General features: G+C 38.7%; 1 protein-coding gene and 2 long non-coding RNA genes across 7 annotated transcripts; 2 read left to right on the forward strand and 1 right to left on the reverse strand.

The window, feature by feature from the left end:
* The first annotated feature begins 1,087 nt into the window (after window positions 1-1,087).
* On the forward strand, window positions 1,088-3,485 carry LOC145033980 (uncharacterized). Its single transcript, XR_013677809.1, has 4 exons — window positions 1,088-1,223; window positions 1,882-1,967; window positions 2,149-2,256; window positions 3,318-3,485. It is a non-coding gene; the product is annotated as an uncharacterized LOC145033980 (long non-coding RNA).
* Window positions 3,486-36,830: 33,345 nt separating this feature from the next.
* Window positions 36,831-41,129, forward strand: LOC145037348 (uncharacterized). 5 transcript variants are annotated; one of them, XR_013678783.1, is made up of 6 exons: window positions 36,844-37,173; window positions 38,045-38,061; window positions 38,146-38,217; window positions 38,572-38,655; window positions 40,251-40,401; window positions 40,492-41,129. It is a non-coding gene; the product is annotated as an uncharacterized LOC145037348 (long non-coding RNA). The 5 variants fall into 5 exon arrangements; XR_013678786.1 differs by lacking the exon at window positions 38,045-38,061 and having other exon boundaries at window positions 36,831-37,173; window positions 38,733-40,401; XR_013678784.1 differs by lacking the exon at window positions 38,572-38,655.
* Window positions 39,741-40,857, reverse strand: LOC145037347 (GEM-like protein 5). The gene is made up of 3 exons (XM_078985988.1): window positions 40,599-40,857; window positions 40,244-40,518; window positions 39,741-40,056 (listed from the first exon to the last, which is right to left on the reverse strand). Exons 1-3 carry the CDS (start codon window positions 40,855-40,857, stop codon window positions 39,856-39,858), a joined length of 735 nt encoding a protein of 244 aa, XP_078842114.1. The 3' UTR covers window positions 39,741-39,855.
* Window positions 41,130-72,089: the final 30,960 nt, after the last annotated feature.

The raw sequence follows: 72,089 nt of genomic DNA on the forward strand, positions 1-72,089 counted from the left end.
CATTTGCATGCCATGAATCGTTAGTGGTTTGGTAACGGGTTATTTCTCTGATAGTGGGTTGGGAGTGTTTCGTGTTATCTCGGTGGTAGTTGAAAGACCCCAACTTTCGTATTTTTGAAAGACCCAAACTTTCATACTTCACAATATCATTACTCCAAAACATGCTATTTGCATATTCATAAAAACAATATTTTACATTGATAAAGTGTGACAACCCGAAATTTAGGGCTATTATTATAACCGTTAATCTATCCGTGAATCTCATGTTATATCTGAATTACTGAGTTTTAGTGTATCTTAATAAGGACGAGTAATTTCATTCTAACTATAATACGATACTAGATGATATTGCACTTTCAAATGTACAACAAATCAAACCGCTTAAACGACAATGCTAATTAATGCGTTAGAAAAACTGAAATTTTACATTAAGCAGTTTTGAGCAAAACAAACATTAAAATATTATATTACATGTTCCCCTGTTTCCGAAAATATAAAGAAGGTCCAAAACGGAGTTCGTATGCAAAAGATACGACAATTATAAGAAAACAGACAGTAAAACACTATTTTTATTTAATCGCGTAAAACCGAATCAATCCGTTGAGGCACTTATGCTTTGCCGACGAGATTTCCGAGAGCGTTTTTGGACTCAGATTATAGTCTATTATTTAATTTCACACTCGAAATAATTTTTACGAAACAAAAACGGACACCGCGGTCCGTTTAAACGCAAAACTTTAAATGTGATTTGCCGGAGTTCCGTAACTCCAAAAATTAATCCGTTTAATTTTTTGAAATACTTGAATTAAACTCTATCTAACGGTACTTTCGAAAAAAAAAAAATTGATGCACAGATCCCGAGGCACCCGGTTTTGTGTGTTTTTGTGGGGCCCACTGTGACACAAGAAGGTAAAAAGTCCAGATTTTCTTCCCTTCTACTTCTTCCCCACCTTCTTCTTTCCTCCCCCTCTCTTCTTCTTTGTGTGCAAGTCAATCAAAAACGGTACAATGCTTGGTTGGAAGTATGGTCACAAAATAGTGTGTGTCCCTCTTCTAGTATAAATAAGAGCTCTTAGAAGCCATTAAAGTCACCAATTCACAGCCACTTCTCTCAAGTTCTCTCCCTCCTTATCTCTCTATTCCTATTGATTTCTTGATCATCACCCTTAACCACCACAACCCCATCATAAACCACCACCTCTTATGTCGTCGATACTGTCGCTGTAAGTACTCATCCCCAACATTTTGTTATTTATTTATTTATTTTTTATGATCCAACCTTGACGAGGTCCTGAATCATTTTTTTTTATCGTTGATGAAACTTCATGTAGAAAGACATACAAGGTAAATTACCTACTGTGCAATTGAGTTTAATTGATTTTACTGTTTGTTACATTTTACTTAAACAATGCCCTCAAAGTTTGTTGATGTTACAAAATCAACCCCCACCCCTTATACGTCCATTTCAAAATTTACACAATCCTCCCCTCCACTTCAAAGGTTTCTACAAATAGGACCCTAAGTCCCAAACTTCAATTCCAAAATAATTCTTAGCCCCCTCCCAAAGAATTTGTTTACAAAACTAGTCATAGGTTTCTAAAACATCATTTAAAATGTTCAAAACCTACCCTCCTTGGAAACCTCTTACAAAAACAAGTCCCAAGTCTCAAACCTTTGTCTATTTTAACCCCTCTGTAGATATTTATTCGCAAAATAAATCCTAACTCAAACCTAGAATTTAAATAAACAATTTTAGTCCCTTATTTGGAAATTATTAACAACCTTAGTCTATTTAATATATTTAAATTTGTGAATGGATCCCATACGTTGGTTAAATTTCCAAACAACTCTTCACATATTAATTTATGTTAATATTTCTAGGAAACTAAATAAATCTCGACGATTCGTATTCACGACAGTATATCTCGCTTTTTCTCGCAACAATTACTCGGCAACCACACATTAAGGTGAGTGTTATGACCCCACTTTTACATATTTTCAGGGGGGGGGGGGGGGGAACATGTAGTACTTGTATATCTAATATATATCTATTTTATAAATACTTTGTTTAAACAAACAACATCACCATTTTTATACAATATAAATCACACGGAAATAGTATTTATTACACTACTATTTACGGTACAGGGAATCTGGTTTGAAGGGCCGAATGGGTTGCTGGATTTCAGAAGTGCTATAATGCCAAAATGGTCTTGCCCTCGGTGTTTCATGTCTGGCCCTCGTCTGTACATGATAGTACGTGTACTAAGTAATATTTATCATACGAAATACACAAACATTATATCATTGTTTTGTGTAAATACTTTACCAGTTTTAGAAATAATTGTTTAAACGCTTACATGTTAAGTAAACAAAAATCGTTTTAAACCTCAATAGCTACATATGTTATGTTGTTAAAGATAATACAACTAATAAAAATAACATATACGTTCCAACTAAAATTGTGCTATGACTGTATAGCCAGTTATCAACTTGGTAGTTTCATTATACCTCATACATACACAAAAATATACAAGTTTATATATTTTACGAGTTATAGAGCTCGTCTCTTAGACTCATTTATGTGCATGTACTCAAAGTTTTATCAATTGTTTAAAAAAAAGTATCGTACTCTTCAATGTGTACGCTTATCAAAAATACTTATCAATTACCTATTTATCCGTATCTGCGGTTGTTAAGTTCAACATTGGCAGATAACTTTATCCGTATATCCGTATGTCTGTTTATGACATAAATATATAGGTTTATACATTTATACAAGTTATAGAACTTGTATCTTAGGCTCATACATGTGCTTGTGTACACTATACTAAGTTTTGTCAACTGTTTAAACAAGTATCATACACTTTACGTGTATACTTATCAAATATACTTGTTATTTATCCTTATATGCGGTTGTTGAGTTCAACCTTAGCAGATAACTGTATCCATATATCCATATGTTTGTTTATCCGTATCTACGGTTGTTAAGTACACCCTTGGCAGAAAACTTTATTCGTTACCCGTACAACCATGGATTTGGTTGCTTTCAAACACAGTTTTAAGTATGTAATTACTTATGGAACATAACATTTTGGCTTTCAAAGATTCATTACAAACACAATTTTACGTATGGGTTTACTTATACAAACTATACATTTTGGCTTTTAAAGACTCATTGCAAACACTGTTTTAACTGTTGTTATACATACAAAGATAATACTTTTTAGACTTATTAAAAGTATTACCGCGTTAGCAGAAAACTTGTGACACTCACCAACCTTTGTGTTGACTTTCAAACTTACATGTATTCTCAGGGGATCCTTTGACAAGCTTTCAGACGGAAGATTTGTCGTGGATTTCAGACGACTTAGCTATCTAGTTTTGGTATCTTCCTACTTGTTTAAGGCTACTACTATCTATTATCACTTGTAAGAACCTTGTATTCAAACCTTAATGATGGAATATAAATGTTGTTTTGTTTATCGTTGTACTTGTGCTATATATTTAGTTTATCTGTGACAATCGTCAATCTTGAGTCAAGTCAAGTCATCAAGTCAAACCGGTCAACCAGATTAAACCTTGTGTATTAGGGTTTGTGTTATGTACATACTGTATAACTTGCTATATTAATGGGAAAACATCACTTGGGAAAAGTCTTGTGTTAAAATTTCCTGAGCCTTAGTGCTAATCAATGAACTAAACTAATAAAACTATGTTGCATACTCATCAGGAGTGTGTAGGATCCTTAATCATGACATAACAGGGCTCAAGAACCTTGCATTACGGAGCCAAACACTCACAATTGTCACACATGGAACCTCTCTCAATCGTTTTCACTCTATCTCTCTCTATGTCAAATCTCTCCCAAATCTCTCCAAGTATGTGAAATCTCTCTCAAATATCTCTTTGTATGAGAAATCTCTCCAAGAATGTCAAATCTCTCCCAAATCTCTCCAAGTATGTGAAATCTCTCTCAAATATCTCTTTATATGAGAAATCTCTCCAAGAATGTCAAATCTCTCCCAAATCTCTCCAAGTATGTGAAATCTCTCTCAAATATCTCTTTGTATGAGAAATCTCTCCAAGAATGTCAAATCTCTCCCAAATCTCTCCAAGTATGTGAAACATCTCTCAAATATCTCTTTGTATGAGAAATCTCTCCAAGAATGTCAAATCTCTCCCAAATCTGTCCAAGTATGTGAAATCTCTCCCAAATCTCTCTCAAAAGTTCCCGTAACTTTTTAGAATCATTCGGGTCATTCCGACCCTTAACCGGGTCAAAAACGGCTCAAAACGGAGTGAAAACGAGTAAAATAGGCTTTAGGAACCGAAACCTTCTTAGGAACCAAAACCAAGAAGAGAGGCCTCTCGGGCCGAAACTCACGAGGACAGAGCCTCTGTTCTCGGTCTCTGTCCCTTCTCGGTTCCCATGCCCTTCTCTCGATCTCTGCTCTCTCTTCTCTTCTCTCGGTCTCTGCTTTCTCTTCTCTTCTCTCCGTCTCTATTCTCTCTTCCCTCTTCTCGGTCTCTGTCTCCTTCTCTCCTATCTGTCTCTTCGCGCCTCTCTGTTCTCTCTTCCCTCCTCTCGGTCTCTGCTCCCCCTCTTCCCTTCTCTTGGTTTCTCTTCCCCTCTCGGTTTCTGCCCTCTGTCCTCTCGGTTCTAGCATCAGAAGGCCGAACCTCGGCCAGAATTCGGAATATTGTCACTTTTAGCCCCTTTTTGATATTTTTAACATTTTAAGCCCGTTTTTTGTGATTTTAAAGCGGGATTTTCTCCAAAAATTATATTTTAACATAATAAACCCTAAATATTCATAATTTAAACATATTTTGATGAAAATCATTATCTAAATAATAAAGATCTAATGGGGGATTTATTTAAGGTGGAGTGTTGAACTTGCCTTAACTTATGTCACAAGCAACCACCCCACACCCACTCTATGACCAACCACACCTCCCCACCTTACCTAGGTCACTTCAATGTCCCTTACACTCAATTTACACTCATTCCCACATTTTTAGAGCTGGAACAAACATCCTCTTTCCTCATTTCTCTCATTTGCTCTCATTTCACTAAGTATCAAACACCACTTTTCTCTCAAACTTTTTCTACACAAATTTCGAGATTCAAGGATGATTTTCAAGTGTTCTTCCACTCTTAGTAAGTATAATTCATCTTCCTTATGATTATTTCACTTCATTCTACTCAAATCATTGATTTCTTACACAAACTCCATAACTATGATGTTAGATTCTCGAAAATCTTCAAGGCATCTCCAAGTGTTCTTGAGTTAAACACTTCCATTCTTCAACAATCATCTACTGAAATCACTTAAGGTGAGTTCATACCCCTACATTTTCATGTTTTCTCAAGTTTTCAGGGGGGAATACAAGTTAAAACACAAAGAACATAACTAAAATTTTCTAACAGCCTTCATCAGAAAAGTTCAACTCCATTCACGAATTGTTTTGGAAATCTTAAAAACTTTTGTTTTCAAAACTGTACAAGGTGAAAATATTTTAAGTTTATAGTTTTAAAATGACTACTTGCACATCTCCATACGATTTTTCTACAATTTATGGTGATTTTTACAAAATTGCCTATCATTTCAAACAACAATCCGGACTAGTCTGTGATTATGGACTTTTTCACCCAAGTTGGAGGTCATTAAAAATCGTGATAAAAATTATGAGTAAACTAGACACATTTTTTGAACTCTCAGAGTTTACGGATCTAGTTTTTGACTTCGTATGATTTTTCTATGATTTTTCCAAAACAGTGTAGAATGGCTAAAGTTAGCCAACAACATGTAAATATCATAACACTTTGTATTATGTTGAGAAAAGTGTATAATCATAAGTTCTAATTATTGAATATGTTTCTTTGTTAGTTTATCATCATGAAATGAAACTAAGTCATTCATAATAAATATTATTCATTCATTTTAGAACACATATATTAAACTATAAAAAGTATAGTTTAATAAATTCATAACACTAATACATTTCCATAAAAGAGTTCTTACATATTACAAACGTTTTAGATAGACTATAATAGGTATAGTTTATGATATATTGCATGACACACTCGTACTAAAAGAGTACATTCATACAGAAAAGGTTTATACTCACACACATTATATGTAAACTTGTTACCCTAAATTGTGAGACATTCTCTCTTTCCGTACGTCCGAGTGCGGAATATAATTCCTGGTAGTTATAATCAGAGTCTCCTGGAGGGGGAACGTGATACTTGTATATAGATCTATATTGGGTTTGACACCCCACACCTTGCTGCTAGCTATAGTGGGACCTGCAGGTCTACGGGTGACAAATGTCATTTCATTTTCGCGACGCCTGAGAAACGTCGTGGCAGGTTCACATAGTCATAGTATGATTATAGCGACTCACATAGGGAGATAACAATTCATAAAGTTTACGGGATTTCATAAAACCTAAGTAGGTTTTAGGTTGATTTAAATTCACTTTTTATATCAATTCAAACTCATGACATTTCTACTAAGTAAGAATGATTTCTTGTACATTTTGGTCTTTGGTCATAAGACGACATTATAGGGATTTTAAGGAAAATATCAGATTTTTCTGAAACAAACGCGACATTTACATGAGAAAGACTTCTATTAAGTTTTATAGCAAAAACTTATGAACTCACCAACCTTCGTGTTGACACTTTTCAAACAACTTGTATTCTCAGAAAATCACTAAACAGGTAATCAAGTGCTTTTGAGGATGGGACTTAAGGCGTCAAACTTTTCATATTTTGTCAACATATTGTAATTGATTTTGAAACATGTAATTCATACAAGTGATGTAACTTTTTCAATTATATATATGTTGGTTGTGTTTGCTTAAATTACTATTGAAATTGTGGTTATGATACTATACATGAAGTCCTCCACCCCCGGACGTTTCCGCCATCCTTTGTTTGGGGGTGTGACAGATTGGTATCAGAGCACGGTTTATAGTGAATTAAGTATGTCAAACCACATAAGATATACAAATTATAAACACATTTGGGAGTAAAAGTCTCTGATTCTTAAAACGCTTTAACGAGTTGTACTTTTAGAAAACAAATAATTTCTTGTTTTAAAGTATACTTACATACATTATATACTCGCGTAGTGTCATAACTAAGGAGAACATAAATTGAAAAAGGAGGAGTTGAACATTACTAGTACGCCTTAGCATGTGTAATCAGTTCTGGGAAGGATATAGCCTGATCAACTATATCCGTCCGAGAAGTAACTTATGCACACTAAGGAATAGTCGTAATGAGCGACAAATCTGATAACCTAACTACACTCTATAAAGAACACGCTAAGAACCAAATATAAACATTTAAAAATACTATAGGAGTATTTGTACGTTTCGATAGCGCCATGTTATTATTTTTCGATATGTGCTTCTTAACCCCCCCGTTTCTCGTGCAGACGACATGGCAGGATTTCACATACCCGGGGACCTATACTTTCCCAATCAGGGAAACGCGGGGTGGATCAATGATGAGCCCGAGCAACAAATCGAAGAGGATCCCGAGGAGGATCCCGAAGAGGAAGACGAACAAGAGGAAGAAGAGGAAGACGAACAAGAAGAAGAGGAGGAAGACGAAGAAGAAGAAGAGGAAGATGATGAGATAGTCATGTTTGGGAATGAAATGGAGGAACCACCAGAAGTATTCAACCCTCCTTACATCGCGAGGGTACCCGCACACCGTTTTGGATACAATGGACCTGAACCCCCTTGGGTAACAACGATCGAAAGGTGGAGCCGACAACAACGCCAGCGGTCACCATATGGCTACCAACGAGGTTATTATGATCTCACTCGTGGTGGACCGGCTGACAGAGCCCTCCCCGTCACGATACAGCGAATAGCAAGTATGGATAATCGTGGTAGGACGACGATCAATCAGGTCCGGGAACTAAGCGCCATCGTACAGTCTACCACTGATCGTACCAAAGACCTGGAACGAGACTCCCACCACAGAGACCCACTCATTCAAGACCTTCTCGCTGCTCGAGCAGAAACAAGAGAGTATCAGGAAATATACATGGCACTCGAAGAGAGAATGGTTGCAGCCGAACGGAGATTGGCAGAACTACAGGGCGCATCAACATCATCGCAGAATTTGTCGAAGAAGGGTCGTCGTGATTAGAACTCGTTACTATTCTCACGTCTTGGTAGTAAAATTTTATGAGTATGCGTTGGTGCTACTCTTTGTATGTAGGTCGACCCTGCGACTAAGTGATTACACTATTCAAAGGTCTTTTGTAATGTCAAAGCTATCTTTTGTAACGATGTAATGTAGACCCTTATGCAGTCAAACTTTTCCCTCTAAACGTTATGTACTAAAAGTTATCAATGAAATTTGGCATGCGTTTTATTTATTGAATGTTTAGCACTAGACATCATAACCTGATCACACAAACAGTTTACGAATAATAAAGCTTTGATAAAATACAAGAGGGATGAAACCAGTAACACTCGACTCGTTATCACTATTGAAGTCTTACCGACTGGTCATTTTTTTATTATGACAGAACCATGCCACCAAGGAGAAGACCAAGACCTTCCGACAACACAGTGCCGCCTCCACCACCACCTCCGCAGTTTGATCCTGCGATGTTTCAGGGTGCAGTAACGGCAGCCGTGGCGGCAGCAATGTCACAAATGGGTACCAATGGTTCTGGCGGTTCTGGATCCGGAGCTACCAATTCCATTCATGGGGATAGCACGGGGCGTACGAGGGAGTGCTCTTAGAAAGACTTCACGAATGGCAAACCCGACCCTTTCAATGGAAGCGGGGGCGTCATCACGCTGGTGCAATGGTTCGAAAGGACCGAGGCAGTTTTCGAAATCTGCGCTTGTCCCGAAGCGAGCAAGGTCAAGTATGCAACATTCACTTTCACTGGAAAAGAACTTACTTGGTGGAATGGCCGAGTTAAATCACTTACTCCTGCAGTAGCTAATGCTATCAGCTGGGAGGATTTGAAAGCCTTAATGTTAAAGGAATATTGCCCGAGGGGCGAAGTACAAAAACTTGAAGAGGAACTTTGGAACCTCAGAATGTCGGGCACCGATCTTGAAACTTATACTGCCCGTTTCAATGACCTAGCACTCCTCTGTCCAACAATGGTCACTCCAGAGGAGAAGAAGGTGGAACGATACCTCTGGGGGCTGTCATCCCAGATTCAAGATAGTGTATTGGCCTCGAAACCCACTACCTTTGAGAGTGCCAAGGAATTGGCACAACAACTCATAGATCACAGGGCTAGCCGTGGTACTGTGATAACCACCACCGACCGAACAAAAGGAGGGAACAACAAGAGGAAATTCTAGGGCAATAAAAAGAAACAACCGATGCAGGACCCCGCCAAAAAGCAACAGATTGTTGCTGTCCGTGCCGCCACTACTGCTGTCACTCCAGCGCTGCCGAAACAGTACACGGGAACTCTTCCCAAGTGCAACAAGTGTAACTACCACCATAATGGTGCTTGTCGAGAGTTACGCTGCAATAACTGCAACAAGAAGGGACACACTGCACGATTCTGTAGAGCGACTACCCAACCCGCCGCTCAAGCCACTACGACCGCCAGCACCGGAGCAAGCCAAACCTACTATGGGTGTGGTGAAACGGGACACTTCAGGAGGAACTGCCCCAAGGCATGAGCCCCTAATGCTGGGGGTGTAGGAAGGGTCCTAACTTTAGGGCATGGAGAAGCAGTCAAGGATCCCTCTGTGGTTACTGGTACGTTCCTCCTCAATAACTCTTATGCATGCGTACTTTTCGATAGTGGGGCAGAAAGAAGTTTCGTAAGTCACCAATTCAAACATATACTTAAGCAAAATTCCTAGCGACTAGAAGATTCTTACGTCGTAGAAATGGCAAATGGAAAGGTTGAGCGCGCTAACGATATTTATATAGGGTGTACTCTCACTCTAGACAACCATTTGTTCAAAATTGACCTTATGTCGGTCACCATAAAAAGTTTCGACATAATCATTGGTATGGATTGGTTAAGCCTTCATCGTGCCGACATTCTATGTTACGAAAGGGTCGTCCGCCTCAATCTGCCGAATGGCAACATCCTCACCGTTTATGGCAATAAACCTACTGCGAACCTACAAATCATCTCTTGTGTTAAAACCCAAAAGTACCTCCGAAAACATTACCATGCATTCTTAGCCCACGTCGTAGACAAGAAACAAGAGGTGAAGGACATCAAAGAAATTCCAGAAGTATGCAACTTCCCTGATGTATTCCCAGACGATCTGCCAGGTGTACCACTCGCACGATAAGTCGAATTTCGGATCGACTTAATCCTAGGAGCTACCCCCGTCGCCAGGGCTCCATACCGCTTAGCACCGATAGAAATGCAAGAACTGTCCAGCCAGTTGAATGAACTGTTGAGCAAAGGATTCATCAGGCCAAGATTCTCACCCTGGGGAGCACCAGTCCTATTTGTAAAGAAGAAGGATGGATCTTTTTGCATGTGCATAGACTACCGAGAACTAAACAAACTCACTATCAAGAACCGTTATCCCCTACCCTGAATCGATGACCTCTTCGACCAGCTCCAAGGAGCCAGCTACTTTTCAAAAATCGACCTGAGGTCGGGCTATCATCAACTACGAGTTCAAGAAGAGGATATCCCCAAGACGGCATTCAGAACTCGCTATGGACACTACGAATTTGTAGTGATGCCATTCGGATTAACAAACGCGCCTGCGGTGTTCATGGATTTGATGAACTGAGTGTGTCGACCCTTCTTGGATAAATTCGTCATCGTATTCATCGACGATATCTTGGTCTATTCGAGAAGCGAAGAAGAGCACAGACAACACCTACGTCTAGTTCTGGAGATTTTAAGAACTGAGAAGCTTTACGCCAAGTTCTCAAAGTGTGAATTTTGGCTCCGTGAAGTAGGATTCCTTGGCCATGTAGTAAGCAAGGAAGGAATCCATGTGGATCCCTCAAAGATCAAAGCAATCGAAGATTGGTCAGCACCTACAATGCCAACAAAAATCCAGCAATTTTTAGGACTCGCAGGCTACTATCGAAGATTCATACAAAACTTATCCAAGATCGCCAAGCCCCTCACCATCTTGACTCAGAAAGGTGCGGTGTTCAAATGGGAAGATAAACAAGAAGCCGCCTTCCAGACACTAAAGCAAGCCCTATGCAGCGCACCAGTATTGTCTCTTCCAGAAGGAACCGATGATTTTTTGGTATATTGCGATGCTTCGAATCAAGGCCTTGGCTGTGTGCTCATGCAAAGGGGGAAAAGTCATCGCTTACGCATCAAGGAAACTTAAGACACACGAAGTTAATTATACCACCCACGACCTTGAACTGGTAGCAGTGGTGTTCGCCCTGAAAATCTGGAGGCACTACCTCTACGGCACCAAGTGCACCATCTTCATTGATCACAAAAGTCTTCATCATATTCTCAATCAGAAAGAACTGAACATGCGCCAAAGAAGATGGGTAGAATTGCTGAATGACTACGAATGTGAAATTCGCTACCACCCAGGCAAGGCCAATGTAGTAGCCGATGCCTTAAGCAGGAAAGAATACTCGGGTCGCCAAGTAAAATCCCTAGTCATGACCATCCACTCCCAACTGGCCACGCAGATCAAGGATGCCCATTTAGAAGCCTTGAAACCAGAAAACGTGGAAAACAAAGCACTAAGAGGAATGGACAAGAACTTGGAAGTCAAAGAGGATGGAACTCGTTATCTCATGAACCGAATCTGGACACCGAAGTTCGGTGGGTACCGAGACGTTGTAATGAACAAGGCCCACAAGACTCGATACTCCATTCATCTTGGGTCAGATAAGATGTATCTAGACCTCAAAAGGTTATACTGGTGGCCAAACATGAAGGCTGAAATTGTTGCTTATGTGAGCAAGTGCCTCACTTGCGCCAAGGTCAAGGTAGAATATCAGAAGCCATCAGGACTACTTCAACAACCGGATAAACCCGAGTGGAAGTGGGAGTGAATAACCATGGGCTTCATAACCAAACTGCCTAAGACATCAGGTGGGCTGGACACCATATGGGTTGTCGTGGACAGATTGACCAAGTCCGCGCACTTTCTGCCAATAAAGGAAACAGACAAGATGGAGAAGTTAACCAGGACGTACATTAAAGAGATTGTGCGACTGCATGGTGTACCTATATCCATTATCTCTGACCGAGATAGTAGATTCACCTCACGGTTTTGGCAGTCCCTACAGAAGTCTCTGGGAACTAGGCTTGACATGAGTACGGCCTACCATCCACAAACCGACGGGCAAAGCAAGAGAACCATCCAGACATTGGAAGACATGCTGAGAGCCTGTGTGATAGATTTTGGTAGGGCATGGGATACCCATCTGCCGCTTATCAAACTCTCTTATAATAACAACTATCACACTAGCATTGGAGTCGCTCCATTCGAAGCTCTCTACGGTCGTAAGTGTAGATCACCTCTGTGTTGGGCCGAAGTCGGGGATACTCAGCTAGCCAGAGGGCAAATCCCTGATAGCACCCTTACTGGGCCTGAAATCATAAGGGAAACCATAGAAAAGATCATTCAAATTTGGGAAAGACTGAAGGCGCTCGTGATCGACAAAAGAGTTACGCGGATAAGCGACGCAAACCTTTAGAATTCCAGGTCGGAGACCGAGTACTACTAAAAGTTTCCCCCTGGAAAGGGATGATACGTTTCGGTAAACGTGGGAAACTAAACCCAAGGTACATCGGACCGTTCGAAATCCTTGCCAGGATTGGTCTTGTGGTGTACAAACTCCGACTACCACAAGAACTTAGTAACGTACACCCTACCTTCCACGTATCCAACTTAAAGAAGTGTCTGTCTGACGAGACACTCGTAATACCGCTCGACGAAATCGAAGTTAATGAAAATCTCCACTTTGTGGAGGAACCCGTCGAGATCATGGATCGAGAGATCAAGAGAACGAAACATAGTCGCATTCCCATAGTGAAGGTTCGTTGGAACGCGAAACGAGGGCCTGAGTTTACTTAGGAACGCGAAGATCAAATGAAGCAAAAGTATCCGTATCTTTTCCCAAACCCTTGAAGTCCTAGCCGAATTTAAATTTCGGGACGAAATTCCCTCTAACAGGGGGATGATGTGACAATCGTCAATCTTCAGTCAAGTCAAGTCATCAATTCAAACCGGTCAACCCGATTAAACCTTGTGTATTAGGGTTTGTGTTATGTACATATTGTATAACTTGCTATATTAATGGGAAAACATCACTTGGGAAAAGTCTTGTGTTAAAATTTCCTGAGCCTTAGTGCTAATCAATGAACTAAACTAATAAAACTATGTTGCATACTCATCAGGAGTGTGTAGGATCCTTAATCATGACATAACGGGGCTCAAGAACCTTGCATTGCGGAGCCAAACACTCACAATTGTCACACATGGAACCTCTCTCAATCGTTTTCACTCTATCTCTCTCTATATCAAATCTCTCCCAAATCTCTCCAAGTATGTGAAATCTCTCTCAAATATCTCTTTGTATGAGAAATCTCTCCAAGAATGTCAAATCTCTCCCAAATCTCTCCAAGTATGTGAAATCTCTCTCAAATATCTCTTTGTTTGAGAAATCTCTCCAAGAATGTCAAATCTCTCCCAAATCTCTCCAAGTATGTGAAATCTCTCTCAAATATCTCTTTGTATGAGAAATCTCTCCAAGAATGTCAAATCTCTCCAAGTATGTGAAACATCTCTCAAATATCTCTTTGTATGAGAAATCTCTCCAAGAATGTCAAATCTCTCCCAAATCTGTCCAAGTATGTGAAATCTCTCCCAAATCTCTCTCAAAAGTTCCCGTAACTTTTTAGAATCATTCGGGTCATTCCAACCCTTAACCGGGTCAAAAACGGCTCAAAACGGAGTGAAAACAAGTAAAATAGGCTTTAGGAACCGAAACCTTCTTAGGAACCGAAACCAAGAAGAGAGGCCTCTCGGGCCGAAACTCACGAGGACAGAGCCTCTGTTCTCGGTCTCTGTCCCTTCTCGGTTCCCATGCCCTTCTCTCGGTCTCTGCTCTCTCTTCTCTTCTCTCGGTCTCTGCTTTCTTTTCTCTTCTCTCCGTCTCTGTTCTCTCTTCCCTCTTCTCGGTCTCTGTCTCCTTCTCTCCTATCTGTCTCTTCGCGCCTCTCTGTTCTCTCTTCCCTCCTCTCGGTCTCTGCTCCCCCTCTTCCCTTCTCTTGGTTTCTCTTCCCCTCTCGTTTTCTTCCCTCTCTCCTCTCGGTCCTAGCATCAGAAGGCCGAACCTCGACCAGAATTCGGAATATTGTCACTTTTAGCCCCTTTTTGATATTTTTAACATTTTAAGCCCGTTTTTCGTGATTTTAAAGCGGGATTTTCTCCAGAAATTATATTTTAACATAATAAACCCTAAATATTCATAATTTAAACATATTTTGATGAAAATCATTATCTAAATAATAAAGATCTAATGGGGGATTTATTTAAGGTGGAGTGTTGATCTTGCCTTAACTTATGTCACAAGCAACCACCCCACACCCACTCTATGACCAGCCACACCTCCCCACCTTACCTAGGTCACTTCAATGTACCTTACACTCAATTTACACTCATTCCCATGTTTTTAGAGTTGGAACAAACATCCTCTCTCCTCATTTCTCTTATTTGCTCTCATTTCACTAAGTATCAAACACCACTTTTCTCTCAAACTTTTTATACACCAATTTCGAGATTCAAGGCTGATTTTCAAGTGTTCTTCCACTCTTAGTAAGTATAATTCATCCTCCTTATGATTATTTCACTTCATTCTACTCAAATCATTGATTTCTTACATAAACTCCATAACTATGATGTTAGATTCTCGAAAATCTTCAAGGCATCTCCAAGTGTTCTTGAGTTGAACACTTCCATTCTTCAACAATCATCTACTGAAATCACTTAAGGTGAGTTCATAACCCTACATTTTCATGTTTTCTCAAGTTTTCAGGGGGGAATACAAGTTAAAACACCAAGAACATAACTAAACTTTTCTAACAGCCTTCATCAGAAAAGTTCAACTCCATTCACGGGCTGTTTTGGACATCTTAAACATTTTTGTTTTCAAAACTGTACAAGGTGAAAATATTTTAAGTTTATAGCTTTAAAATGACTACTTGCACATCTCCATACAGTTTTTCTACAATTTATGGTGATTTTTACAAAACTGCCTATCATTTCAAACAACAATCCGGACCAATCTGTGATTATGGACTTTTTCACCCAAGTTGGAGATCATTAAAAATCATGATAAAAATTATGAGTAAACTGCACACATTTTGTGAACTCTTAGAGTTTACAGATCTAGTTTTCGACTTCGTATGATTTTTCTATGATTTTTCCAAAACAGTGCAGAATGGCTAAAGTTAGCCAACAACATGTAAATATCATAACACTTTGTATTATGTTGAGCAAAGTGTATAATCATAAGTTCTAGTTATTGAATGTGTTTCTTTGTTAGTTTATCATCATGAACTGAAACTAAGTCATTCATAATAAATATTATTCATTCATTTTAGAACACATATATTAAACTTTAAAAAGTATAGTTTAATAAATTCATAACACTAATACATTTCCATAAAAGAGTTCTTACATATTACAAACGTTTTAGATAGACTATAATAGGTATAGTTTATGATATATTGCATGACACACTCGTACTAAAAGAGTACATTCATACAGAAAAGGTTTACACTCACACACATTATACGTAAACTTGTTACCTTAAATTGTGAGACATTCTCTCTTTCCGTACGTCCGAGTGCGGAATATAATTCCTGGTAGTTATAATCAGAGTCTCCTGGAGGGGGAACGTGATACTTGTATATAGATCTATATTTGTAACATCCCAGAATCGCAAGAGTAGAGTTGAAGGGCTAAAAGTGTAAGTTTCGGAGGGCGACTCGGCGAGTCCATGGATAGACTCGGCGAGTCGGGTCGCGACTATGGTCGCGTATCAAGTGGCTTACTCGGCGAGTCCAAAGATGGACTTAGCGAGTAGGTGTTGTGTGGAGAAAACCCTAATTTTCGGGGTTGAGCCCTATATAAAGATCATTATGCCCCTCCACAGCCTCCTCTACCCCCCCCCCCTTGAGTCCCAGAAACCCTAATTTCGTGGAGCCCCCAAGGGCTTAGGGTCGTGTTTTTCTGCTTGCTGCTGCGGGTATGTTTCTTATGGTTGTTTTTGATCATTTATGATTATTGTGGAGTATTGTTATCTGCTAGTTTCGTTGGTTGGTTATGGAATTGCGTTTCGGGTTTTCATGTGGTATCCGTTGTTCCTTGAGGGTTTGGCGAGTTGTGATCGAGATTTTGTTTTGGTATCCTTTGTTCCCTGAAGGATCGATATGGTTATGGATTAGTACTTCGAGCTATCGTTGATTATCTTTGTGAGGATTGGTGGCGGATGCGGTGTTGGTTTGAGGGCCGGGTAGATTCTGCAGTCTGAGGAATGGATATTTGAAGATTGGGTTCCTTTTGAGCGGGTTGTTCAGTGTGGAAACATGATTTTTATGAATGTTGTTAGCGCTGGTGAGAAACATTTTGCGTGTAAGTGTTGATTTTCTGCAAGGTTGCTTTGGGAGATCGGTGATGGCGACCGGTGATTAATTGTCAGTGTCTTAAGTGGGGGAGAATTGGAAATTCTCCGGATGATCGTTGGGCCCGAGAGATTGTTTAGCTACTTGGGGAATTCAGCGGTATTTCTATCAGCCGAGAGCAGGCTCATATGGGTGAGTAACAGGCGTGCGGGGCGGAATACAGACCTAGAGCAATTGATTGTGGAAGGCATGGGAGCTGGCCGGGATCGAGTATGTATGATGGAGATAGAGTTCGGAACCCCTAGAGGGCTAGAACGGTATGCACGGGAGGATTTACCGAAGGGATAGTTCGGAATGATGAATGCTAGTTGAGCGGTCCGGATAGACTGAAGGCCGGTAGGCATACCAGTCAGGCCGAAGGCTCGGAGGACGGTCCAGTCAGATTGGCTGAAGGTTCTAAGAGTGGTCCAGATTGGCTGAAGGCCTGGGGAGGCGGTCCAGTCATGCTGAAGACTCTGCGAGTACTGTTGGATCGGTTCGAGGTTATGGGTTGCGTATGTTGCAGTGTGATTACATTGGGAGGTCTGGCCCCGGGTAGCGATCTTGAGCAGTGAAGGTAGTGCATGGGCATGAGAGTCCCTGTGATGAGAGTCAGAGTAGTGGTGATGCATGGATGTCGGGTACGCTTTAAAGAGGTAATGTAGCGTGGGATGAGCACCATAGTGCTTGTCATGGTGACAGGGCGGACGAGTGGTTTCCTTGGTAAGGAAAGAGGGGGGAATGAAATTCCGAAGGGGAGTGCGAATTCACGGAAGTGAAAGCGGCAGTGTAGAGTTATGATTGGAGTGGTCCGTCGATGGTCTTTGAGTAGCGTGTTGCGGCGGTAGAATAAAAGCTCATTCGACTTGATATGTTTGCTCAGGGCGCGAAGGGAATACCGCAAGCGTAGAGCCAGGGAGAGGAGTTCGGAAGGGATGCAGAGAGAGAGTCTTGGACTCTCAGTGAGATTCTGATTAGGGTTTTGGGTATGTATTAGCGGTTCATCCTGGAAGGATGTTTGAGGATATCATCAATGTATCGGGTTTTCCAAACCTGAGGGTGCTAGAGCTAGATCAGCATGTGTGTGTGATTGCGAGAGGAGAACTCGAGGGAGTTGCTCCGGAATGGAAGAATGGGTCTTTCTGTCATCATGGAATGGATAGAGTGGGATTCGGATCGGGGATCCGATGGTTCATGGTTTTCTAGCCATATGAGTCGAGTGAAAGATGAGAATTGGAGCAGTGAGGCATCATGGGTAATTCTCGATTGTTGAGTGCGGTTATCGGAGGGTACAGCTGGTGCCCGGGTTGAGTAGGTGGTTGAGGCACCGTATGGAAGGAGAAAGTGAGCTTCTGGTTTCTATGGTTGTGCTTTGAGGGACTGGGTTCGGTCAAGGTCAGGTGGCGCGTCGTGGGAAGTAATTTGAAGATGAGATGTCGTAGGCTTCGAGGACGAAGCCTAATTTAAGTGGGGGAGAATTGTAACATCCCGGAATCGCAAGAGTAGAGTTGAAGGGCTAAAAGTGTAAGTTTCGGAGGGCGAATCGGCGAGTCCATGGATAGACTCAGTGAGTCGGGTCGCGACTATGGTCGCGTATCAAATGGCCTACTTGGCGAGTCCAAAGATGGACTCGGCGAGTAGGTGCTGTGTGGAGAAAACCCTAATTTTCGGGGTTGAGCCCTATATAAAGATCATTATGCCCCTCCACAGCCTCCTCTATCCCCCCCTTGAGTCCCAGAAACCCTAATTTCGTGGAGAGCCCCATTGTTGAGCAAATTAGAGCTTGGAGAGGAGTTGGTTGAAGAAATCTTGAAGGAGAAGTGGCTTGGATCAAAGGGCTTTGCTTGGATTCGAGTTTCATTGCTGTTGAGGCATCCTTTGGAGGTAATACTTTCGTTCTTGGGTTGTGTCCTCCTAGTTTCTCATTTTGGGGTTGTGTGGGGAGCTTAGTTGTGTGGCATCTTGATGTTTGGAGGATGGATCTGAGGTTGCTACCTCAGATCTGGAGTGGAGAAGATCTTAAGAGCATTAAAGCCCCTGTTCTTGTGTTGTTAATGGAGCTACCATGTACCAAACCTTGGTTCTAAGGTGAATAAGGCCTAGATCTCTTTAGATTCACGTAAAGTTTGCCACTTTACGTGATGGATGGATTGTAGGAGGTTGGATCTATGTTTTGGATCAATTGCATGGCCTGAGATGCTTCTGTATGGATTCAGACCGGTGGTACTCGACGAGTCACATGGGTGGACTCGACGGGTTGCTTGAAGATGGCCTGGAACTCGACGAGTTGGAAGAACAACTCGGCGAGTAGGTTGAAGATAGCCTTGGACTCGGCGAGTCTTGTCGAGGAAGTCCCAATATTTCTGGTTGAGTCGAGGAATAGGTGAGTCAAGGGATGACTCGGTGAGTTGGGTGCGAGTGGACTCAGAGTTGTTGGACTCGACGAGTCTTGGGGCGACTCGGCGAGTTGGGTTGCTGATTGAGGGAAGTTCTGAGCATAAGGACTCGGCGAGTCATCGGGTTGGCTTGGAGAGTAGGGTCAGTCAGGGGTTGACTTTGACTTGTCCAAGGTTGACCAGTTGTCTTCTAGGGGTATTTTGGTAATTAAGGGTATTTATTGAGTTGTATGTTTTGATGTTCAGTGGAGGAGTTCGTGTCAGAGTTCGGAGCAGCGGGACCTTATCCTTTCAGCCGGCAGTTTCGAGGTGAGTTATCCTCACTATATCAACAGGGTCTAGGGCACCAAGGCCGGCCCTTTATTGGATTGAGATTCAGATATGGTTATTATGTTATTGTTTGATGTGTCTGCATCCTGGTAGCTAGGATGGTACATGCTAGGAGACCTTGTTAAGGTCAGTTTCCCGATATATATAAAGTGATGCTATGCTAGTGACCGGTTAGGTCGGTAACTTGGGTAGGGTAATGATATGCTATGTGATCTGTTTGTTCGGTTTGTTGGCTATGACTGTTATATGATTGTATGTTTTGTGCACATGGTTGTTTGGAATAGAGATGGGTTGAGGCGGGTCCTGCTTTGTGCTGTAGGCCAAGATACCCAGGGTGGACCGGTTATTCCGAAGGCCCAGCGAGCGGTCCGGATAGGCTGTAGGCCCCACGAGGGCGGACCAGACGCGCTGAGGCTCGTAGAGTGGACCAGGCCGACTGAAGGCGCGATGCGGGCGGACCAGTCACACTGTAGACTCAGAGAGTGGACCAGGTGGGTTGAAGGCCCGATGCGGGCGGACCAACCCCACTGTAGACTCGAAGGACATGACTAGACCTGGAGGATGGATCCGATGGACTGAAGGCCCGATACGGCGGACCAGTCACAAAGTAGACCCGATATGCATGGTTGTTCTATGTTCTGTTATGTTATGTATGTTTTATATGTTATGGGCAGGAAGGCAATATGTTTTGGACCGAAAGGTCGCAGCCTGGAAAGGTGTATACGTGGTTGGTATTTTGGGGGTATCTCACTAAGCTTTTGGGCTTACGGTTGTGGTTTAATGTTTTTCAGGTTCTTCAGGAGACCGTGGCAAGGCGAAGGCGCGATCGTACCGCTCCTCATGATTTTGTAGCAATGTGATTCTGGGGATACTCTAAATGATTTGTATTGAAAACCTTTTTGTAAACAATTTAATGAATATCGGGTGGTTTTTTGGAAAATTTAAATTGGTTGTATTTTTCGGATGTTACAATACTGGGTTTGACACCCCACACCTTGCTGCTAGCTACAGTGGGACCTGCAGGTCTACGGGTGACAAATGTCATTTCATTTTCACGACGCCTAAGAAACGTCGTGGCAGGTTCACATAGTCATAGTATGATTATAGCGACTCACATAGGGAGATAACAATTCATAAAGTTTACAGGATTTCATAAAACCTAAGTAGGTTTTAGGTTGATTTAAATTCACTTTTTATATCAATTCAAACTCATGACATTTCTACTAAGTAAGAATGATTTCTTATACATTTTAGTCTTTGGTCATAAGGCTACATTATAGGGATTTTAAGGAAAATATCAGATTTTTCTGAAACAAACGTGACATTTACATGAGAAAGACTTCTATTAAGTTTTATAGCAAAAACTTATGAACTCACCAACCTTCGTGTTGACACTTTTCAAACAACATGTATTCTCAGAAAATCACTAAACAGGTAATCAAGTGCTTTTGAGGATGGGACTTAAGGCGTCAAACTTTTCATATTTTGTCAACATATTGTAATTGATTTTGAAACATGTAATTCATACAAGTGATGTAACTTTTTCAATTATATATATGTTGGTTGTGTTTGCTTAAATTACTATTGAAATTGTGGTTATGATACTATACATGAAGTCCTCCACCCCCGGACGTTTCCGCCATCCTTGGTTTGGGGGTGTGACATTATCTGTGATCCATGAACTTAGTCCCGCTCTCGGCGTGTTCCGCCTTGGCCGGGGGTGCGACATAAAGGGAATTACAAACTATTGGATACAAACCGTCTATTACAAAGTGTTATATATATTACATAACTACCTAGGATATTATAATTTATACAAACATAAACTGTAGTACAAAAGTACTATTACAAACTATTCTAAATCTTTTAATAGTATGTGAACATACTAGTTACTTATCACCTGCAATTGTTAAACATTGATAGGGTAAGCGGTGACGCTTAGTGAGTTCAATAATAGATACAATATAACGTTATGCCATATATATACTTCAATATGGCAAAAGCAAAGCGGAACAACAAGATGTATGTGAGATCATGTGACAAGCATTCATATCAATCAAAAAATTTACTCAAAGATATACTTTTAAATTCTTGATATACATCAATAAGACTTTGGCCCAAATGGCATAGAAGACATGCAATTTTTGATTATCATCTTGTTAGATTTTAGGCTTATAGTCTTGTCTAATCATTTTCCAATGCCATAGAATAGAATTCATTCTCTTACGGAGACATGCTCTACATGGCCAGAGGCTACGTACCAGTACCAATGTGAATCTAAGTCCTTTCACTGATCACATGGTCAAAGGTATTACAATTGCTATAAACATAGCGAATAAAATCACACGGGAAAATAACTTAGAATAATAACACTGAAAAGCACATAGCACATATAACACATAACATACAATTGTTCCTATATATTGAACTCACTTTAAGTTACCCGGGGGTTAAAATAGTAATTTGGACAACACTTCGGCTTTAAATATGTCTTTCTATGTTGAAAACCGGGAGCTTAATTGAAAACCGGGCTCTGCGAAGGCGGGGCTTCAAAACCAAAAAGATAAAAATTTTGGGCTTCTCGGGGGTCTCAGGACGTGTTTCGGGTGCTAAAATTCATACTGGGGCTTCGGGGAAAGTCAAAATAGTGAATATATGAAATTAGGGTGAAAAAGTGTCAAATTTTAAAAGTTACCTGGGAAGGCTCGCAGGCCTCCCTTTTATAGGCGAGGGGCTCGGATCCGGAGCTAGGAGAAGCAAGCACGTGGCTCGCATGCGAGGAAGAAAAGGCAGGTGGCGGTGCGAGGCTCGGACATGCGTATGGTTCGGATGCGAGGCTGGTAGGCGAGACGTGTCTCGCATCGGACTGGCCACCGATGCGAGACGTGTCTCGTTCCTGCTGGACCTCGGCCTCGGCAAATCAACTTGCGACACGCGCCGGCTTCGGATTTGGCCACGTCTCCGGTGATGCTGCTTCTTCGTGCGAGGTGACGTGTCCGAACACTGTTCATGCGAAAATTCACGGTTTTCGGGCCCCGAACTTATAAAATCCATAACATTCACATACGAGCTTTTTTTTGACGTTCTTTATATGCACACGTAGCTAAAGTCACGCTCTACAACTTTCGTTTAGACTTCGTCGGCTAATTTTGACATTATTTTTAATATTATTATTTTTAACAGACCGGGACAGGAAAATCAGTTAAAAATTCATAACATTCTTCATTCGACATCCGTTTTCGTCAGACTTTTTACCGTTGTACTACAAATGACGAGACCTTCGATTCTCGTTTAGGATGTATCGACCAAATATCGCTCGATCTAAAATTCGAGTTTTTAGCTGTCTACTGCTAAGTTGAAACTTCGAAAAATCATAACTTCCTCATACGAAGTCAGATTTTGGCGTTCTTTTTATCGAATTTCTTGGTTTAATGAATACTACAACTTTCATTTAGATTACTAAAGCTAAAAACTAGTTTATCAAAAACTCACTTTTTACGTCATTCGGTGTCGTGCCGGTTTTGTTGCGGATCTTCGGTTGGTCATAACTTCTTCGTTATAACTCGTATTTCGACGAGGTTTTCGCCTACAAGTTTCTAACGAGATTCTCTACAACATAAAATAATAAAATTTTAGTTATTTAAAATTTTATATTTTCGCTAAATTTCACTATTTGGCTTTTAATTGGAATCTCATAAGACTTCCAATATTTTCTGAGTGATTCTAAACATAGTTTTACTTTATTTCTAGTAGAAACCATCTGTTAGAACTCAACACTCAATTTCACATAGTATTTCACAATTTTATTTATTATGAAACACGATTTTAAAACGTGTATGTTACAAATAACTCCTTCTTTTGAGGATTTCGTCCCCGAAATTACATCGATTAAAATAAATGGGGATATTTTGCTTTTATCTCAATCTTATTCTCCCAAGTATAGTTTGGGCCTCGATGGTGTTTCCACTTGACAAGCACCAATTCTACTTCTTTATTGCGTAGCTTAGTTGTTCTTTCATTCTTGATTTCTTCTGGCTCTTTAACATATCTTAACTTATTATCCAATTTCACCTCGGATAACGGAACTGTCTCATCCTAGATGCTCAAGCATTTGCACAGATAACTTACATGAAACACATCTTGAATACCTGCCAAATCTTCAGGCAATTCTAAGCGGTATGCTTGCTTTCCAATTCTCTGGATGATTTTGAAAGGACCAACAAATCTAGGACTCAACTTTCATTTCTTCCCAAATCGCATAAGGCCTTTCCATGGGGATACCTTCAGCATCACGAAATCACCCACTTGGAATTCTATAGGTCGTCTTCTCTTTTCTGTATAGGACTTCTTTCGATCCTTGGCCACTTTCATTCTTTCTCGTACGATTTGAATCTTGTCGGTGGTGTCTTGAATCTTTTCAGGGCCTCCAAGGATCTTCTATCCTACATCACGCCAACATAACAGCGTACGAAATTTGCAACCATATAATGCTTCATATGGTGGCATTTTGATTGAAGTGTGGTAACTGTTATTATACGAAAATTCAACAAGCGGTAAGTATTTATCCCAGTTACCACCGAACTCCAAGACACATGCACGAAGCATATCTTCTACTGTTTGGATTGTTCTCTCCGTTTGACCATCTGTCTGGGGATGATAAGCGGTGCTGAGAGAAACTCGAGATCCCAATTCGCATTGCATACTCGCCCAAAAGTGAGAAGTGAAGCAAGTCTCGCGATCGAAAATGATCTTTAGTGGCACACCATGTCTTGCAACAATTTCATCCAAGTATACTTGTGCGTATTTCTCCATTAGAGCCGTTTCACACATGGCGAGAAAATGTGCACTCTTAGTCAGGCGGTCAACGATTACTCAAATGCTATCATGCTGTCTAGCAGTCTTTGGCAATTTGGTAATAAAATACATGGACAACTTTTCCCACTTCCATACAGGAACACTAAGACTTTCTGGGGTTCCATAAGGCTTTTGGTGCTCTGTTTTGACTTGTAAGCATACTAAGCATTCCTGTACATATCTTCCAATGTCTCTCTTTAATCCAGGCCACCAATAATCCGCTTTTACATCATAGTACATTTTACTTGTACCAGGATGTATTGATAGCTTAGAATTATGAGCTTCATCTAAAATCTTTTGTCTTAATCCACCAATCTTTGGAATCCATAGCCGATTCTTAAATACTTTTAATCCTTGTGGATCATCAAGTAAAACATCAGTATAATGTATCATTCCTTCATTCTTCACATTTTTTGGCTTTAAGGCCTCAACTTGCCACTTCTCTAGTTCATCAAGAATAGTGAACTTCACCGTAGTGTGAGTAATAGTATAACACATACTATTACGATAAACTTTCCTGCTAAGTGCATCTGCAACCACATTAGCCTTTCCAGGATGGTACAGGATTTCGCAATCATAGTCCTTGATCAGCTCCATGGCTCGTTGTTGTCTCATATTCAGAGTTTGCTGACTGAATATATACTTGAGACTCTTGTGGTCGGTAAATAATTGGCATTTCGTACCAAAAAGCTAATGTCTCCAAAGTTTTAGGGAAAATACTACTGCAGCAAGTTCAAGATCATGGGTGGGATAATTCTTTTCATAATCTTTCAGTTGTCTTGAGGCGTAGGCTATCACTTTACCACGCTGCATCAACACACAACCGAGTCCCAATCTTGAAGCATCGCTATATACGGAGAAATCATCATCACCTTCTGGGAGTGATAAGATGGGAGCATGAGTCAAAAGATCTTTTAGAGTTGAGAAAGCTTTTTATTGAGCTTCACCCCATTCGAACTTCACTTCCTTCCGTGTAAGACTTGTGAGAGGTATGGCTATACGAGAAAAGTCTTTAATGAATCTCCGGTAATATCCCGCGAGACCTAAGAAACTTTGAATTTCGGAAGCATTACGGGGCACTTTCCAATTTTGAATGGCTTCGATTTTGATAGGATCTACAGATACACCGTCACTAGAAATAATATGGCCGAGAAATTAAACTTGACAAAGCCAAAATTCACATTTCGAGAATTTAGCATAAAGTTTCTCCTTTCGAAGAAGTTCTAAGATTTCACGAAGATGAACGGCATGATCGGCTACAGACTTGGAATATATTAGAATATCGTCAATGAATACGATGACAGACTTATCGAGCATTGGACGACATACTCGATTCATCATATCCATGAATATGACAGGAGCATTTGTCAAACCGAATGGCATGACAAGGATTTTGAAATGCCCATAACGAGTACAGAAAGCAATCTTCGGTACATCTCGCTCTTGTACTTTCAACTGATGATAGCCAGATCTCAAATCGATCTTTGAGAAATAGCTAACACCCCAAAGTTGATCGAACAAATCGTCGATGCGAGGTAGCGGGTACTTGTTCTTGATAGTCACTTTATTCAGCTCACGATAATCAATGCACATTCGCATTGATCCGTCCTTCTTCTTGACAAACAATACTGGAGCACCCTAGGGAGAGGTGCTCGGTCGAATAAAGCCTTTGTCAAGTAATTCCTGCAGTTGGATCATCATTTCTTTCATCTTGGCTGGCGCAAGACGATAAGGAGCCTTTGCAATCGGAGCAGCACCGGGCACAAGCTCAATTCGGAATTCTACTTGTCTGTCCGGAGGAAGTCTAGGCAGATCATCGGGGACAACATCGGGATATTTGTTAACAATGGGAATATCATTTACAGTTTTATTCTCCTTTCTTGAGATATCAAATGTATAGGCCAGATAGATAGAACAACCTTTCGATATGAATTTACGAGCTTTGAGGAAATAGATTATTTTTAAGATCATTTGTTCACTGTAGACATGAATAGGATCTTCCCCTTCAATAGGAATGCGTACCATATTTCATAACACAAGAGTTCTGCATGGTTCTTTGACAACCAATCCATGCCGAGAATGATATCGAAATTGGGCAAGGAGATAGGGATTAGGTTAGCAAGAAAACTATAGCCTTTAATTTCTATGACACAATCCCTATAGATTTTATCAGCAAGTAATGATATACTTCCTGCAGTATCTACGTGAAATGGTTGCGCGAGTGCATAGCAAACAGTTTGAAAAGAATGCGCAAATTCATAAGATACGAAAGAATCTGAGGCACCAGAATCAAATAAGATGTGAGCAGGTCTAGAGTTGACAAGAAATGTAACCGTCATGACATTCAGGTCCTCTCCTGCTTCCTCTGCGGTAATCTGGAATGTACGACCTTTAGCTTTTGGCACCTCCTCCTTTTTAGTTGGAGTACTCTTCGGTTGTTGGACAAGGACTTGACTTCTCGCCGGTTGTTGAACAGAAGCTTGACTTCTCGTCACTTGGCTGGTAAGAGTAGGGCAAAAACGCTTCTTGTGGCCAGTAATACCACATGCATAACAAGTCACATCCTTCCTTGGGAAAGCTGGCTTTATATAACCTGCTTCTCCACACCCATAACAGACAATGGATTCCTTGTCTATTTTGCATTTACCCGGATGATTCCTTCCACAAACGCGACATGAAGGCGATTGAATAGAAAAAGATTGTGACCTACCGCGGCCACGAAAACACTCTGAGATTGTGCTTGCTTGCTAGGATCAGTTCGAATAGATTGAGGTGGTGGAATAGTGGAAGCTGGAGTAGTTCTTTCGGTACGTGGATGCTTTGGAACAGTAAGAGTGGCACCACGTATTTCTAAGTCATGCTCACGCCTTCGAGCATACTCAACAGCTATATCGAATGACAGAACATCCCAGTTGACAACAAAATCATGGATTTCGTGTTGTAGTCCCTCCATGAATAACTGAATTTTCTCGTCTTCAATTGGAATATACTTCGTAGCAAACCTTGCTCTTTGATTAAACTGATTTTCATACTCATTCACAGTCATTCCTCCTTATTTAAGCTCGAGGAATTCCTTCTCCATTCTTCTCCTCATATCTAGAGGACAATACCTCTCTAGCACACGAGTCTTGAACAACTCCCAGGATAAGTTCTCATGGTCACATCCATCGAGAGCTTCATATGTTGCTTCCTACCAGACTAAGGCTTCTCCAATGAGCATTGCAGAAGCATAGATAGTCGTGTCTTCATCATCCACATGAGAAACATGAAATACTTTCTCGGTGTTTTGAATCCAAGTTAGAACAATTATAGGATTAAGGACACCAGAAAACTCCGTAGCACCACTACTCTTGAAATCTTTGAACGAGGGATGCTTCACCTTTCCACTTGAAGATTCTCCAGTTACTTTCCCTTTTCCTTTATCATCATTCTTCTTGTGTTCTTAGAGAGTCTGTTGAATAACACCAGTAAGTTTACCTAAGAGTCGCTCCTCACGAGGAGATACTGGAGTATTCACTTCCTCGAGTTAAGGATCTCCACCAACCTCATGGGTATGGCTACTTACTTGTTCAGCCATCGATCTGAAATACGGAGTAAGATAGTATTTTAGAATATTAGGGTTTACTATTACCTAATACTTTTACTTATATATTTCCTATGGTTTGCATCCATATACTTACAATGATTAAGTTCATATATTGACCTTCCTATAGTTTAAGTCTAAATACCAATCCGTGGAATTTAGTTCGCTTAAACTACTGCTCTGATACCATGGTTGAAAGACCCCAACTTTCATATTTTTTAAAGACCCAAACTTTCATACTTCACAATATCATTACTCCAAAACATGCTATTTGCATATTCATAAAAGCAATATTTTACATTGATAAAGGGAATTACAAACTATTGGATACAAACCGTCTATTACAAAGTGTTATATATATTACATAACTACCCAGGATATTGTAATTTATACAAACATAAACTGTAGTACAAAAGTACTATTACAAACTATTCTAAATCTTTTAATAGTATGTGAACATACTAGTTACTTATCACCTGCAATTGTTAAACATTGATAGGGTAAGCGGTGACGCTTAGTGAGTTCAATAATAGATACAATATAACGTTATGCCATATATATACTTCAATATGGAAAAAGCAAAGCGGAACAACAAGATGTATGTGAGATCATGTGACAAGCATTCATATCAATCAAAAAATTTACTCAAAGATATACTTTTAAATTCTTGATATACATCAATAAGACTTTGGCCCAAATGGCATAGAAGACATGCAATTTTTGATTATCATCTTGTTAGATTTTAGGCTTATAGTCTTGTCTAATCATTTTCCAATGCCATAGAATAGAATTCATTCTCTTACGGAGACATGCTCTACATGGCCAGAGGCTACGTACCAGTACCAATGTGAATCTAAGTCCTTTCACTGATCACATGGTCAAAGGTATTACAATTGCTATAAACATAGCGAATAAAATCACACGGGAAAATAACTCAGAATAATAACACTGAAAAGCACATAGCACATATAACACATAACATACAATTGTTCCTATATATTGAACTCACTTTAAGTTAGCCTGGGGTTAAAATAGTAATTTGGACAACACTTCGTCTTTAAATATGTCTTTCTATGTTGAAAACCGGGAGCTTAATTGAAAACCGGGCTCTGCGAAGGCGGGGCTTCAAAACCAAAAAGATAAAATTTTCGGGCTTCTCGGGGGTCTCAGGACGTGTTTCGGGTGCTAAAATTCATACCGGGGCTTCGGGGAAAGTCAAAATAGTGAATATATGAAATTAGGGTGAAAAAGTGTCAAATTTTAAAAGTTACCCGGGAAGGCTCGCAGGCCTCCCTTTTATAGGAGAGGCGCTCGGATCCGGAGCTAGGAGAAGCGAGCACGTGGCTCGCATGTGAGGAAGGAAAGGCAGGTGGCGGTGCGAGGCTCGGACACGCGTATGGTTCGGATGCGAGGCTGGTAGGTGAGACGTGTCTCGCGTCGGACTGGCCACCGATGCGAGACGTGTCTCGTTCCTGCTGGACCTCGGCCTCGGCGAATCAACTTGTGACACACTCCGGATTCGGATTTGGCCACGTCTCCGGTGACGCTGCTTCTTCGTGCGAGGTGACGTGTCCGAACACTATTCATGTGAAAATTCTCGGTTTTCGGGCCCCGAACTTCTAAAATCCATAACATTTGCATACGAGCTCCATTTTTTACGTTCTTTATATGCACGCATAGCTAAAATTACGCTCTACAACTTTCGTTTGGACTTCGTTGGCTAATTTTTAATTTATTTTTAATATTATTATTTTTAACAGACCGGGACAGGAAAATCCGTTAAAAATTCATAACATTCTTCATTCGACATCCGTTTTCATCAGACTTTTTACCGTTGTACTACAAATGATGAGACCTTCAATTCTCGTTTAGGATGTATCGACCAAATATCGCTCGATCTAAAATTCGAGTTTTTAGCTGTCTACTGCTAAGTTGAAACTTCGAAAAACCATAACTTCCTCATACGAAGTCAAATTTTGGCGTTCTTTTTATCGAATTTCTCGGTTTAACGAATACTACAACTTTCATTTAGATTACTAAAGATAAAAAGTATTTTATCAAAAACTCACTTTTTACGTCATTCGGCGTCGTGCCGGTTTTGTTGCGGATCTTCGGTTGGTCATAACTTCTTCGTTATAACTCGTATTTCGACGAGGTTTTCGCCTACAAGTTTCTAACGAGATTCTCTACAACATAAAATAATAAAATTTTAGTTATTTAAAATTTTATATTTTCTCTAAATTTCACTATTTGGCTTTTAATTGGAATCTCATAAGACTTCCAATATTTTCTGAGTGATTCTAAACATAGTTTTACTTTATTTCTACTAAAAACCATCTGTTAGAACTCAACACTCAATTTCACATAGTATTTCACAATTTTATTTATTACGAAACACGGTTTCAAAACGTGTATGTTACAGTAGTCGAAATCATATTGGGGGCATTATGAGGAAGGTTTATGGTCATGAATCAGCGAGATAGTTGTCCAATATCGCTAGGATCTAGTGGTTTTAGCAATTATGCTTGGATTGGTTTTGGAGGTGCCGAGGGAAGTGGTTTGTTGCTGATATTTAGGTTGGAAAATCCATTCTTTAAATTTCAAGATTTGAGTGGCATATCGTTCAAGTGTTTGGAATCATCAGCGTTGTTGGGATTCGGGAAGTGTTTAGCTGGTCTCCAGGGGTTATGTGGTCTTTTGAGTTGCCTAGTAAGGGATTATTAGTGAGAATAAGCACCGGTTGTCAGCGGATCGATCGTTGGAAAGTGAGAAGGATTGGGACTTCTTTAGTTCCCGTGTGTTGTGAGAATTTAGTCAAATCAAAGTGGGGGAGAATCATCCAGGGATTCAGGAGCAAAATAGATTTTAAAACTAGGATGAGTTTCGCATCCCCGTCAGGGAGAAAGGCGACCCAAGTTGTTGTTTGGTTGAGGATTGTCTGATTTGGAAGTTCGAGAAACTTACCAACATTGAGGTCGTGTTCTCTGGGTGCTTGATAGCAGGATTTGGGGAACTAGGTTGGGGTTCCAGACATGGCTCGAGTTCAGCTTGAGCTTTCGATCGAGTGTGTACTCGACTCTGGGTGTGTTCAATTTGATAGATTAGGGGTAAAGTAGTCGGCTGCGATTATGGTTAGTGTAGAAGTGTTGTAAGAATGTGGGGTGGCCCGTAGCATTCACCTGTCCTCGTTCAATGGTGAGATTGTGGCAAACCTGTGTTTTACTCACGGTTTTCTTCGGAAGGTTTAGGCCAGGGTGGGTCAATTCGCAAGGCTGTAAGAGGGCCAAAATATGTTTGGAATCAGGTTATGGTAGGTCGTGGGAGACCGAGTATGAGAAAGGACTACAGTTAGTCCTATAGCGTGTAGTTTTGCATCAGATTAGTGTCGAGATGGTTTGGGTAGTTAGTGCCTGTGAGGCTTTCCTTCGGAAGTCGTGAGAGACGACCGTGGAAGTGTCATTTAGCTTAGCGGCTGGGTGAAAATTCTGTATATCAGGTAATGGGCAGACAAGTTGGGACCAAGGAGGTCTCGATGGATTTTGGAAAGCAGTATCAGTGTTTCGGGCAGTATTAGTGTTTTGGGTTATGTGTATGTGAGAAGTAAAGGATTGGTTTTTATTCAAGGGATTGAGGATTCGTTCTTCATCGGGATTGAAGGACTATTCTAAGGTTGGTTTCGGGAGATCTGGATAGATCATTGTTGGAATTGTTATGATTAGTCTATTATTCGTTGAAAGTTTGGCTGGGAGTGGTTTCTGCATGAGCGGTCTGTCAGGGAGCCAGACCATCATAGATTTTAGGTCTCGGAAAGGTAGAAGTGGGTTGTAAGGGCTGAAAGATTGAATGTTGGTTTCAAGTGGGAAGTTTTGGTTTGGGTTTTGGTTGCCTTGGGAAGGTTTTTCTATGCGCATAATATTTTGATTGTGTTCTGCATGTTGTTCATTTTGTTATGAGTATTAATAAGGAGCGATTTCGAGGATGAAATATAATTGAAGTGGGGGAGAGTTATAACACCCGAAATCTAGAAGGTTAATTGTGGAATTATGCCAATTTCAAGTTGAACTCGACGAGTTGAAAATGAAGAATCGTGAGGATTTATTGGTTCTACTCGACGAGTTGAGGAGCCTCAAATCGGCGAGTAAAAGTTATTTTGGTCGCGAGATTAATGAGACAACTCAGCGAGTTAGAGTAGCCAACTCGACGAGTTGGGCGCTGTTTAGGTAACCCTAATTTTAGGGTTTTGCACCCTATTTAAACACCTTAAGTCTCAAGTGTTGGCGTCATTTCCAGCCTCCACTGTCCTAAACCCTAACCTCGAAACTCTAAGGCACTTTTGAGTGTTTTTGAGCTATTTTGAGTGTTTTGTGTGTGTTTGAAGCCATTGGAAGAAAGGGAAGCTTGGTGATACAAGAAGGAGCTGCTAGATCTTGATTTCTGGTTGCATTTTGGCACATTTTTGGTAAAAAGTCTCAACCTTGCTTTATGAATACATAGATCTTCTTCTTAGGGTTCTTTATGAATACTGCACGTAATCTCGGCTGATACAAACTCCCTCATCTGCTCAGTTCCTGAACCTGAGCCTGATCCCTCTCCAGCACCTGATCCGATCACTGGTCTCTCCCACAACGTTACCATGCTGAAAACATATCATAACAACCATCAAAATACACATCACTATTGTGGGATCACACACACTACAAGTTCCTTAGTTTTATCTCAGCCCTCCTTGAATTGAGTACGAATCCTCTACTTTCAGTAGTACGGGCCCATACTACCTTCCACATCTATCCTTACTTTCCTCAAGAATTGCCTCGACTCCACCAAGTCCCTTACTACTACTACTGCTCCCAACACTACTCTCATCCTACGCTTGCCCTAGGGTAACCTCCAACCCGAACCTAGTCTTCAGCTACTGAAGGCATCTTCATAATGCCAATTAGCCACTACCTGAATACCATCACATGTGATGAGGCTCAGATAATCCTTCGAGTAAAGGACTCGTCCCTACAATGGTTAGACTCAGACAAGAGCTGTGCAATAGGGCCAAATCCATCACTCTGAGATTATTCAACCCTGATCACATGTGACTTGACGTATTCACCTAATAGCTAACTCCCATCACTCAGAGTTCCACAAAGTACAAAGCAAGTAGAATTCAAAAAAAAAAAGGGAAATCTAACCAGAACATAATCAAGCAATTCTATCTACATAACAAGAATTTGTGCTAGCATGCGATTCTAAGCTCATAAAATCAGGCATAACCTAAACAAGCTATCTTACCACTGTCTAATCGATACTAGCATGCAACTTAATAAACACATATAACAGGAATATAAGGCATCCTCCTAGATCCTTAGCCCTATATCTAGCATGCTGATCACACAATCATATCATAACATAAACCTGAATGGGTAATTTGCAAGAACTTACTTGAGCTCGACTGATTGCATGCACCACACCCTTTCTCTTTTTTCAAAGTTTCTTGCACTTTTCATGGTTCTTTTCTTTTCTCAAAAAGTCTTTTCTTTTTTCCCAATCTCTTTTATAAAAATGATTCTCTTTTGAAAATTATCATACCAAGTACTCAGTTTACATTCGGACAAACCCAGGAGTGTGCCCGAATCCGTCAAACCAAGGCTCTGATACCAACTTGTAACATCCCAAAAATCATGACCAAAAATTCCTTTTTACAACATTAATAAAACCATAAGTATTAAATCATTTCAACCAAAACTAAAGGATTATATAACAAATCAGAGTATCATTTCAAAACACTTGTTCGTTTTATCAGAGTAAACATCCTAGGCTAAAACTCCTTTGGTGTGTGTGACGTGCGATCACCCCAAATTCTTCCCTCCTCTACCGAAAGTACCTGAAACCAAAATTGAAAACCATAAGCACAAAGCTTAGTGAGTTCCCCCAACCTACCACATGCCATATACGCATAACCATGAACACATAACCACGTACTGGGCCCCCGCCCACTGCATCGGGCCTTGCCCGACATCAGGCCCCACCTGGCATCAGGTACCACTTGGCTTCGAGCCCCACTCGGTATACGGATCTGTCTCTCTTAGGCCCCGCCTATCTTCGGTCCTCTCCCGCTACACACATACATACAATCAAATAGCATACTAACAAATAAACACTCTTTAACTATTCCCCGATCTAAGGCCTCGCCTAACTAGGGCCTCGACCCTGTCCTGCTACTGAAGTTGTGGAACCCTGTCCATACTCCTGTTAATAGTAAGATACGGGCCCTACCCACACTCACTCCCTTCTTATCACGGGCCTCACCCCTAATATTGTAACACCCAAGATCAGAAAGGCCAAGTAAGTAAAGAAAACCCTAAGTCAAAGGGTCAACTCGTTGAGTCCAGGGAGGAACTTGACGAGTCGGAGCGTGATCCGTGTCGCGGTTTAAGTGACTGACTCGATGAGTCGGGGAGACTGACTCAGCGAGTCTGGTATGGGTTGAGAAAGCCCTAATTCCGGGACTTGTACCCTATTTAAGCATCTTATTCTCCTTCTATCAACCTCATTTGTTGCTCCCATTGTCCAGAAGCTATTCCACGAAACCCTAGTGCTCTTGAAGCCTAGAAGGAGAAGAAGGAGTTGAGGGTTCAAGAGGAAGGTTGTGGATCCAGAAGATTCATCTCTTTAGCTGCTCATTTTTGTAATCAAGTTCTTTCCTTGCCTTGTTAATTGTTGGATCATTTCATGTCCCTCTTTATGAGATTTTGGACCAAGTATGATACATTTCGGATTTGGACGTCCCCAAGCTGAATCCCTTTAGCTCCAATTGTGTCTTGGCCCAGAGAGTCATAAAGTATCAGCCTTGAGAGTGTAGGTGATGTATGGTTGTCTTAAACCCTAGTTTGTGGTGTGTTTAGCCTAGATCTCCTTAGCTATACGTAAAGTTCGCAACTTTACGTGAGGAATAGGCCTTGGAAGAATGGATCTGTAGCTTGGAGTCCCTGCATGACTCAAAAAGCTTCTGAATGTATGAAAGACTGAATAAACTCGACGAGTGCTTCGAGTGGACTCGGCGAGTAGCATGAAGATTAGGAGGAACTTGACGAGTTAAATGAGCAACTCGACGAGTCTGTTGAAATTTGCCTTGGACTCGGCGAGTCAGGTCGGGAAACCCCGAACCCTTCGAGGTAAGACTCGAATCAGTGAGTCGGGTGGAGACTCAGTGAGTTGGACACGACAGGACTCGGAAATCGGTGGACTCGGCGAGTCATGGTCTGACTCAGCGAGTCGAGTCGTGAATGGAAGAACTCTGAGCGTGTGAACTCGGCGAGTCAGTAGGCATACTCGGTAAGTAGGGTTGACCTGGAAGGTTGACCTTGACCAGGACTTTAACTGTGACGAGAGTTGACTTAGTTGACTTTCGAAGGACTATTAGACTAAGTGTTATATTAGTATTGGTAGCTCGGGGAGCTAGTGGAGCCGCAGTTCAGAGAGTTTTCGGGCAGCAGCCAGAGAGGTATCAACAAGTTCAGCAAGTGCATGTGAGTTTCCCTTTTGTGTGGATGGGTCTACGGCCATAATGTCGGCCCATGTAGTCATGAGTAGGAAGACCTGGGGGTTAGCCCTAGGCACAGTATGCTAGTATGATATTCAGGACGAGGTCCAATGTTAGTGGGTGGGTGCCCAAGGAATAGTGCATGATAGTTATACTTGTTGTCTGTGTGATACATATATGTGCCTGGTAGGAAGGTGAGTGTGGGCGAGGTCCTGTATCTCACCATCAGCAGAGTATAGACGGTGTTCCATATCTCATTAGTAGCAGAGTAGGGGTGAGGCCCAGGTTAGGGAAGGAGTGAGTGTGGGCCGGGCCCGTATCTCACTATCAGTAGGAGCGTAGACGGGGTTCCATGACTCATCAGTTGCAAGACATGGGCGAGGCCTTAAGAATGAGATGCTTAGATAGGGCACAAAGTCCGAATTTAGGGTTTTCCCAAACCCATACCAACTCATGGAGTCAGTCTACCGACTCGTCGAGTAGGTCACTAATCCCGCGACGAGAATCCTCTCCTATTCATTGAGTTCCCTTCTGGACTCGACGAGTAGACCTCTTGACTTGGGATTTTTCTTTCTTTTCTTGACCTTTTGAATTCGGGGTGTTACAGTTTATCTATCAATAAAATAGTAAAGAAATACCATACAAACACATTACAAACACCCACATTTGAAATTCATGTTTATTGATGAATTGGGACTGATTTAACACAATTGGAGACACCATCAAGAAGATGTTTTGATACTTTGTCATGATTCACAAAACCATAAACCAAAAATCTTGACCATCGATTGTAGAGAGCTGAATGTATTTGTCTATTTGTTTCTTGCCTGGGATTGTGATTGGGTTTACTATGGCTATCTTCTCCAATAGGATTATTACCTGTTTCGGTTATATTAAATAATCAAAATCAGATAACCAACAGTTATGGAAGAGAAGTAACTTCACCTTTCTCCTCTTTTGTACTTTTATATTACTAACCAAATAAAACCAAAGATACTAACAAGAAAAAATACATTTGAAAAATGACTTATTTCTTGTATTTATCTAAATAATAAAAAGCAAAATTCATAAAAGACTGATAACCACTGTATATATCAGTTTCGTCGCTTAAATTCGACAATATTTTCTATTTCAACCATTTTGATATGCTTAAACCTTCTATAACAAAATTTTTTATCAAAAATTTAATGGTTTAGTGTAAAATATTTTATTAAAACCACTAAACATTTACATTAATTTTAGAGTAACCTTTTTTAGCCATGTCAAAACGGTCAACTTAAAAGGATTGTAAAAGTATGATGGCTTTGGCTGACAAAATGATTAAATCATGAAAAAAGTATTGGCTTTTATTTATGTAATAAATTATAAAGTTTTTAAATATGTTTCTTGATTATCTTTACTAAAAAGAAAGAGAAAAAGATTATCTCGACTTAAATTTCAGTAAATATTTAGGCCTTCAAGACGGGGATCGGTCCTTCAATAAGTCCATAAGTATAGACACTCCATTTTGTTTCAGGATCAGAGCCGAAATCAAATATCCGGGCCGGATACCCATCTATTTCAAGCCCCACCTAAACCCAGTTTCTCTGAAGTACAAAAACCCTGCCTAATTTGGAATCCATGCTAGTACGATCAAATCACAGAAATGTCCAAGTTCACCACCATGTTTTCTTTCCTCTCCTTTGCAGTTCTCTTCTTGATCGCATCGATGGTAAATTTCAGATCCGGTGCTCCGTTCATCTTCGCACACAAGAAAGCCACACTCAGTAGGGTCAATTCCGCCGTCAAAAAACTCTCCGTTTCCATCAACATCTATAACAAAGGATCTGTGTACGCAATCACCTCCTTTTATATTCTGTTGTTTACATCTACCTCTGATTCTTTGCTCCATAGTTCCGATTCATGATATGCATCTGCATGCATGTACTTCAAGTATCTGAATTCATTTTTCTTATGTTTGGTTACTATATTTATATTGATGTGAATTGATTGTCTCGTCAGCTCTGTAACATGTAATTGCTCGTAGATTCAGTGTTTTGGTTGCATTTTGATATTGCTTAGAGCGTATTTCAATCTCAAACGTTGGTAGAGATTGGTACCTTTTGGATTTTTGTTACGATTTAAGAGTGGTTAACTTTGCAAGCTTTGTTTTCTTATTGTTCATTTGACTTGTTAACAAAAGATTGTTAATTCGATGTTATTATATATTATAGAGTTCACGACTTCCACTTAACTTCAATAGGAAAAATACTTTCCATTGATGTCCATTTACTGTTTCCTAGTTTCTATGTGTCATGAACTGTGAATACTTGACGCCTTCTATCAGTATCACTAACAGTTGGTAGCATATATTATTAGTTTTTGAAAATATAGAACATGAGAATTAGTACTGAAGAGCATTTCAATCAAAAATGAATTTTTTCATCCAACTTTTAAACCTATTATTCCTCATTTCCATTTTCAAAACTGTTATTCCTGATCATACCCCACAATTTCAGTTGTTATTTAGTATGCTCCATTTATGGTCAGTAGTGTTTATGGTCTGGATATGTTCTGTAAGACTGTAATCAATTTGCAAGAAGCCCTTTATCTCAAATTAGTTGCAAGATTAAGCATTTCAGCATATCTTTTTACGTCAAATAAAAAGAATTCCTTTACTTTGTAAAGTATATAATTCTATACATTTTCATTCCTGTAACAGCTTTTCAAGAACTACAGGTTAGATTCATGGATATCGATCCTCAAGTAGTTTTATTTTTTTTATTATTATTTATAGTCTTACAATCTTTTTTACTGTTTTAGGAGGCATATTCAACCCCACTTCTGCCACTTGAAATCCTATCAGATAAGCCACGCAAAAGTACACTTGGTATTGTAAGTTGTTTACCATAAAATAATACTTTATAAACCAACTTTTGGCTAAATGCAAAAAATAGCATTATACTTTTATTTATTTGTGTATTATAGCATCCCACTTTCATTTCTTAATAAAAAGGCATTTTTCTATAACAAATCTACCTAAATATAACTTTTTACCTTCAGTTTTTTTTCGTATTACTTCATTGTACTTTGAAAAATCTAATTGTTATAATTGCATAGATTTTTCAAAGTAAAATGATGGAATAAGAAGAAATGAAAGTAGGATGTTATAATAGACAAAAAAAAGTATGTTGCTTTTCTTTTTTCTTTCTTTTTTTTTTTTTTTTTTTTTGCATTTAATCCTTCTAGATGTGTTTTTGTTTCTCACTGTTAACACATTGCTGTTATTGAGCATGGATTCTTGCTTGATGGCTGCTACTCTTTAAGGTTAAGGTACAAGTTTTTAATTTTTAAATTTATTTATTTCTTTTTATCAATGCATTTCTTTACATTACCTTTTCTTTATGTAGTTTTAGAAACTGTATGGCATCCCTTTTTCAGTATGAGGTTCTAAACAAATGTACGAAGTTGAATGCAAGAAATAGTGATTTACTTTAAATATCTACCTAATTAGAGCAATGTCATTTATACAAAACAATTTTCACTGTTATTATTTGGGTAGATCTTCCAAACCCTAATGTCCTTAATAGAAATATATCAAAAGTATAATGATACAAGTGTGTGTAGATTTTTCAAAATATTACACAAGTTCAAACTGAAGGCTTTTGTGTGTTTTTTGGTAAATGTTCAGAGCCTGATGATGAAATATGGAAACCTAGTATCCGTAATCTTCCTTGTGGTTTTATTCGTGTATCTAATGATAACCCCACCTAATAAGTCCAATGCTGTAAAGGGAATTAAGAAGAGGCGTTGATTTTTATTATTCTGTGTAATGTCATGTCATGTGACAAAATCTATGAACCCACGCCTAAAAAAATTGTTTCTGTTTTGGTGGAATTGTTTTGTAAAATCTTCTTAAAAAAAGATGATTGGTGAAGAAGATTTGAGATTCTTAATCACTCCTAGCTTCATCTATATGGTAGTTTTTTCAAGGCTTAAATGCAAAAGATAGCAATGTATTTCACCATTTTATTATGAAAAAAAGATTGGAAGTATAATGCTTCAATGGAAAAAGAGAAGTAGAATGCTACAAGATGCAAAACAAATGAAAGTGCGTTACTATTTTCTTGTAATTGTCCAAAAATCAAGGTATAAATGGAAAGTGGAATGTCTGAATAAGAATTTTTTTTGAAAGTACAATGGCATAATTGGACAGATTTTTCAAACAAGAAAAACAAAATTGAAAGTGTGATGTTATAATAGGAAAAAAGAAAAGTAGGATGTTATAATACACAAATTAATAAATGTACATTGTTATATCTTGCATTTGCTCCTTTTTCTCATAGTTTATAGTGTCTACCTCCATAAAAAAATTATATGCAGACCATTAAAAGCATTATTAGTAAAACCAATGCACGTAAACAAAACAATAGTAACAGATATCAACATAGCCATGGGCAATTAATGTGTGTTTATCCATCAAATAAAATAGTAAAGAAATACCATACAAACACCCACATTTTATATTCGTGTTTATTGATGAATTGGGACTGATTTAACACAAGTGGAGACACCAGCAAGAAGATGTTTTGATGCTTTGTCATGATTCACAAAACCCATAAACCAAAAATCTTGACTATCGATTGTAGAGAGCTGAATGTACTTGTCTATTTGTTTCTTGCTTGGGATTGTGATTGGGTTTACTGTGGCTATCTTCTCCAATGGGATTATTACCTGTTTCAGTTATATTAAATAATCAAAATCAGATAACCAACAGCTACAGAAAAGAAATAACAACTTCACCTTTTTCCTTTTTTCTATTTTTATATTACTTAACAAAAAAAACCAAAGTAAGATACTAATAAGAAAAAATACATACTTTATATTAATGTAAAAGTTTATATTAACTTAACAACTTCACCTTGTAGTGGATCCAAGCCTCCATGCCGTTGGGTTGAATGGAAGACAAGGGGCGATCGCTACAGAAGGCGACATGAATGTTAGAGAGATAAAGAGTTCCGGCGACAGGTCCGGTGGACGTCGACAAGTGACAAGCAAAAGTCCGGCTGAGTTTCTCGTGTGAGTAAGTCGTGAAGTTCTGTTTGTAAAGGGATTCAAATCCACCTTCAGTTAACGCTTTCGCTGTCAAACTCATTTTCCCCCACGCAGATCCGGTTACAGATTGCCCTGTTTTCACTGAATCAATCACAGAAAACCATGAATAAGGCACACACACATACATGCAAATTAAATGGAGGGAAGAGAAAGGGACTTACAATTGCTCCAGATGTTGGTAGCGGCGACCTCCGCCTTGTTGCCCCACGTATTAAGTTTCTTCTTGACGTTATCGATATTGTTGGGCGGAGGTTGAGGCGGAGGGGCGCCGTATTGGGCGTAGGGATTGGGAGGAGCGTGGGGGTTGTTTTGGTTGGAGGAAGGGGGTACCGGTGTTCCCATGACGTGAGTCTCCCAATAATTGGCTGCCGGATCGGAGGAGGACGATGAAGACGATGGCGGTGGTTGTTGTGGGTACATAACGACGGATCAAATGGAAGAACAAGAACAAAGAACAAATGCTGATGAAGATTCGTAAACACGATAAGATTGATTAATAGGAAAGGTATCAAATGAAGAGCATTTTGCTTAAACAAATGTTTATGGGGATGATGGCTGAAGATGCGAAATCGAGAGTTGGGAATTGCTATGGATGGGGTTGCTTCAGCGTGGTTTCTCCGCTGACAAATTCGACTCGCAACTTGGCTTTGGCTTTCTCAAATCTCAAATAAATTAATTAATCTGTTTCCGTATGTCACACTCAAACACGTTAATGTCAACGCCAATTATTTTCTATTTTTCCAAATAATATCGAAACAAAAAAAAATTACTCATCAAATGTCAAATTATGCATCATAAATCTCTTTAATATTTAGAATAACGCCAAAAATGGTCCCTATACTTGCACGTTTTTTTGTGTTTCTTTTTGGACTTTTAGGCTAGAGTAAATTACAAGAATGGTTCTTGTGGTTTGGGATGATCTGCGTTTTTTTAATTTGGAACGTCCTAACGTGTTTGGTCCCTATAACGTATAAAGAGACTATTTTGCTCTTAAAAATATTTTTTTAGTTTTATTATTATTTAAATTATTAATTAATTTATTTATTTTATTGGATCATTATTCTCATCCCACATCCCACACTGTCAGCACCTCTTTCAAAAATCAGGTAACAAATTTAATTTCAACATTTACAATCGGGCATTCGGTTCATCTCCAACAACCATGATTAATACAAATCTCAAAATCATATTAGTTGAACCTCAAAGCCAAACCAGTACAAACATTGAAATTGAAACTTCAAAAAATCAAAATATGGAAAAGGAAATAAAAAAAAAAAAAAACACTTTTTTATTTCTTTTCCTTCGTACCTCTGACGATGGGAGTTCGGTACAAGACTGACAAAGCACAATCATCAAACCATACTTCACAAGAAATGGAAAGACACGATAGATCCAAAACCCTTTACAATCTTAAACCTCAAAACCAAAATCAATATCAAAATCTGGATTCATATAATTGATGAAGCAGTAGGAAATATGGATTTATAAACCTCAAAACCAAAACCAATATCAAAATCTGGTAAAAAGACAATAGATCCAAAACCTTCACAATATTAATTTTTGAAACCCATATGGCAAAAAGATCGATGATGTAGCAAGAAATATGGAAGATGGTCTAGCAGCAGGAATGATGGAAAAGAAAAGATCTATGGATATCGACGGTTCGATGGTGGTCGACGACTAGGGCATATCGACACCCCTCCGGTTCAACTTTGGTACCCAGTTGGTGCATATTGACGAAGCATCGAAGATGTACAAGAAGGGTCCTAACAATGATTAGGGTTTGACATGCCGTAGAGAAAAGGGAGATGAAAGCTCTAAGAGAAAACGAAGTCTTTAATGGTGTGATATCAGTGTTATGGCAATGAAAATTATCCATGGAGGAGTGGCGATCGAGGGACGGAGAAGATAATAAAGGGGGTGGTAAGAAGGAGACAATGGAGTCTCAGAGAATAGAGAGAAAAGATATGGGAAAAGAGAAATGAATGGGTTGATGGTTTTTATTTTTTATTTTTTTCTTTTAAATTTAAAAATAATAAATAAATAATATAAAATCAAAAAGAAATATATTAACCGCAAAATAATCTTTTTATGTCTGATAGGGACCAAAGAGGCATCAAACTAACGTTTGGGGGACCTTCTGAGTAAAAAAAATTAAAGACCAAACGTGCAGATTACTCCAAACCACAAGGACCATTCGTGTAATTTACTTTTTAGGCTATGGTCACCATCAATCCATTAGAAAATTTATGTCATCTATATATCACTTTACATTTTTTACATGTTCACTAGCCTTTGGAAATGATTACCGCTCCACATTATTATTATTTTTTTGACATTTAAATTAAATAAAAAACATAATTAATAAACATAAATTAATATTTCACATTACTTAAAAACACATTACATAACTTAAATTTTAAACCTAAATTACTAAAAAAACATATAATATAAAATTTCAAAACTAAATTATTAAAAAAAACAAATAAAACCATAGAAATTTAAACCTAAATTACTTAAAAACATAAAAAAAAAAAATTAAACATATAAATTAAAAACCTTAAAACCTAATTTTCGTATTTTCTGCGTACTTGTTGAATTTTTAGAAAGGGTTATCTACAGAAAATTACTTAAAAACATAAAAAAAAAAAAAATAATAATAAACATATAAATTAAAAACCTTAAAATCTAAAGTTTTTTGAACAGATTTTGAAAAATCATATAATATATTATTTGTTGTTAAAATATAAAAAATAATTTTTTAGTTAACTTAGGCAAAACATCAAAATATTTAGACTTTTCTGTTAAAAAAAAGATTAGGATTTTATTGAAACTTTTGAAAAAAGTTTGGAACTTTTCTATAGATAACCCTTTTTAGAAATGTCGCTAGATTTTTCGGGTCGAGATCCGATTGGGACTTTGTATTTATAATTTGAAGATCGCTAAATGCTATTTTTCGGCGACGAACTTCCTCTGTAGCTTCATATTTTTGCTAAAAAACTTAGAGTTTTGTCTATTTTTTCCGTAAGTACGTCTTTGCTACTCGATTTTATGTTTAAAGAAGCCGCCTTTTTTCCCTTTGTCCCTTCCCGCTGGTCAATGAAGTTGTACTTCCAATGGACCCTCCCCCTTGGTGCCATCGAAGTCTTCCTTGAGGTTGACGCCAAAATTCACATCCGACTTGGAAGTTCTTGGCTTTTTGTTGGAGTCGTGGTTGAATGTGAATGTGACGTCTCCGGATTAAGGACCCATTTTGGATCCTTATGACAAACTCTCCATTTTTTTGGTGGTCGAATGTTTTACTGCCGTTGGTAACCTTGTATTGTTGGCATGTGGTTGATAAAATCTTGAAATGGTTGCTACCACTTTTATGCATATTTTTAAGATTTTCAAATATATCGCTAAACTTGGTGCAAGCCATTCGTAGTTCATGCCATTTTCCATTGACTGCATCATACGTTTGATCTGTTTACCTTCTTGATAGTGAGTGAAAGTGGTCTAAAACACGAAGCTAAAAACTGTTTCCCGTTTGTGTGTTGCCCGTCCTTGAGTTACACGATATGAAAATCCAAGCTTTTAATAAAGCTTCATGCTCATCTTCGTTCCAAGTTGTACCACTTTTTTGTAGCTTTTTCCTTTAGTTACCTTCTTCTAGATGGTTGTTGTGTTTTTTGGACCCTTTTGTCGTCGTCATCGTCAATGTTTATAGTTGGGATTGAGAAAATATGACTTGAGATGATTGTGTTTGAAATTGTTGAGGTTGAGAAGTTTGTGGTTGAAGATGTTGAAGTTGCAAAGGTTGGGGTTTAAATTGTTGAAAAGCTTGGAATTTGAGTTGATTGAATTGTTTTGGTATTTGTTGTTAGTAGTAGTTTAGGTGATATAGAATGTTGGTAAACAAAAGTTATTATTGGATTGTGGATGATAACATTTGCATGCAGTTAAGATGTGAATATAGATCATTTGGAGTGTTTGGAGTAGGTAAGTTATTTTGATTTGGATCCATACTTTCAAGAAGAGATGAGAAAATATAAATAGATTTGAGTGTTTTTGAGGTGTGAAATGGTTAAAAAAAATTGTTGGTATTTATAATGCAAGTGTTTCTTTTAAATTTGAAAAGTAATTTTTATATATACACAAAATGATAAAATGCATTCAACAATGTATTTTTGAATGTTTGAGGTTATAGGATTCAATTAGCAGTGACAATTTGTGATTGTAGTCAATTTGCATCACACCTAGTGATGGAGTCAGTGTCAAAGTAAAAGGGTATCCCCGTAAATAATAATAATAATAATAATAATAATAATAATAATAATAATAATAATAATAATAAAGTCATGTCATATACAATAAGAAAAAAATAAAAATAAAACCGGAATTTCATTAGACATAAAGTTCAACTTCCATAACAAAGTTACGTTTTAAAGTTCACCTCTTCACTTTTTCATTTTACGAAATCGATTAATTGCAAAGAGTGATAATCTATATTTGTAACATCCATTTCGATTCCGATAATTAATTCTTTTAATTGTTATAAAAGATAATAATAATAATAATAAAAGTAATACTCATAGTCATAATAGAATTAAATCATTATTCTTTGAGAAAACCTTTTATATATATATATATATATATATATATATATATATATATATATATATATATATATATATATATATATATATATATATATATATATATATATATATATATATATATATCAAGGGGGCAAATCGCAATTTCCAAAAACTACTTTAATTAAATAAATTGGCTTAATGGTAGATTCCATTTATATCCTTAAACTCGAGTGGTCAATTGTGTCAAAAACGTAATATCTTTATCTATTTGATAACAGCCATCGCAGCTGCGTATTCACGATTTTTTTTTGCTCAATTTAAACATATAAGTGCTCAAATCTTTGAAAACCTCTTAACCATTACTCATAATAACATTCACTTGGACCATTTGAATCGCTTCTCCCTCCCTCTTAGCTACCAAACCCGAGAGAAAAAACTGAAAAACAATTAAGGACGGCTTGGGTTTTAGTGGGGAAGAAGACACTTCAAGCTCAACATAAATGAAATATACCACTGAAATTTTTTTAGGGGTATCTTGGGTTACCCCAGGCTCCAATGTGGATCCGCCTATGATCACCCCTACGCCACTATGGGGGCGGTGTTCACTCGTGATCATCCCTGCCACATCGACCATTACAGTTCAAAATATGTGTCGTACCCTATGGCCTTAACCTTTTTGTTTAACCTATCCATCAAATTTTTTTTTTTTTTTTGGGGGGGGGGGGGGGGTGTTAAATCTTCTTTTTGAATGAAATAATCAGTTTAACAAACTTAACATCCAATGATGGAGTAAGATAGGGCCATGGGTACCAAAACCGTCATAAAATATGTCAATATTGACATTTTGTAGACAACTAGAAAAAAAAAGTCCTGCAAGTTGATCCTTATTTGTAGTTTAGTGCATAAGATTAATATTGTTTTGAGGTAAGTAACAATGAAAAATATCAATTTTAGTTCTATTTTTTTTAATGGAATGTCTTTTCTAACAAGGATGTTTGGGCCGGTTTAAGTGCACCACAACTAATTTTGAATAGTATGTGGTATTACCTTCTAAGTAAATTTTGTATCTACAAGGTAAAATCCAATATACTTAACGCTCAAAAGTTTGGACAAAGTGATTCAACAAAATAAGCATCCAAACATAAATTGGTTTAACAATGGTTACAAAGCTAAAAATATTTTCATATTTATTATATGAGTTTGTTCCATTTACTTTTTCTTATATCGGTTGACGTATGAATCAAATGATGATGAATTTAATCCCAAACTATAAATTTGTACTTGATAAAAGAACGATAACTTTTTTTGCTAAATCAGATCGAGCTAATGTGTCATGTATATAATAAAAGAGGTTTTAAGCATGATAATTTCTTAATCATATAGTAGGCGAATATAAGCATTTTTCACATCTTTTTTATGCAGATGATGCAATTTTTATTGGAGAGTAGAACACATTGAATTTTAGGAACACTACTAATATTCTTAGATGTTTTCTTTGGTGTCTGGTCATAAAATAAATTTTCAGAAGAGCAAATTGTTGGGTTATCGTACGCCAGACTTTATGAGATGTGCTCCCTTGAAAACTCTGTTTACTTACATTGGAGTTATTGTTGGTGCGAACATGGCGAGACTTAATAACTGGAAGGGTGTGACTCAGAAGATGGTGGATAAATTATCTCGTTGGAAAGTTAAGACTCTTTTTATTAGTGGGGGATTAATTATTCTAAAATCGCTTTTGGGCTCTATCTTGACATTTTTTTATTAGAAAGTGCCAATGGGTGTTCTTAGAAAGATGGAGAAAAAATGTTTTGGGTTAGTTGGAATAAGGTATATATCACGAAGGAGCATGGTGGTCTAGGGGTGAGTAGTTTCTTTGCTGTTAATCAGTCGCTTCTCTTTAAGTTGTTTTGGAGATTTCGTCATGCTGAAAATGGTTTATGGTCTCGGGTTACTAGAGCCATCTATAGGCTTCATGGTTTTCTAGATCGTAATCCTCCTATTCAGAGATTGACTTGGTTTGATATTGTTTGAAGTTTCATGCTTCTTAGAAGAAAAAGGGTGAATCTGATCCAGTATTGTCAAAGGAAACTTGGTGATGGGGCACAAACACGTTATTGGGAAGATTTTTGGATAGATGATAGGGTGCTTAAACTATCTTTTTTCAATGTTGTTCGCTCTTGAAAATGATCCTAATATTTCAATCTAAATCAAATGGCAATGTGATCATTTTTATCATTCTTTTCGTAGAATGCCTAATGGAGGTGTTGAGGCTGAGCAGTGGGAGGATCTACGTAATTTGTTGTCTTCCGTGTCTCTTTTTTCATTTCCTGATAGGTGGATTTGGATGCTTGATCCTTCAGGTCTTTTTACTATGGCGTCAGCTAGACTTTTTATTGATAAGGCGACATTAGGTTCTTCTAATTTTAGGTCTTTTTACATAATAGTGTCGAGTCTTTCTCACTTGTTCTTTTCATGTTCCATACCCATGTCGGTGATCTTGTAGGTGCTTAGGTGGTGGGGTTTTCGGTGTTGATGTCTTATGTTAATTGGTTATCTTGGTTTGTTTCAATTCGTTTAAAGAAGGGGGTTAAGGAGGTTCATGAAGACGTCTTCTTGGTTACATGGTGGCCACGATGACATTAAGGATCCTAAATATCTAATCTAAACTAACTTTCTTCTTTCAGATGTCTTCCAACACCCATGCAGGTATTTACACTATATTGTCTAATTACTCAGCATATTCTAACTCTTGGGTGCTTGATACAGGATGTGGTATTCACATATGTTCTGATTTGCAGGGCCTAAGAAGAAGTGAGGATGTGGAGCACGAAAAGATAAACTTAATCATGGGGAATAGGAAGGCTTCACCTGTTTCCAAGATTGGAGTTTATACTTTGTTGCTAAATAATGGGTTAAAATTAGATTTGAATAAATGTGTGTACTCGTCTGAAATGGCGAGGAATATTATTTCTTTTCATGCTTTGTACAAACAAGGTTTTACCTTTTCGTTTGATAATGAATGTAGTGGTATTAATGCTTTCTTTAAAAATGTGTTTTATTTTAAAGCATTACCTTGTGATGGTGTGTATGAAACTGTGTCGATTGTAGACAACTTAGGAAATAATGTGTTGTATATTGATTCTTCTACTAGCCTAGATAAGGCATCATTGTGGCATTGTCGTCTTGGACATGTAAACAAGAAACGCATAGGCCAACTCCAAAAGAGTGGAGTCTTGGAATCATTTGACCTTAAATCGGATGATAATTGTGAATCTTGTCTACTTGGGAAGATGACAAAATCACCCTTCACTGGAACTTGTGAGAGGTGTGAGGGTTTGTTGGACCTAATACATACTGATGTATGTGGGCCATTCAAAACCGCCACAAGGGACGCTAATCGGTATTATGTGGCTTTTATTGCTGATTTTAGTAGATATGAGTATGTCTACTTAATCAAACATAAGTCAAAAACCTTTGAAAGGTTTAAGGAATTCAAACAGGAAGTAGAAAATCAATTGGGCAGGAACATTAAGATGCTTCGATCCGATCGAGGTGGTGAGTATCTTAGTACCGAGTTCCTTGACTATCTTAAGGAGTGTGGGATTGTCTCACAATTGACTCCTCCCAGGACACCACAGCTGAATGGTCTAGCTGAGAGGCGTAATTGAACCTTGTTGGACATGGTTTGCTCTATGATGAGTCGAGTTTCGTTACCAATCTCTTTTTGGGGGTATGCCTTAGAGACTGCCACCCATATCCTTAATCTAGTCCCTATAAAGAAGGTTACCAAAACACCTCATGAGATGTGGACTGGGAAGGTTCCCAATTTGGACCACATCAAAATTTGGGGTTGCGAGGCTTTCGTGAGGCGTGAAACTCATGATAAGCTTGAACCCCGAAGTGAAAGGTGTATTTTCATCGGCTACCCACAGAAATCCTTCGGTTACCTATTCTACAGACCCAGTGAGAATGTGGTCTTTGTAGCACGAAGAGGGATCTTTCGCAAGAAAGAATTTATAAGCCAAGGAGACAGTGGGAGGCAGATTGATCTTGAAGAAATTCAAGAATCATTTGGTGAAGGAACCTCAGACACTAGCAATCAACCTGAGGAGGAAACTCCTGTTGATCCAGCTGATGAGTCTGTACCTCCAAGGCGTTCTACACGGGTTAGGAACACACCTTCGTTTTATTATGGTTTTCATATTACTACGGAAGGTGATATGTTCATCAGTGATAGTACATTGGTAAATTTGGATGAACCTAGCAGTGTTAAGGAAGCCCTAGCAGGCCCAGAGTCTGCTAAATGGAAGGAGGCTATGGACAGTGAGATACAGTCCATGTATGACAATCAAGTTTGGAACTTGGTTGACAATGTACCAGGCCGTAAAACAGTCGGGTGCAAATGGATCTTCAAGAAGAAGACATACATGGAAGGAAAAGTGCATACTTATAAGGCTCGACTGGTTGCGAAGGGTTTTACTCAAACTCAAGGTATTGATTATGATGAAACCTTCTCGCCAGTAGCAAAGATTAAGTCTATTAGGGTTATGTTAGCCATTGCAGCATTTCATGATTATGAAATATGGAAAATGGATGTCAAAACCGCTTTCCTCAACGGAAAGTTGGCTGAGGATGTGTACATGAATCAGCCAAAGGGTTTTGTCAGTGCAGAGTACCCTAATAGAGTATGCAAGCTTGAGAAATCCATTTATGGATTAAAATAAGCATCTCGTAGCTAGAATCTTTGTTTTGATGAGAAGGTAAAAGAGTTTGGCTTCTCGAGAAGCAAAGATGAGTCTTGCGTGTATGTCAGATCTAGTGGGAGTATAGTTAGCTTCTTGGTACTATATGTGGATGACATACTACTCATAGGAAATGACATCCCAACCTTGCAGGAGGTTAAGTCCTGGCTTGGGAAGTGCTTTGCTATGAAGGACCTAGGGGAGGCTACCTATATCCTAGGGATAAGGATATTAAGAGAAAGGAGTAGAAGACTAATTGGAATTAGTCAGAGTATCTACTTGGATAAGGTGTTGAAAAGGTTCAACATGGGGAATTCCAAGAAAGGAGATTTACTGATCCAAAGCAATACCAAACTGAGTAAGACTCAGAGTCCGAGTACCGAGGCAGAGATAGCTGAGATGAGCCAATTACCGTATGCTTCCGCAGTTGGCTCGATCATGTATGCTATGACTTGTACCCGTCCTGATGTGGCATTTGCTTTGAGCATGGTCAGCAGGTATCTGGGGAACCCTGGCAAGGCTCATTGGACAGCGGTAAAGAACATTCTCAAGTACCTGCGAAGAACTAAGGATTGGGTCCTTACCCTTGGTGGCAGTGATGACATGAGAGTATTAGGGTATAGTGATGCTGGTTTTCAGACTGATAGGGATAATTTCCGCTCTCAGTCGGGCTGGATCTTTACCTTAAATGGAGGGGCAATTTCTTGGAAGAGTTCCAAGCAGGAGACGGTGGCTGATTCGACTTGTGAATCAGAGTATATAGCAGCGAGTGAAGCAGCGAAGGAGGCGATATGGCTAAAGAACTTCATCGGAGACCTTGGCGTTGTACCAGCTATTAAGGAACCTATAGAGATTTTCTGTGACAACAATAGTGCAGTTACCTTAGCCAAGGAACCAAGAGATCATGGCAGATCTCGACACATTGACAAAAAATATCACTTCATAAGACACAAGATTGAAGAAGGACTCCTTGTGACAAGGAGGATATCGTTGGATGAGAATCCTGCAGATCCCCTTACGAAGGGACTGACGAGGGTTAAGCATTTTCAGCATGCGAGACGCATCGGGCTAAGGGACGATATTAGTTTTACAGATTAGATAGTTTTCCTGAAACTTGTAAAATGTAATCGACGTTTGATGATGAATAAAATTTGTGATTTATTTATGAGTAAAGTGTTACTATCATTGTCAATTATTTACTATTGTTTCAGTTTTGCATGTTTTGACTTCCAGAATAATTAATTTATTCAAACCTCCACAATCGATCATACGTCGGAAGTAGGTATGAATCAAGATTGTCATGAATTGGGTTTGTAGATGCCTTAAAGGTGTTTGGACATGGCAATGGTTGCTGCAACATTCATGAGTACTCATAAGTTATGAGTATTGGTATAAACCCACGCTCACTTGTATCACTTCATGGAATTTATCTCGAGTGATCGTGAGACGATAATATCATATAAATCTTCAAACCTAGAGATATGAGTTGTTACCTATAAGTTGGTTGTGCATTGATTGCACGTAAATGCATCAGTAACTTGATGTTATAAAACGTGCCTTTGTGTACAATTCAATAAGTAGTAGAACAAGCATATTAGTCGAAGTTTATCTGTTCCTTCTAGAAATAGAAGCGATATCTGGGCCCCTCGATGATTTTGTGTTGACCCATGTACCAGGCCTGGTCAGAACTAAACCGATGTGTTCAGTGAAGTTCTTCGTCAAACAAATCGGAAAATCGAGAAACAACTGCTAGACAATAAGCAAGACATAGTTCCATGTGTTTGTCCGGCTGATATCATGAGAACAGAGGATTATGTGATCACTTATCTCAAATGGCGCTTCATAGTTCAACAAAGTCTTCATAGTTCGAGGGAGTTTTCGAGAGCTACGATTGCTGGTTGGTTCCTGAAGTTATAGGCAAATATAGTTATTAGACTTATCCAAGTGGGAGTCTGTTGGATAAGGTGTCTAAGTCCATAACTTAATTGGTATATACTTGAGCCGACCGACATGGTCCATTTGGGTTGCATCTCATCCAAACTATTATGGACAATTTTATGAGAGTTATACACATATGTTTATTAACATATTATGAGTTATAATATATTAATATGAAGTTACGTTATTTAATTAGTTTTAGTCTTAAATTAATTATGAATTAATTTAGAGATTAAAAGGAAGACTAATTAGATTATGGGCTATTTGTTTTATATAGTGTGGGCTAATACTCATTTGTTAATGGGCTAGGCTTATGTGGAAGTCCATGGATGATCCATGGAGCTTTTAACCCATGGATCCTTGGAAAGGAAAAGACATGGGTTATTAGGGTTTCACCCTAACCATGTACACTATATAAGCATGCTTATGGAGCATGAAATGGAGCCTAAGAGAAAACTAGTGAACTAGTGTGTGTGTGCATGTGTGTGGCCGATTTTATACAAGGGTGTATACTCTCTCAAAGTTTTCCAAGAGTTTGTGGTGTTTGTGATTCCATTTGAGGCATTCACACTATTGGTGCTTGGCCCTCAAACTCCTTAGAACCAAACTCACCAAAAGGTATGTAATCTCTTCTAACTCTTTTATGTTGAAATGTTCCCCATGCCATGTTTGATAGGTTATAAACCTTGGAAAATTATTATTTTGCATGTATTTAGACAAACATAGATCCAAGGTTTATTAGGGTTGCATTCACACTTAGGAAGTGTTAGATTGCTCAAGACCGGTGCTCCCCAAGGTGAGAAACTTGGTCCGATGAATCCTTTTTGGTGAAGTTCATTAGGCTAACTGGAAAGTTCTTGCATCTCTGTTGGTACCAGACGATAGGGCAATTTCGCTACAGGGGTAGCCCCTGGAATTAAGTCGATTCTGAACTCGACTTGGCGTTGTGGTGGTAATCCCGGTAGTTCTTCAGGGAAGATATCGGGGAAATCCCGTACCTCCTGGATGCTATTTATATCTTTTACCTCCCGACTCGTATCGATAATGTGTGCAAGAAATGCCTGATAATCCTTCCGCAAACACTTTCGAGCTTGGATGCACGAAATGATGCGAAGGTTTGTACTTGATTTGTCGCCGTAGATCACTAATGTTTCATGGTTAGGGAGATTTAGACGAACGACTTTTTCAAAGCACATGATGTCGGCGCGAAGAGGACTTAACCAATCCATACCAACTATAACGTCGAAACTTTTTATTTGGACTGGCATAAGGTTGATTGGGAAAGAGTGACCGTCTAAAGTTAATGTACAACCCATGTATATGCAATTAGTGTTTTCCGTTTTCCCATTTGCCATTTCTACAATGAATGATTCTTCTAACATGCTAGGTTTACGTTTAAGTAAGTGAATAAAGTTTTGGCTCACAAAGCTTCTCTCTGCTCCACTATCGAATAGGATGCATGCATATGAATTATCGCGAAGAAACGTACCAGCAACTACTGTAGGATTAGCTACGGCTTCCTCATGACAAATAGCTAGTACTCGTCCCACTCCGCCGGTATTTGCTGCCTTTGGGCAGTTTCTTTTGTAGTGGCCCACCTCGCCACAACCGTAGCATGCTTGGACTACACCAGCACCGGGAACTTGAGTGATCGGTTTTGCAGGGGCCTTGCAGAAATGGACAGTGTGCCTCTTTCTGTTGCAGTTAGAGCACCGCATTTCCCGACACGGTCCATGGTGGTGGTAATTGCACTTGGTGCACTTTGGGAGGTTTCCCACATAAGGCTTTGTTGGGTAGAGATTTGTAGGAACAGTAGTAGGTACCGTTGCAGCGTTTATGGCAACCAGTTGTTGTTTCTTCGAGGATTCTTGGGAAGATCCACCCTTTCCCTTATTCCACCCTCTCTTGTTGTTGTTGTTGTTGTTGTTATTGTTGTTTCCCTTGTGTGGTTCTGTTGCAGAAGTTGTTGAGTGTTGATGATTTCCGTAATCAATAAGCGATTGTGCCAGCTCCTTGGCACTTTCAAAGGTGTCAGGTTTTGAAGCTAGCACGCTTGACTGAATTTGGGGCGACAGTCCCCAAATGTATCGCTCTATTTTCTTGCTCTCGGGAGCAATCATATCTGGGCAAGGGATTGGCAGCTCGCAGAATCTATTGGTATAAGTTGCTATGTCGGTACCAATCATTCCCAGAGTCCAAAGTTCGTGCTCGAGTTTTTGAATCTCTCCTCGTGGACAATACTCCCTCATCAACATGATTTTCAAGCTCTCCTAGCTTATCGAGTTTGCCAATATCAGGGTAAGTACTTTAACGTGGCCATTCCACCAAGTTAAAGCCCGATCAGTAAATGTGTAAGTTGCAAACTTGACTTTGCTGTGCTCGGGGCAGGAGCAGATTTCAAATACTGATTTCGTTCTTTCAATCCACTACCTTAAAACCATCACACACCCCGTTCCATTAAACATCCGAGGCTTAGCATTCGTAAAGTCTTTATAGGTGCACTCCCGGGGTTGTCCATGACTATCGCCATGGTTGGAAGGATGTATGTCAATTCCTGAACCCGTAGTGACTGGGATATTGATCTGTGACATGGCAGCTGCCACAGCTGCAGTAACTGTTGCTTGGAACATGACAGCATCAAATTGAGGAGGTGGAGGTGGTGGTGGTATCGGTGTTTCGTTGTTAGGGTTACGCCTGGGATCCCTGCGTGGCGGCATCTTTAACTATACGTTTAAAAGATGATGATATGGATAAGAATAAATGAATAATGAATGTGTCTCATGAACTAAATTGATATAGTTCAACAACAGATGATAGTATGAGTCTCACAGATAAAAGAGTGAAGGTTATTCGTAAGTCCGAATATATGAACAAGCATATGGTTTTTCCATAATATTTTAAAGATTGAACACGATACTCAACGTAGTAGTTATAGCGTGCGAATTATATTAATATGATAGATGATACAACGATCACAAAAATTTCACCCTTAATAGGGTCTCCGATTACAAGAATTTAAAGGGAGTAAAAACTTTTAGCCGAAGTCCTATCTTATAACAAAATTTGAGGTTTTCGCAAGTACTACTTGCAACGTGTGTTGCGCTTGGAGCTCGATTCCGCATCTGATTGCTTCGACTCCATAAGACACCTATCGAAGGTGGCTTGTTGTTCCCTCAACTCTGCGAGGGCAGCATTCGTTTGTGCTTGGAATGCTTCGGCGCGGAGGTGGATGTCATTCTGCAACATATCCAGGCGGTGGATATCGGCCGTGTGGACTTGTACTTCACGTTGACCTCTCGGATTCGGTTTGCTTGGACCCCCGATTGGAAGGACTGGTTGGCCAGTTTACTTACCATCGCCGGAAGTGCTCGGTCGGCTGAACCTCCGTCCCTGATGTTGTAGAAGTCTCGACACATACTCTAGGGAGAGCGTATCCCTTGTTGTTGGCTCAAGTGGACGAGGTGACTTCCCCAAACGGGAGTCGGTCCTTGGAAGTTCCTCCTAATTGCTGGAGGGTTTATTATCTCTAGTTCCGAGTCTGTACCAGAGTCATCTCCTCCATCCAACTCGATAGGCTCATTGTCCTCTTCCAGATCCTCCTCAATCCATCCTCTGTTGCCTTGGTTTGGGTAGTAGGGGTCCCCATGCGGGTGAAATACAACCATTTGACTATACGAGAATAGGGTTATAAGATTGGAACAAAACTTGAGACATGTAATACTAATTAATCTATTGTATGCACCAAATACTCCTATAATATTTAAATTGTACGTTAGATACTAGTGTGTATTTTATTAAGTTTTGACTTGTTGCTCACTACGATCATTCCTCGATATACGTTAGTCTAATTTCAGATAAACATAGTTGATCGGGCTATATTCGTCCCAAATTTGATTACATATCTCGAGAACTAATCGTAGTGTCCAACTTTTCTTAATACTTTTGTATAGTTTTTATCATAAAAATGTGTTGTTGTATGCATGTATTTTGGATTTTCATAACCTAAAATAATCTATTTATATGAAATAAGGATTTTAGGTACGAAAACTTTTGTCAGAGACTTTGAGTCCCTAAGCATTTATAGTTTGTATATCTTATGAGGTTCGATATACTTAGTTCACTATAAACATTGCTCTGATACCAATCTGTCACACCCCCAAACCGGAACGGTGGAAACGTTCGGGGGCGGATGACTTCATGTGGTAACGTAACAAATGAATACATAGTAAAGAAAGCAATACAACCATCATATATATATAATTGAAAGTTTACATTATTTAAAATTGTACATGTTCAAAATCAATTACATTATGATGTCAAAATATGAAATTAAATTGGCGCCGCAACGTCCCTTCTCCAAAATCCGTTTGTTACCTGTAATTACTGAATCCCTGGGACATACAAGTAGTTTTGAAAGAGTAGATCAACATTTAAGCTGGTGAGTTTCATAAGTATTTAATGACAATGTTTGTATGAAATGAAATGTTTTTGTTCTTTGTTTGCATGTTCTTAGAAAATCCTATATTTTCTACTAGCATATATGTAGCCTTCTTTCAGGACAAATGTTTGTTTCTAGTAAATGTATGTACGTATAAAAATTCCAATATGTCTGAAAAACCCCGTAAATCATTGTGTTTTTAATACTCCATGTGAGTTTTATAACCATGCTATTGACAAGGAATGCCTATACACAACGTTCTTCAAGCCTTGGAATGTTCTGACGTTTGTCACCCCAAATGGTGGACTGTAGCTAACAGTCAGGGCGCGGGTTGTCAAGCCCGTATAGATCTATACACAAACACCATGATCCCCCTCCAAGGGATTCTGGTATATAATACAGGACTTGAAATGTGTACTCGAACGTACGTGAAGTTAATGTCTCACAAAACATAGTATAAAACTGATTTACGTGTGAAAACGTTCGTTCGTTATTGTATATGAAAGTAGCTTCTTGAAATAGTATTTCCATGTATGTAAAAGTTCGTAGTATTCTCGTGAAACTATACGTATTATAGTTTCCTAAAAGTTTGTTTCGTGTATAATAAACCCTTAGTAAAAATGATCACTTGTTATGAAAATTGTAGTTTTTGCAGTGTCAAAACCGACACACGGAAAGGTAGTATAAACAAGTATCTGATTTATATAAATACATAAATCGTTTCTCATTTCAAAAGATAAAATGTTGTCGTGGTATAATTTGCATATGAAAGTTTCCTTATAATAGTTTTAAATCACATGTGATTCCTTTGATAAAACGCGTATAGTGAAAGTTAATATAACACACGATAATAATCGAGTGTTTTACTTGTATTCCCCCCCCCTAAAAGCATGTAAAAGTACTCATAAAACATTTAAAAGTGTGAATTATAGGGGTATGAACTCACTTGTAAGATCGGAGGTTGCGGGATGAAAACCGGACAGAATTTCGGCTCGCGAAAGTGGATTTCCTCGGGATTCTCGGGAATCTCGGTGCCACAAACGACCTTCGGGACTCGAGCAAAGTGATCGGGGCTTCGGGGTAGCACAGGCACAGAAAATGAGGCAAGATCGTGAGAGAAACGAGAGAAATGGGGTGTTTTCCCGGAACCCTCGCATCTCTATTTATAGGGGGTTGAGAGGCCTCGGTACGCGGGGCGTACTCGTGCGTCATGCGTGACCGAGTCCTCGACTGCCTCGGCTTCGGATGGGACGGGTCGGGGTAGCTCACATAGGAACGACGTGGATGAACCGAGGCCAAGGTCTCGCGTACGCTGGGCGTACGGGGTTACGCGGCGCGTAACTCGGATGAACCCGGTGACTCCCCCTTCGGATAATACCGAATTTTTGAATTAAATTTATATATTAATTATTTAGCAAACTTCAAAAATTCATATCTTCTTCATACGAACTCCGTTTTCGACGTTCTTTATATCCCCGCGAAGGTGAGACTATACTCTACAACTTTTGTTTAGATTCCGTCGGCAAATTCCGAAATTATTTTTATTATTTATTTTTAAAAGGTCGCGGTAAGAAAATTTCTTTAGAAATTCATAACTTCTTTATATGACGTCGGTTTTTGCCAGACTTTTTACCGCTGAAATACCATTGTTGAGACCTTCGATTCTCATTTAGGTCATTCCGGCCAAAAGTCGCCCGATCTCTGATTCGAGTTTTGAGCCGTCTGCCGTTAAGCCGAACTTGAAAAATTCCTAACTTTCTTATACGAAGTTGGATTTGAGCGTTCTTTTTACGTACGATCACGGTTTTATGACATCTATCATAAAAGGTAATTTAATTAGTGATTTTTCGATATTTTATTTTCGAAGTAAATTTTATTACAACTAACGCGGTTACACTACTTGACTTTTTAGGTCGTTTACATGTAGTTGAAATATCGGGTTGTCACTCACCGTGTCCAACCCTCTAAATGGGATTTATTCTCAATGATTATTCCTCAAGATTTTGGGTGTTACACATTACTTCTCAAACCCCACGTCCAAACATTCAAACAAACAATATTCCAACATATTTATACTCAACAATCTATCTTTGCCTTTAATGAACAATCTTTGGTTTCCACACCTTCAATTCTTCAATATTAACTTTGATCTTCTCATTCTCTTCGGCCAATGCAAGTGTAATAAACATGCAATCCTGATTTCATACATAAAACACACCAAAAATACCAACATACAATTCTAAATGCATGTATGAAATTTAACAACAAAATATACACCTCTAGCGCATGATAACCATGAACAATATTTACCATCCAAAGTCATTGCAACAACCTCATATGTTTAGTGATAATTTTGTGATTAGTTTGCAACTTAAAAAATCCAAACAAAGGATGAAAGGATAAATACAGGAAAACCACATGAACACTAAACCACACCATTTAATTAGCCAATAAAATCACAAAATCTCAATGTAATCATACCAATCCAAATCAATAAATAACAGAAAATTTGAAACCGTTATGACCAATTGCTTGTACATCTGTCAAAGTCTGTTTACTTCTTAATAAAATAGTAACAATTATAGCTAAAATACAATGCCTTCAGGAACATGTTCTATTAGTAATTTCACGTATTAAATCAAGAATCAATAATCAAGTTCAATTTGAATTTCAAATTCAGTCACATCTATAAACAAGAAATCGAAATCCATCCATAAACAAGAAATCAAAACCCATCCATCAAACCAATGAGCTCATCAAATACATCCATAATTAACAAATCAAAAATCAAACAATGATTCTTCAAATCAATCTTTAAACCAATTAAGGAAAAATACCATGTTTGATTGTAGAACTTATCGGAAGAGATGGAGGACAAAGATGATCGATGATCTATAATGGAGTATGTTCAGTCATCCAAGTTGCATCGTTGGGTGGAGGAGGACGGTTGCACCGATGATGGAAGATGGGGGAGAAAACACCGGTGAAGATAGAAGTGGGAGAGGGATAAAAGGTTGGGTTGCTCATGATTGAGTGTTGAAAGCATCAGAGCAATAAAGGAAATGTTCCAGTCCATGCCTCTTTTACCTAGGATCGAATCACACATTTTCTCATTACCGAATCAACCCATTGGATCGAGATAGACATGATTAGCCCTTTATCAAACAAGTTGACCAGACCAAGTCATCCAAAAGAGCTGAACAGACACGACTTGCTACATATCAAACAGGCCTTAACAGTGGGGTATCTAGTCCTAGTGAAAGAAGGTATCGACGGTTCAGGATGATCATCACCACAAGCCTACCATACCATCATCATAATACCATTGCCACATACCTTACTTCTTACTGACACCAAGTGACACAACCATTTTCAGCTACTTTCATTTAATATCCTTCGGACTAGAACAAGTCCTAATGACCTTGTTCTTCATATTTTAGAGACATTTGTTCATCGACGGTTAAATGATAATAGTGTCACCGTGTGACATCCCCAATTCCACGATAATTTTTAAAAAATTTATTTATGCTTATTTAAAAATCAGAGTATCCTTTTTGAAGAATAATATTGCAGAATTTGTTACCAGAAAACATGATAAATATGTTATCAAAGCATTTCCGAAGAAATGTATTTTATTTATATTAAAACATTGGGATGTCAACGTCAATACGAAAACATAATCATAAACATACCTTTACAGTAACGATTTACATATCCTTTAATATTTCAGTGTAATGTATCTTCGCATCGATACCTGTGATACAAATAAACTGAGTGGGTCAGGTTGGGAAACTTGTGTGACAACCCGAAATTTCTAGCTTGCATTCTTCTTTTATATCAAATTTAGCTTCGTTTTGCTATTTTATAATGAATTATTGTGTCTAAAAGAGTGCTTAAAGCTTAGTATAACTGAGATACGTGCCGGAGGATGGGTTAGTTTGGTTGTAGCATTGGAAAAACGAGCCAAACACACCAAAAAATGGTGTGTGCGGCCAGCCAGCCGCACACAGGCAAACCACACACACCTCCAACCGCACACACCCTCCTATAAGCACTATCCTTGGTCATTTTGATCATTTCTTACACTCTTGCAAAGCAAGGACTCAAAAATCCTCTCAAGTATCATCCGGAAAGGTAACATCTTTCACCAAAAACACCATGTTTTCTGGAAGCACACACTTCCGGCAGCACACCAGGCCGCACACCTGGTCGTAAACATGTGCTGGCAGCACACCTGGCCGCACACATGGCCGCACACACACATATAGTGTGTGTTTTGGCCATACACTCTCTTGTATAGCCTTTTAACCCTTCGTACAATCATTTATGGTTGTAACACTTCAAGAGAAGTGTTTACTAGTCCCTAAGGTCTTCCTAATTTATTAAATTAGTTGTTCATAACGCTAATTATATTCATATATGTGCCAATATATGCTAAATAGGATTCGCGTGTGTACTCAAGTCACCACTTGATACTTAGCAACAGATCCAACATTGTCATCAGAACCACTCACTACAGGTGAGTTCATACCCCTAAAATAACCTTTGAAATGTTTTTAAATGCTTTTATGGGGGGGGGGGGGGGAATACAAATGGAAGAATTATAGTTATTATATCAATCACATGTGATTAATGACTACCAAGCAAATGGTTTACTTACTTTCCAAACTATTTATCAAACTGTTTTACCTCAAATTGTCTTACAAACTCCGTAAATGGTTAAATACTTTTACTTAAACTCTTTTAAACTTATATTCTGTGTATCTGTATAAATATAGTTATATAAGTAGGATTGAAAGGACTTAGGACTACTAGTCTACCCTGCTTCCTGTTCTTGTTTGATGTGGTCTTAGGGTATCAAGGTTAGTTGTTCGAAGGTCGTTTGAATCCTAGTTATATATTATATATATGTATATAGATACAAAAGGTAATTTGTTTCATCCAAATCCATGCCCTTAGGTAACAAGGGCATACAGACATGTTCATACTTTACTAGTAAGCTACCATAGGGGTAGTTTAGGAAGATACTATTACCAGAACAATGAAACATACAATGAGTCAGTTCATACATGAGTCAATACATACTATGATGAAAATCAAACATGAAACAGAGTGAGGAGAAACAAACAATAGACACTATGACGAGAAACAAACATGCAGGCTAGATAGAGAAAGAACGCACAATACAACTAGCACACTTATACATTACATATACATTACGTATACATTATATATACATAAACACAGTTATGTGAGCCATTAAGCAGGGCATGACACTACTTTCCATGACTGTTTTTGTATCAGAATCTCCTTAATTAGGGAGCGTATGAGTTTGTGTATAGATCTATACTGGATTGACTATCCTACACCTTGTTGCTCGCTACAGTGGGACTTGCAAGTCTACGGGTGCCAAACATCATTTTTGTGGCATCTTACATTGTCACTTCACTATTGAGTCGGTAGCAAGATACAGGCCGATCACATTTTACCTTAAATTAGACAATTGGCTTAAGGTAATTAGGATAGCAATAATTACTTAAAACTACGTTACAGTACTAAAACATTTTCCCTTTACATTTTACATTTATGATATTCACACGATGCACGGAAATGTAGAAACTATATTTTTGGTTAATGATAGTCGGAATTGGGAAAATACACACTTTTACAAGAGATACACACACATACACTAGATGCCTTGGTAGAAGGGTACTTTTAGTAGGAAACATAGGGTTTTCTTGGTAGAAGGCTACTTTTAGTAGGAAACATAGGGTTTTCTAGACACTAATATACTTATGAATTCACCAGCTCTAAAGCTGATAAACTCTTTCAAAGTAACTTGTATTCTCAGGTCACCAGTAGACAGGTACAGGCGCCGGATTTTGAGAAGATGGAGCGTTTTCAAGACTCCTCTTTTATTTTTGATGTATATTGTTGGTGTCTATATAACTTGACAGAACACACTTGTATGAAATTATATTATTAATGCAATGGATGATGTTGTTGCTTGTTTACTACTTTACATTGTTGTGATACTGAACATGATGTCCTCCACCCCAAAACGTTTCCGCCGTTCATCGGTTTTGGGGGTGTGACAGATTGGTATCAGAGCATTGTTTATAGTGAATCAAGTGTATCAACCCATAAAAGATATACGAACTATAAACACAAGCATGATTAAAATACTCTGATAAAGAGTATATACTTTTAAATAATAAAATATTTAATTAAGTATACGTGCTTGCATTCATACTAAAATCAGTGTCACTAGGACAGATCAAAAGTATTACGATTATTGGACTGCACAAGTAGACTTAGAGACATATGGTCAACCCTGGGAAGATGTAGCCTGATCAACTACATTATCCGAGTAGTGATTAGCATGTGCCTAAGTATGGTTGTGAAGTTGCAACAAGTCTAAAAACTTACCAACACTACTACAACGAGAACAGTAGAACAGAACACTAAACTTAAAATACTGCAGGAGTATTTTGTGTTACAATAATCGCTTATGTGAGAATTAAATATCTTTATTTGTATGTCAATAGTTGCTTAATGGATACGTTACGAGTATATTTGCCTAGGATGTCATAGCCTAAGAATCTGTAAATCTTTGCTTTACTTCCTGTTCCTGTTTGATTGTGGGCTTAAAGTTAGGATTCACTTATTCGAAGGGCTATCCTGTCATGAGCATATATAGTTGCTATGCACTAAACAAGTATTGGAGTAACTGATAAAGATCATCTAATAACTATCTAGTTAGTTTGTCTATTACTTATTTCCTTATCCCTATTCTCACATAGATCAAATGGTTGGATTCCATATCTCCGGAGACCCGTACTTCCCCAACCACAGCAATGCAGGATGGCTAGAAGAGGAACCGGAAGATGATCACCCGATCCCTTTGTATGATCATGAAGCTGAAGGCTTTTCTGATGGTTCTGACTCGGAACCCGAAGTCAACAATCTACCTCGGGTAGGCCAAGCCCCGAATAACAATCCGCTACCTGCATTTCAAGGACCCATACCTCTGTGGGCAACCAACTTGAATACTTGGAGCCATGAACAGGGTCAACCCATTCCCTACAATGGAGACAAAAGTTTCTACAACCTCACTGATGGGGGTTCTGCTGACAGAGTCCTACCCATCATGGTTAGAAGGATGTCTCAGAACACGATAATGGGGCAATCATCTATCAATCGAATTTTGGAGATTGATGCTAACACTGGTGTTAACACTGTACACATTCGCCAACTAGAGTCTGCACAGGAAAGGGCTCAGGTCAACAATGCAATGATTCATAGGGAGCTTGCTGAAACCCGAGCTGAAGTCAGGGAACTTTGAACTCAGCAGGCAAGATCGGATAGGCGTATAAGGGACATCGAGCCTCTTCTGTCGGATTCGAGGACTCACTCTAACGGTTCTCGTCGCTGATAGGATCTTATTAACTTTTCTTTTGGATATAACCTATTTATGTAAAAACTTTAGGCTAAATTCCCATCCTTGTAAATCTTAGACCTGTTAGGTGTGACAACCCAAAGATTTCCGTTAGTTTTAACGTTGAAGTTAACGTCGAAGTTAACGTAAAAAATTAACGTCGAAGTTAGTTACGTCAAAAATTAGCCAAATTTATCCCGAAAATATTTTTGACCTAAATTAAACCCTTTGGAATATTTTAAATAATATTCGTCAAGCGATCAAAAATTAAGGAGGTATAATTTTAAAATTTTCCGTGATTAAGGAAGTGGTGAAAAACCCGTTCGCGGTTGGTGTTAGGAGAACCCCAGCCAGTCCATAAGCCCCACCCTATATAAGGGAAGAGTGGGATTCACTCCCACCTTTTTGCCACATTAGACACACACACTCTCTCTCTCTCTCTCTCTCTCTCTACTTTCCCTCTCTACAAACGAGTTTTGGTCAAAAATCACCCATCCAAGCTCCAAATCGGTAAGTTAACCTTCCTAGCTTGTTATCTAACTTACCTAGCTTGCGAATTCGAGACTTAAACATCCAGAAACCTCAAGAACATGAGTTTACGTCCCATGAACACCTTCATGGACCGTAAACACTCATAAAAGGGTTTTTATGCTCAAAAACCCTTCAAAACCACTTCTCATGCTTAGCAATGGCTTAGATGCTTACCCGAAAGGACTTAGAACACCAAAATTGGACCAAATGGGGAGTAAACATGAGTTTACGGTCTAAGAATGTTCTTGGACCGTAAACCCATGTTCATGGACCATAAACACCTTTTATAATGTCAAAATACCCCTCAACACCTCCAAGGGCTTCCATGAACTTCCTAGGGTGCATAGAACCTTATTTTCCTTCATTTTATGCACCAAAGCATACAAAATGCCCTTAACACTTTGTATGGCTTGGATTTGGACCTAGAACTTCGTATGCTTAACCTACAACCACAAAAACGCATGATTTGGGGACCAACATGAGTTTACCGCCGTAAACTAATGTGTTTAAGGTAGTAAACTCCACAAGTGTATCTCCTTAGACCATTGACACCTTCCCAAGGTGTTTAAGTGCCCTAAACACCTTCATATGGCTCTAAAAGCCACTAGAACCTTGTTTACACGAGTTAGAACCACCAAACAACAAAGTAAATGGACCAACATGAGTTTACTACCGTAAACTCATGTGTTTACGGCCGTAAACTCATGGGGGAAAGGGTTTTGAAACCGTAAACACCCATAAGGACCTTCACTTGAGGAGTAAAATCCAATGTGAGTCCATACACATCTCCTATGCAACCCGGGACACTTCTAGCATTTGTAGCAAAGTGTTTTTATGTCGTAAGACATCCTTAATTGCTTAATTAGTTATTAAATGACTAATTAGATACTTTAATGTATCATTACATGTTAAATAGGATTCGCGTGTGTGGTCAAGTCCTCACTTGACGCTTTGCATCCTATATCGACACCTCCGTCGGATCCACTTACAACAGGTGAGTTCATACCCCTGAATGAACCTTTTTAATGTTTTTACATGTTTTATAGGGGGGGGGGGAATACAAGTTAAACATGCCAGTTATCATATCAATCACATGTGATTGATAACCCGCATGCACAAGAATTTACCACACTGTAAACTGTTTTGCCGAGTTGGATACTATAAAAGGTTTTCTGAAATGTTTTCACTTGTTTAAACTGGTTTATGAAAGGTTTCTGAAGAATTTCTAAATGTTTTTCAAACTTATTTTACGAAAGAATACCACGTGGTCATTGTCTTAAGTATAAAGGATTTTCCAAGGATTTTCATCAGAGTTCTCTTTCATGTCGCATGCTCTTACTTGTTAGATACCGCTGCCTCACTTCTATTTGGTTTACACTCCTACTTGTTAACCTTTCCACTTCGTGATACACTTATATTAGTTGACGCTTATACTTCACGATTCGGTCAGTCCACACTGTACACTTTTACTTCAGGATTCGATTATCCCACACTGTTTGTTTACACTTTACGATTTGGTTATTCCACACTATTTGTTCACACTTTATGATTCAGTTATTCCACACTATTCGTTCACACTTTATGATTCAGTTATTCCACACTATTCGTTCACACTTTATGATTCAGTTATTCCACACTATTCGTTCACACTTTATGATTCAGTTATTCCACACTATTTGTTCACACTTTATGATTCAGTTATTCCACACTGTATGTTTACACACCACGACTCAGTTATACATCACGATGTGTTTCCACTTGTTACACACTCAGTCGTAGTTAGATGTATGCTTGTACTTGTATAGGTGCATATAAATAATGATTGAAGGACTTAGGAAGGATTGTCCGCCCTATTTCATTTTCTTCATTGAGATGTGGTCTGATGGGATCGGATGGCCGTCCGAAGGGCGTTTGATTCATTAGTTGTATGTTATGTATACGAGCATAGATGTATAGGTTTACTCTAGTCAGTTCAGTTATGAGTCTCTACCACTAGTTCGACACTTATATATGAAACCCACTACCCACTCTTTGGGATGCATCTTCGGGACGCGGCCTTCTCCGTCATCTAGTTAGTAACCAGAGTCTCCTGTAGGGAGAACGGACATTGTGTGTATAGATCTATACGGCATTCACACCCCCGCACCCTGACTGCTAGCTACAGTCCACGGCCCACCAAGCCAAGGGGTGACAAATGTCATATTTTATAGACGCTTGTAGGGCGTCAGGTACTCTAGTGTCAGTTAGTATGGTTACGAGTATCCCAGGTTGCCTTATAATTCATGGCCTTAAGGTAACGGTATTTTACCAGCCATTTACACTATATGCTAGGAACCCATTCTCAAAGTCACATTGTTTCTAGACCTTGCTAGTTGTATCTTTCATTTGATAATGTCACCGGTCTGTATTCTCTGATTTAGACTTTATTAGTTGTACCTTTCATTTGGTACCGTCTGGGGTCTGTATCTCCTTTTGATAGACTGAGCCAGGTGTGTTGTTCATTCGATACTCTCCTGGAGTCAATGATTCCTTTTGCCTTAGTCAGCAGTCCTCACTGCTGAGGCATATGTTATTTCCCTGATTTCTCTTGCTTTCTTTAATAATCAATTTTTGTATTTTGATAATGATAGCGATTAAGGGAAAACTACTTTTTACCACATAACTCCATCCAGTCTTGGTAGAAGACTGCTTTTATTAAAGAAAATATAGGATTTTCTGGAAAAGACACTAATGTAATGGATACCTTAAAACTACCACTTTTATTTAAGTTATTTGATTAAAATGACACTAAATACTTATGAACTCACCAGCATTTGTAAAATTGTTGATACTCGCTTTTCAAATAACTTGTATTCTCAGGTCAGCATTAGATAGGTACATTCCCGGAGCTGTTGATGAAGATAGCTTAGTGCTAAGCTGCATTTATATAACTACTTGTATTATTTTGATGTATTGTAATGTAAACCATGTAAAACTATTACTATTAATGCAATGGTTGTTGTACTTTGATTACTATAATGCATGTGTTGTGATACTTGACATGACGTCATCCACCCAAGAACGTTTCCATCGTTTCGGTTTTGGGGTGTGACAGATTGGTATCAGGGCATTGTTTATAGTGAGCTAAGTATGTCAATTCATAAAAGATATACAGCCTATAAATACATAGGGATAAAACACTCTGACCAAGAATTATACTTTAAAATATAACCATATTTTACCAAAGTATAAGAACATCCATAATCTAAACACTTGAACACAAGTATCACAAGATGAATAAGAATAAAAGTCTTCGGATGTTGAGCATTGCCGTCAAACCTGGCTAGTTACGTAATCGTAAGCTGGAATAAATGTAACCTGATCAACTACATTTATTCAAGATGCGATGAACGTGTGCTTGGGAGTGATAATGGTGTTGCAACAGGTCTGAAACTTACCAACTAGGAATGCTAGAGCCAAACATAAAGTTTAAAATACTATAGGAGTATTTTGGAACACTAAAAGACTCACACTAATCCCATAATCATAATCAGAAGATAAGAAACAAACAAGAATTAAAATACCATAGGGGTATTTTAGGATCCATAACTTACCTTGTGTGAAGAACTAAAAAGATCCTTATTGATATACCTACAAATACAGAGAGTATACTCCCAAGGTTATATATAATAAGTATCTCATAGGCTAAGAATGTGTGGTTTCGCCCTATTTCCTTTTCCTTGTTTGGATGTGGATATAGAGTAGTATCACATATTCGAAGGCCTATCGGATCTAAGCTATATATGATTTGTATACCCTGTGTAATTGTAGCAGGACTCGATATGGATCACACAGTGGAATGTTAATAATCCCTTAGGATTCTTTAGACATTTCCATTCTCACACGAACCCTGTAGAAAACCCTATCCACTTCGGTACTCGGCAGAAGAATTGATTACGACCCTGAAGAAGTTCATTTGGAAGATTTCCAGCTCGGAAACGAATGAACTAGGTCGAGACTATTGATTTCACCAAGTGCCTATATCTTTTAGGGACATCGGTGAAGAAATTCACCTAAGCTTCCGAGATCCCCAGTCGTCTATCATGAAGTGGTGACACTCGGAGTCGGATTCGGAAGTAAGGCGGAGTAGAAATTCAATAAGTCCATACGAGGAGAGAACCCTAGGTTACTACCCGAAGGAAACCAATGTCGGTCCTAGTAAAGAATACGAGGTAGACAGAGACAACCAGTACATGGAACCTGAGAAGTGTCTTTTTCCTCGTGTTAGTCATGCTAATACACCCATAAAATAATACAATTTAGTGAGTTAGTGGTTACACTACTCACGCTATGTGTTAGGAAATTCGTCTTTTCCCGTTGTCAGTAATATGCTTAGAGCGGATCCCCACACCTCTATTATAGTTGTTTAGCCATAAGTCTTCATGAGCCACTCTTCCTGCGGTGTTCGTTCCGAACGGTTCTCAAATCTCTCCAGGTCGGAGAGTGAAACCTTTCCCAGTATAGATGTAACTTAGTATGAACGACTCGCATCTTATGGCCTTTTCGATACCCATAATCCTACCTTGTACACCAGGACTACATCATAGGTATGTAGGTCGACACTCAGACAACCAGTACTCGAGGAACGGGAAAAATTTATGCCTAATACAGTCAGGACAGATATGTCCAGGGTTAGCCATCGTCTCGTATTATCTTGTGTTCCTTTCCGTGTAGGAAAAACCATGCCTCCGAAGAAGCATAACCAGTCCACAAGCAAGAAACCTACTCTCTTATTCAATGAGGCAACGTTCCAAGCTGTAGTCTCGGCAGCCGTAGCAGCTGTCATGGCTCAACTGAATGCTAACAACGCCAATGTTAGCAAGAGCCCTATCGGAAATTCTGATCCTAGTAGTGGATAACAACAACCAACCTCTGCATACCCAGCCACCCAAGAACCTCACTCAAATCCACGGAAGAGAAAGATCAAGATCGAAGAGGGAAGTACCTCAGCTCAAGGACCTTCCGAAGGGCAACGAGCTGAGACAGTCAATACCATTGTCAATCCTTCCCTCCTGACTTCAAGAAGACCATACCTAGGAAACCTTCCCCACTGCAGCAAGTGTAGCTACCATCATCATGGTATATGTCGGGAACTCTTATGTGCTAGGTGCAACATGAAGGGGCATACTGCTCGTGTATGCAGAACTCGGGTGGAGCATATTGCATCAATCACCAATGTGACGACCAATCCAGTTTACCGTCTATGTGGTGATATTGGACACTTCAAAAGAGATTGCCCAACTGAAGGAAACATCAAAGACACAGGAGGAGCCTAACTCTACTGCTTAGGAGAAGCATCAAAGGAACTCGGTAGATTTTTGGTACGTCTTTCGATCTCAGATAACTAAACCGAAAACATTAAAAGACTAATTCAAATGTAAAAACCTTTCCATTAAGGCGAAAGTCGCAGCACTGTTATAAAATTAAAAAAAAAAAACCATTAGGTAAAACTATAATGGCTAAACATATACGTTACGGCCATGTATAGTTAAGATGGATAGACCTAGAGTCAGTGAATGCCGCCTCCTCTCCTGTTCCTCATTTGGTTGTGGATTTAGATGGGGTCGCTGATGTGCACAAAAGTACCCACTAATTTTAATATTTATAACCTAACAAACTTAAACTATCTATGCACTTATAGGTAGTGTACCTAGTCAGATTACAGTATAGCTTAGGTAAGTCAGGTGTCGATCACAGGGAACAGTGTTACTAATTAATCTACTTACTATTAAATTAACCTAATTTATTAACAAATTTAATAAGGGGTTTTATCTGATTTTTCAAGATCAGATGAATTTAAATCAAATTTAATAAAAACACACTCTTGCTTAGTTGAATCCACTTCTCCCTTATGGCTAGCTAATGATCACGGGTTACTAAGTTGGTTTTTAGTTATATTAGTAATTTAGTTCTATCTTACCAATAAGTAACTAATTCATGTCAAACCATGTATGTTCACACATAATTAAACACATAACTAATTATGAATGTAAATATGCTATGTAAGATTTGTTGTATAAACGCAATTATGGTCACAATTCACGTTCTCTAGCACAGCTAAGATTTATTCAGTCTAATTACTAACTAAGATTGGTCAATCCTAGCTCTAACAATTCAATGTTCACTAAATTATTAGGTAAACAGGTTCATGCAGTTTCATGGTCACTAAGCTACACAGAACATGCAATCAAGCAATTAGATAAACAAATAATAACATGCTAGGTCATACAAATCAAACACAAGCAATTTTTTTACCAACTCAAATTAATCCATAAACATATAACTATTCATAAGTTCAAAGCTTCATCTAGCTAAGCAAGAGTAGCTAGATTCAGCTGCTCATCATAGTAATTAAACTAACAGAGCTAAAACTAATGAAAGACATGTTCATAATTAACTAAAATATAAAACTTTACTTCTTTTGGTGTTGAAATCCCTCTTCCAGGACCTTTCTTTCTCTCTGAAACGTCTCATGGAACTCTTTTTCTTCTGCCAAAAGTCCCTCTATTCGTAAAGGTCAAGGATCTATATAATTGCTGATATCCATAAATTCACGTCGTGAATAATCATAAATTCACGTCGTGAGTCGTAGATAACCGTGCCCGTCAAGGATTTCTTCACCCGCGTACATATCTTCTACAACCAATGATTCATGTCATGAATCCTTTAATTCTCACGTCGTGAATAACCTTTAATTTAGATTTACTTCACTTTTACTCTTCTAATTCCCAAAGTTTCTTTCTTTAACGTTTTCAGTCCCCTTTTCTTCAAAATGTCTTCTTTTTTTGGCTGTAAACAACATTTAAGCTCATAAGTACCATTATTCTAAACAAATTACCGACTTTTTAATAAAAATGTACTTAAATATTGCCTAAAAATAAGTATAAATATGGCAATATCAAAATACCCCACACTTAGGCTTTGCTTGCCCTCAAGCAAATTTAAACTAACATTACATTGAACAATCCGACTCTAATTCAGCCATTATGCCAAGACCTCAACGCATGCATTTGTGTCTAAAATTTTCCTAAAGTACCCCCCATACTTTAAATGCTCACAATCTTCATAAACACTTGCCCACTTTTTCCGAACATTGCTCATTTTATGCAACCCTCCGAATCCATCCGCAGAAAACCTCCTAACCTCAAGGTATTTTTAGTTGAGCAACCTAAGCATACATAATCTAGAATTACAACTTTTCGATACCACTATGGAGCTCTTTTGGAATTCTTCAATTCTTTGACATTTGATCTTTGATTTCTTTGAATTCATCACCTTATTTAATTTGATTTCTTGGTATCTTCAACTTTTTGGATTTCTTGGAATTTTGATCTTTTGATCTTCACTTTATTTGCTCCAAAATTCTTCAAACTTTTTCGTAATTCTCTCTTTTTTTTTACATGTACCTCTCTTTTTTCACTCAAAACCTGCATGCTTAAGCAGAGGCGCTCAACCTCAACCTTTATTGGTTAATGATAATAATTTTCCTGGATACATTTCAGGTTTAGGCTGCTAAACATATTGCATCCTTCAAACCGAGCGGGGTTATGTTTTTGTTCCATGATTTCACTAAAATAAGGGAGGCCACAAATACACTATAACGTATATTGGCTCAACTAAACATTTGAACTTTCATCGGATCATCCTGCATAATACTAGCAATTATAGCTCAAACTATTATTACTAGATTCAATTATTAAAAATTTGAAATTTTCAAAATTTTCAGTCTTTACTATTATATGATTTTCTAGCAATTTACTTCTTCTACCCCTACCCCACACTTATTTCATACAATGCCCTCATTGTATGCATCAAAGTTAAAAAAAAAAAAAAAAAAAAAAAAAAAAAAAAAAAACTTAAAGAATAGGGAGAAAAAGGAACAAACTCCCCTGGGATAGTGGCATGACGATCTCCAAAAGTGCGGGAAACGTGCATCTTGAATATGG

This window comes from Lactuca saligna, chromosome 3, assembly GCF_052625555.1.
Source record: "Lactuca saligna cultivar CGN05327 chromosome 3, ASM5262555v1, whole genome shotgun sequence".
Classification (NCBI taxonomy): domain Eukaryota; kingdom Viridiplantae; phylum Streptophyta; class Magnoliopsida; order Asterales; family Asteraceae; genus Lactuca; species Lactuca saligna.

Bases quoted from the DNA above. Each gene is read 5' to 3' on its own strand.
- LOC145037347 (XM_078985988.1), bottom strand. From the start codon at position 40,857: ATGTACCCACAACAACCACCGCCATCGTCTTCATCGTCCTCCTCCGAT. The intron at 40,519-40,598 runs GTAAGTCCCTTT...TGATTGATTCAG, and splicing joins TACCAACATCTGGAGCAATT to TGAAAACAGGGCAATCTGTA. The intron at 40,057-40,243 runs GTGAAGTTGTTA...TAACTGAAACAG, and splicing joins AGGCTTGGATCCACTACAAG to GTAATAATCCCATTGGAGAA.